Source organism: Raphanus sativus, chromosome 6, assembly GCF_000801105.2.
Source record: "Raphanus sativus cultivar WK10039 chromosome 6, ASM80110v3, whole genome shotgun sequence".
In the NCBI taxonomy this organism is placed as follows: Eukaryota; Viridiplantae; Streptophyta; class Magnoliopsida; order Brassicales; family Brassicaceae; genus Raphanus; species Raphanus sativus.
In genome coordinates this window covers 13970161-14040289 of record NC_079516.1, presented here as the reverse complement: position 1 = coordinate 14040289, position 70129 = coordinate 13970161, and the positions used below count along the sequence as shown (strand labels likewise).

General features: G+C 32.8%; 12 protein-coding genes across 15 annotated transcripts; 8 read left to right on the top strand and 4 right to left on the bottom strand.

The window, feature by feature from the left end:
• The first annotated feature begins 2135 nt into the window (after nt 1–2135).
• LOC108811466 (uncharacterized) lies at nt 2136–7166 on the top strand. The gene is made up of 17 exons (XM_056988874.1): nt 2136–2346; nt 2478–2651; nt 3007–3234; nt 3328–3414; nt 3495–3584; nt 3665–3791; nt 3883–3986; nt 4067–4235; nt 4325–4446; nt 4507–4635; nt 4759–4857; nt 4937–4994; nt 5068–5143; nt 5218–5347; nt 5423–5580; nt 5652–5916; nt 5993–7166. Exons 1-17 carry the CDS (start codon nt 2302–2304, stop codon nt 6923–6925), a joined length of 2994 nt encoding a protein of 997 aa, XP_056844854.1. The 5' UTR covers nt 2136–2301; the 3' UTR covers nt 6926–7166.
• Nucleotides 7167–8471: 1305 nt separating this feature from the next.
• LOC108811473 (basic leucine zipper 9-like) lies at nt 8472–10006 on the bottom strand. Its single transcript, XM_018583522.2, is given in 7 exon segments — nt 8472–8835; nt 8936–9061; nt 9128–9203; nt 9284–9455; nt 9553–9646; nt 9756–9911; nt 9914–10006. Coding segments are annotated over 7 exon segments (960 nt in total). The 5' UTR covers nt 9992–10006; the 3' UTR covers nt 8472–8577.
• Nucleotides 10007–15814: 5808 nt separating this feature from the next.
• Nucleotides 15815–17238, top strand: LOC130496367 (vegetative storage protein 1-like). Its single transcript, XM_056988388.1, has 3 exons — nt 15815–16271; nt 16635–16844; nt 16945–17238. The coding sequence occupies exons 1-3, from the start codon at nt 15862–15864 to the stop codon at nt 17117–17119; spliced, it is 795 nt and encodes a 264-aa protein (XP_056844368.1). The 5' UTR covers nt 15815–15861; the 3' UTR covers nt 17120–17238.
• A 2722-nt stretch (nt 17239–19960) lies between these two features.
• LOC108811472 (alcohol dehydrogenase-like 6) lies at nt 19961–22451 on the top strand. The gene is made up of 10 exons (XM_018583521.2): nt 19961–20184; nt 20259–20395; nt 20485–20522; nt 20721–21043; nt 21244–21326; nt 21400–21475; nt 21584–21645; nt 21722–21817; nt 21893–22054; nt 22141–22451. The coding sequence occupies exons 1-10, from the start codon at nt 20136–20138 to the stop codon at nt 22255–22257; spliced, it is 1143 nt and encodes a 380-aa protein (XP_018439023.2). The 5' UTR covers nt 19961–20135; the 3' UTR covers nt 22258–22451.
• Nucleotides 22452–22484: 33 nt separating this feature from the next.
• Nucleotides 22485–23511, top strand: LOC130495567 (glycine-rich RNA-binding protein GRP1A-like). Its single transcript, XM_056986980.1, has 2 exons — nt 22485–22511; nt 23020–23511. Exons 1-2 carry the CDS (start codon nt 22485–22487, stop codon nt 23509–23511), a joined length of 519 nt encoding a protein of 172 aa, XP_056842960.1.
• A 1325-nt stretch (nt 23512–24836) lies between these two features.
• LOC108811469 (sterol 3-beta-glucosyltransferase) lies at nt 24837–27999 on the top strand. Its single transcript, XM_018583517.2, has 15 exons — nt 24837–24969; nt 25052–25123; nt 25211–25304; nt 25408–25550; nt 25634–25704; nt 25786–25867; nt 25936–26037; nt 26203–26258; nt 26398–26432; nt 26513–26732; nt 26818–27009; nt 27149–27208; nt 27325–27364; nt 27456–27680; nt 27760–27999. Exons 1-15 carry the CDS (start codon nt 24889–24891, stop codon nt 27829–27831), a joined length of 1545 nt encoding a protein of 514 aa, XP_018439019.1. The 5' UTR covers nt 24837–24888; the 3' UTR covers nt 27832–27999.
• A 588-nt stretch (nt 28000–28587) lies between these two features.
• On the top strand, nt 28588–28890 carry LOC108807860 (protein RESPONSE TO LOW SULFUR 2-like). Its single transcript, XM_018580098.1, has one exon. The coding sequence runs from the start codon at nt 28588–28590 to the stop codon at nt 28888–28890; it is 303 nt and encodes a 100-aa protein (XP_018435600.1).
• A 1246-nt stretch (nt 28891–30136) lies between these two features.
• On the bottom strand, nt 30137–32037 carry LOC108811471 (pathogenesis-related protein 5-like). Its single transcript, XM_018583520.2, has 2 exons — nt 30998–32037; nt 30137–30910 (listed from the first exon to the last, which is right to left on the bottom strand). Exons 1-2 carry the CDS (start codon nt 31756–31758, stop codon nt 30349–30351), a joined length of 1323 nt encoding a protein of 440 aa, XP_018439022.1. The 5' UTR covers nt 31759–32037; the 3' UTR covers nt 30137–30348.
• On the bottom strand, nt 31488–34986 carry LOC108811474 (uncharacterized). Of its 2 annotated transcripts, XR_001943310.2 has the most exons (6): nt 34861–34986; nt 33797–34329; nt 32988–33153; nt 32741–32834; nt 32385–32519; nt 31488–31628 (listed from the first exon to the last, which is right to left on the bottom strand). XR_001943310.2 is itself a non-coding variant. In XM_018583523.2 (2 exons), the coding sequence occupies exon 2, from the start codon at nt 34295–34297 to the stop codon at nt 33851–33853; it is 447 nt and encodes a 148-aa protein (XP_018439025.1). In that variant the 5' UTR covers nt 34298–34329; nt 34861–34986; the 3' UTR covers nt 33626–33850. The 2 variants fall into 2 exon arrangements, 1 of the variants encoding a protein (XP_018439025.1); XM_018583523.2 differs by lacking the exons at nt 31488–31628; nt 32385–32519; nt 32741–32834; nt 32988–33153 and having other exon boundaries at nt 33626–34329.
• A 3554-nt stretch (nt 34987–38540) lies between these two features.
• LOC108810471 (uncharacterized) lies at nt 38541–40446 on the top strand. Of its 3 annotated transcripts, none has more exons than XM_056987492.1 (3): nt 38541–38702; nt 38844–38965; nt 39770–40445. In XM_056987492.1, exons 2-3 carry the CDS (start codon nt 38846–38848, stop codon nt 40343–40345), a joined length of 696 nt encoding a protein of 231 aa, XP_056843472.1. In that variant the 5' UTR covers nt 38541–38702; nt 38844–38845; the 3' UTR covers nt 40346–40445. The 3 variants fall into 3 exon arrangements, with proteins under 3 accessions (XP_056843472.1, XP_056843471.1, XP_056843473.1); XM_056987491.1 differs by having other exon boundaries at nt 38803–38965; XM_056987493.1 differs by having other exon boundaries at nt 38612–38686; nt 39770–40446.
• A 490-nt stretch (nt 40447–40936) lies between these two features.
• Nucleotides 40937–44482, bottom strand: LOC130495566 (uncharacterized). Its single transcript, XM_056986979.1, has one exon. The coding sequence runs from the start codon at nt 44480–44482 to the stop codon at nt 40937–40939; it is 3546 nt and encodes a 1181-aa protein (XP_056842959.1).
• Nucleotides 44483–58903: 14421 nt separating this feature from the next.
• LOC108811752 (heavy metal-associated isoprenylated plant protein 9) lies at nt 58904–60934 on the top strand. Its single transcript, XM_018583840.2, is given in 6 exon segments — nt 58904–59120; nt 59209–59440; nt 59607–59870; nt 60297–60332; nt 60335–60496; nt 60499–60934. Coding segments are annotated over 6 exon segments (939 nt in total). The 5' UTR covers nt 58904–59096; the 3' UTR covers nt 60720–60934.
• Nucleotides 60935–70129: the final 9195 nt, after the last annotated feature.

The following is a 70129-nucleotide window of genomic DNA, read 5'->3' as shown; positions in this document are numbered from 1 at the left end:
TCATTAAGGTTCATTTAAGATACAATTAAAGTATCTGTCTATAAACATGCTCTTAGAAATCATAAACAAAAATTTTGAGAAAGGGCTTTGCAATCATAATTTTTCATATTGTAAGCCTAAAAAGGTTTTATTTGGCTCACCAAACTTACAAGACAATCATGTATTTTTCTATTATCACTAGTTTTAGATAATCTAACTCTTAAACATGTGAAACAATTATGCAGACAACAGCCGCCGAAACGTTTTTTCCACAAAACGGTTGCATTTCCGAAAAAAAAAATGAAGCTCAAGTCCATTTAGTGGAACGGATTCATTACAGATTTTGCATGAAATATATCTTATTTATGTGTGTCCACTATTTTTTTGTGATAAGAAACAAAGGAACGTTAAACTTCATCAAAATAAGATTATTTATTCATTAATAGATGCAATACATATACTATTATACCGATGCTGGCCTTCTGATAATCTGATCAACACCCCCACGGTTTGTTAATATGAGAGACGTTTGAAAGAATGAAAATGTAGAATATCCCATGGAGAGTTTGCATGAGTAGAAGAGAGCAAAATGTAGCCGAAGGACGACTTGCCAGAAATACGTTCATCAACATCACCGATACCTATCTACACGCATGATGAACGCATTCCGGCAAGTCATCCTTGGCTGCATTATACTCTACTCCACTTCATGCAACTCTACTCCAATGGGCAATGTCCATCAAGCTTCAGTATGAGTGTATGTTTATGATTGGTTTAGGGTGTGGAATGAGAGGCCGTATTTATAAGAGAGAAACATATAAACTATACAAGGTCTCGGGTCTAATATTATATACATTTACATAAACGGTGATATAAAATAGCTAAAGATTCCCAAAGCAAGTGGCCCTAGTGCGCAACATAAAGGCAATAATGTCAAAGACTCGGCCTTTCTCACGGCACGGTCTTTCAACCATCCACTCATATAAAATCTTGTATATACTATTCAAAAGACTAATATAAGTTTTTTTCCTTTAAAAAAATAATATAATTTTGGATCTAAATATGTTAACAATGCTGATATTTGTATCGCAAGAGATATATGCGGACAAAAACATCTAAAAACTTTTTAAAAAGCTAATATCTAAACATTATGAACTTCAAATATGTATAATTTAAAGACCCAATTTTCAGAAAATGTTACTAATATATAACAAAAGATCATTATGAATTCCAGATATATAATTTAAAAACCCAATTGTGCATATTGTATGTTTAGTGACATTTAAAAATGTTAGTATGTAACATAATAAGAAAATTGATGTCCTGAAAAGTTATAATATCCAACCTAGGCGGGTAAAATTTGTTAGTGAGAAACAAAAATTAGGATAAGCTATATTTGATTTATTCATATCTTTCATACGTGAAATTTGTACATAAATTATAAAATCCCTTTCTCAAAAAAAAAAGAAATATGTAAATAAATTTATTCTGCATTTTACCAAAAAAAAAAAAATTATTCTGCACAAAAATTTGATACACATATAATTCGATGTTGTCATGCTTGTTAGCGAAATTAACCGCATGGAAGAGGAGAGGGAATATAAGCCGGTGCGCGCATTGATCCCACTACTTTGAATCATATAAATACTTTTTTCGTAGACAAATTTTGAAAGTCAAACAATTTTTTTCAAAAAGTCAAACAAATATACTAGCATTAACGGTGGTGATTGGCCTCCATGCTAAATGGAATCAAGACAAACGAAAAGGAGAATATATTAAAAAAAATCCGATTGTATATAGGAAAAATAATGAAATGAGTCAACTTGGATAAATTATGTATGACAATATAAAATACCTACTTGCTTATATGTGGCTTATACGATGTGGTTGGGTTGGGTTGGGTTACTAAACGGATCTTCCGTGATTGGTATTGGACTAGGCTTGAACCAAACTAGAATCAGGCAGCCCATTTAGGGTCATTAAAACACGGGCCTATATAAGGCCCATTTACGATCATTTTTTTTTTTTCCATTTTTTTGTTTTCCCATTTACGATCATTACAAAGATAACATATTCAAAAAGAGACACGTGGGTCCCACAAGAATCTACGGTATAGATTCATTCGCTTCGCGGGTTTCGTCTTCGTCTTCTTCTTCAAAGCAAAGAAGAAGGAAGAATCGTATGACGCGTTTTTGACGATCTTTTGTCTTCTATCTCTCTATAATACGAATTGGCTTACGTTCCGCTCTCACCTACCCCAATAAAGCACCTCGTTGCCTTTATCCAATTAGACAATTCAAACCTTTCTTTTTATTATATATAATGCGGAATTCACGATTTCGTGGAAGCAATTCTGGTCCGTTCCAGGTAAAAAATTCTCCATTTTCACGATCTGGGTTTCTCTGTTTTCTAACGGAAAGTTCATCTCTTTTTTTTTTATCTGATTCTGTTAGAAATAAAAAAACCGTAAAGTTCTTATCTTTTTGTGATCTATGTAGAATAACCGTTGGTGGTGGTCTGTAGCGTTGGATCGTGTCTTTTCGTTTTTCGTTAGACTCTTGGCGGTTATACAGAGAGTGTGGAGTAGGTTGGTATCAATGGGGTTGGGAAGCTTGTACAGAAGGAGGATGAAAGTCTTCTCTGTAGCTATACTCGTTTATCTCGATTATAAGGTAAGCTTTTTATCTGTTTTGTCTCAATGTTTAATTTATAGTACTAGTGGCTACTAGGCTGGTTCCTAGGCCGTTGATTAATATTTACATATTTTTATATTTATAGTAGATACAGTATTTTAGTTTTTGTTTTGGTTATAAAGTTATTTTGATACATTATAAAAATTAAATATACAGAAAAGTTAGATAAATTTATGGATTTGCATTAACATTGTTGTTCAGATTTGGACCAATTTAGATTGATTTAAATCCATTGAGCAATTTAGAATAATTTAAACCACTTGGTATAAATGTGATTTTAATTTCGGCTATAAAGGTTACCACTTTTTGCTTGTGTGTTGTGTGGTGAGTGAAGAGTGTTCAACAGAGAGAGAAGTGGATTAAGAAGTCAAAGGTTCCAGCTTTATGGGAGAAAGCTCATGAACGTAACGCCAAGCGTGTGTTAAATTTGATTGTGGAGTTGGAAGGGTTATGGGTGAAGCTAGGGCAGTATCTATCCACTCGTGCTGATGTTCTTCCTCAGGCTTATATATCTCTTCTCACTCAGTTACAAGACTCCCTCCCTCCTCGTCCTTTGCAAGAGGTTGTTTATCTACCTAAAAGCTTTCTTTTTTGTTTTTTGTTTTTTGTTTTGTTTTGAAGTTTGCTCTTATGTGTGGTGTGCATTGTATCTCAGGTTCGTCGAACCATTGAAAGAGAACTTGGGAACTCCATGGAAGTCCTGTTCACTGATTTTGTTAACGAACCTTTAGCAACTGCTTCGGTATGTTTTCTAAGCCACTGTTTGGCTAATAGTCACATGCTTTTTTTTTTTAATTTGATAGTGAGATCTCTGTTTTGTAGATAGCACAAGTTCATCGTGCTACTCTAGCTAATGGCCAGGATGTGGTTGTTAAAGTTCAGCATAATGGGATTAGAGCTATTATTTTAGAGGTCTGAATCTTAGTTTCGTTGTGATTAACAATGAGAGTCTGTGACACTTCTGTTAACTCTTCTTTTCATCTTTGTAACAGGATTTAAAGAATGCAAAGGCCATTGTTGACTGGATTGCATGGGCAGAACCACAGTATGATTTTAACCCCATGATAGATGAATGGTGCAAAGAAGCTCCAAGGGAGCTAGACTTCAATATTGAAGCTGGTAATGCTTCACTTGCATTAAATAATGAACAAACTTTTAGTTTCATCTCACTAGCACTTAAAGCTTGTGATTGCCTTTCTCAATATTGTAGAAAACACTAGAACTGTATCCAAGAATCTTGGTTGCAAGAAGAAGACAGATGGTGAAGGTAGAAGTGACAATAGGGTCGACGTCTTGATTCCAGATATAATCCAGGTTCTTAGATGCAGCCATTACAACTCTAGAAGCTGATACTTATGTTTCTTACACCTCCTTTGTTTCCTCTTAAATGACAGTCTTCTGAGAGTGTACTCATTCTTGAGTATATGGATGGGATACGCTTGAATGATGTGGAGTCTCTAGATGCTTTTGGTATAGATAAACAAAAGATCGTTGAAGAGATCACTCGTGCATACGCTCACCAGATATACGTTGATGGGTTCTTCAATGGTGACCCTCATCCAGGTATGGTCTTTGTAAGTAACCACCGTTGCTTGCTGAGACATATATGTAGTAGACTTATTACACATCTGCTCTGTTTTTTTTTTTTGCAGGAAATTTTCTTGTTAGTAAGAAGCCACCGCATCGCCCTATTTTACTTGATTTTGGGCTTACAAAGAAGCTCTCACACCCCTTGAAACAAGCACTAGCCAAGATGTTTCTAGCTTCTGCAGAGGTTTGTTAAAGTTTATTCTATTTGGTTATGGTTTGGATTTTTAAGTGGTTAATGTAACAGGGAGACCAAGTGGCGCTCTTGTCTGCCTTTGAAGAAATGGGACTGAAGCTGCGTCTCGACCTGCCTGATCAGGCAATGACTGTGGCAGGTCTCTTCTTCAGATCTTCAACTCCATCAAATGAAGCTCTGGTTAGTAAAATTTCACTTCTTTCTTTCATCATAGCCTTTGGGGTAACTTTTTCTTAACAGATAATCTCTCTCTCTCTCTCTCTCTCTCTCTCTCTCTCTCTCTCTCTCTCTCTCTCTTTATAGAAAACGCTGAAAACATTGAACGATCAAAGAATGCAAAATATGAAAGTTATACAGGAAAAGATGCAGCTCACCCCTAAAGAAGTTAAACGCTTCAATCCGGTAAAGCATAAACTTTCTTTCAACCTTCTTAGTGAGTGACCATCTTTATAATCTTTAAATGAAAATGTATTTGATGCAGGTAGATGCATTTCCTGGTGATATTGTTATTTTTGCAAGGGTCATTAATCTACTCAGAGGTATGATGTGTGAATCACACTATTTTACCTCATTACATGAAATTTACGTATTTATTTTATTTGACTATTTTAGGACTTTCATCCACTATGAATGTTCGGATCGTTTATCTGGACATCATGAGACCATTTGCTGAATCTGTTCTCTTGGGGTAAGCCGCCCCCCTTGGAGTTTTTGAAGCTCATTCCATCATCTCCTCCGTGTGACCATAATGTGATTGTGCAGGAGTATTAGTAGAGGACCAACTGTAGATTCCTCTTGGATACATGACTCGCCGGTTCATTCTGATGTAGAGTCCAAACTGAGGAAGCTGCTTGTTCAACTTGGGAGTATCCAAAAAATACTTGGAATCCAGGTGAGGAACACACTTTCTTACCGTTTGGCTTTGCAGACAGCTTGTGTGTGTCTTAACTCGGCCATGTTTAAGTAGGTATGTGCATATAAAGATGGGAAAGTGATTATCGACACTGCTGCTGGAGTGCTTGGAAGATATGACCCTCGTCCAGTTCAACCAGACAGTTTATTTCCTGTTTTCTCTGTGACTAAAGGTATCACTGCCGGAATGATACACTGTCTTGTTGACAAAAGGTGAGATTAGTTCAATTGGTCCCCATGATTAGTCACTCTTTTGTTAACGTTTAGTTTTTAAAATGATACAGAAAACTCAAGCTGGACCAGAATGTAGGAGATATATGGCCAGGGTTTGCATCAAATGGAAAAAATACCATAAAGGTCCACCATGTGCTTAACCATACATCAGGGCTACACAACGCCTTTGACCCTGTTGGAGAAAACCCTCTGCTTATCTGTGACTGGGATGAATGTTTGAAACGTATTGCTAACTCATCGCCTGAAACAGCGCCTGGCACTCAGCAGTTTTATCACTACCTAACTTTTGGATGGCTCTGTGGTGGCATCCTCGAGGTAAAACTAAAATCATATCTCTTTATTTTGTTAACTCAAAGGCTCCAAGTTTGATGTCAAATCTTGCTTTCAACAGTATGCTTCTGGGAAGAAGTTCCAGGAGATTCTTGAGGAATCCATTGTAAAGCCTCTAAAGATCGATGGAGAACTCTACATTGGTATCCCACCAGGTGTCGAGTCTCGGCTCGCCACGTTGACGCTGGACACAGAGGAGCTAAGCAAGCTTACATCCATAGCTAGTCAACCTGAGCTTCCTTCTACATTTCAGCCTGAGAAGATCTTACAAATGGCAACCAGCTTACCAGTCTTATTCAACACATTGAATGTCCGGAGAGCTATAATCCCTGCGGCTAATGGACACTGCTCGGCTCGTGCGCTTGCTCGGTACTACGCATCTTTAGCAGACGGCGGTCTAGTGCCACCGCCGCATTCCTCTTTATCCCAACCACCGCTAGGCAGCCACACACACGTTCCCAAATTCTCGTCGGTGAACGAGACAAAGAAAAAGAGAAAGGGTAAGGAGATGATGGCATCGCTTAAACCAAAAGGTGGTAAAGACAAGAGGCTCTATGATGAGGAGAGGTTTATGAGTACAGAGAGTTTAGCCAGCCTTGTCAGTGATGATACTAGCAGCAGCAGTGATCATCAAGATGATGTTCACAATTTGTTTAGCAATCCGAGGATCCATGATGCTTTCATGGGTGCTGGAGACTACAGTGGATTAGTACTGCCTGATGGGAAGTTTGGACTTGGTTTTAAGCGTGTCACTTCACAAGATGGGTCTCTTGTTGGTTTTGGACATTCAGGGATGGGAGGATCAACAGGCTTCTGTGATATTGAAAACAGATTTTCTATTGCAATAACACTTAACAAGATGTCTCTAGGAGGTGTTACTGCTAGTATTATAAGGCTGGTTTGCTCAGAGTTGAATATTCCCTTGCCAAAGGACTTCTCTATTGCAAATGGTATGGGTCCAGATTTGGAGATGGGCACGCCTCTAATCAACTAAGGTTACTTCTCTATGTAAGTTTTGCCTGCTCATGTAGTCATGTTACAACATGCATAGCGGTTCTTGGAACCGCATCAAATAGCTAAATAGACAATGCTGGAAAGTATTAGTGTAACGTTTTTGTTTGTTTGTATGTATGCTCAAGGATCTTGTTCGAGCAATTCCTTATAGTTTTTATACATCTATACCACAAATTTTAATGTACCATTTTCAGAGCAATAAAGTATATGTTACACACAAACCTTATTTTTTTTGTTTTCATTTTTTCCCAAGGTTGATTATATAAGTAGAAACTCATAAATTAATAATGGAAAAATTATCTTTTAAATCCTGAACTTTCAAATTTGGTTCAAAAAAATCTGAATTATTGCTTGGACCATTTAAGACACAGACTTATTTTGACAAACCGTTTAAAGCCTCGAATTAATTTTACTCAGCCATATTCAATACGTCGTTATCTCGGCTAACGACACGATTAAACGGAGTTAACTTCCGTTTACTGTTCCCGTTAAACTTAAGCTATGTCGTTTTGAAATTAGAAAAACTCCTAAATTTATATTTTCTCAAAATCGCAATCCCTAGTTTCCCAAATCAAAAACCCAATCAAAAATACAAACTCTTGATTCAATTTCGGCGAGAATGATGAGAGACAAAGGGATTCCAAGGAATAAATTATCTTATCGACGAAAAAAGAAGAAAGATGCTGAATCAATGAGTGACAGAAGTGGAGCCGAGGCTCGTGAAACAAGAGTAGTTGATTGTGAAGCAAGGGCTCTTGAACAGAAACTCGGAAGTGATTGGGTTTTTTATTTGGGGAATTAGGGATTGCAATTTTGAGAAGATAGAAATTTAGGGATTTTTCTAATTTCAAAACGACGTAGCTTAGGTTATCGGGAACAGTAAACGGAAGTTAACGCCGTTTAATCGTGTCGTTAGCTGAGATAACGACGTATTGAATATGGCTTAGTCAAATTAATTCTAGGCTTTAAACGGTTTGTCAAAATAAGTTTGTGCCTTAAATGGTCCAAGCAATAGTTCAGGCCTTTTTAAACTAAATTTGAAAATTCAAGATTTAAAAGACAATTTTCCAATTAATAATGTTAGAATTATAGCATTTTATTAATTTACAAAAAAACTATTTCTGTATTTTAGAATACATTTTTTTTTGCAAAACAAGAAAAGTAGTTGATTTCACTATTAATATATTCATCAAATTTTATAAATTTAAAATTTATATATTAAATATGCATTATCAAAATATTATGAAAGTTTAAGAAAATAAGAATAAATTTCATTATAGATATAAAACAGATAATACAATATGTTATTTATATTTTATATAAACTGTATATATGAAATCATTTTATAATTTTAACAGAATGTTATATTTACATACAATTTTATAAAAATATTATTTTATTGATTTATGTCCAATTTTAAATCGGTCTGATTTGGACCACCTAAATTACATTTAACTTTTTTTTTTTGTCATCAACTCGGAATATGAAGTTTCGTGGAGCTGTGAGTCTTGTAAACGGAACTTGAGTTTAGCTAACCAAACGTAGATTTCATTTATATGTTTCTAGTTCTATAGTGAAACACATACATGAAATTTGCAGAGTGATCACTACATATTGTGAATAAAGAGACACTTATGGCCAGATATCTGAGACGCAGCTAACAGCTTCGCTGGATACATTACCAAGTCCAGGGCTTGAGTTCTGTCCAGAGATGGTGATTCCAGGGAACAGAGAATGGTCACTGTGGACTGTAATGGCCGGTGAGGTATTATTTCCTGTGTAGTGCAGACTGTTGATGGAATGTGGTGGTGGACTTAGATGAGTTTGTAGAAGCTGATTCAAGCTGCTAGTGAGGGAACCTCTAGCTATCAAATCTTCAGCTAGTTTCACCTGTAAGTTAATCTAAACTTTTTTTTTTTTTTTTAAATCTAAATCTTAGCATGTTCCACTTATTACTTTGGTTAATGAAAGTACAAGTGATTGATGATACCTTGACTCTCAAGGTTTCAACATCTGATTTGAGAACTCTGTTATTTGTTCCAGCAGTACGAAACTGTTGTGTTGCGTCTATAAGTTGCTTGTAGAGTGTTGAGTTCACTCCTTTCAATGAGTCAACCTTCAAGAAAGCATAAGGTCACACCATCAAACACACAACTCTTGAACAGCTATTTGTTAACCTTACCTGAGATTCAAGATCTGCCAGCTGTTCTTGCTTCCTTTGCCTTGAACGCCTTGCTGATATCCTGTTTGAGTACATCCTGAGTTCACAGAAAAAAACAGTGATCACCTTCTAATATATGTCTCTCTCTTTGTGTTTCACATCTAACTTTTCACATACCTTCTAATACGTTTCACATCATTGGGATCATTAGTCATTTCAGACTGGCCAGCTTCTGTCTCCGCATCTTCTTCATCAGAGTGATCATCAGTATATACACTCACGGTTCCGCGAGCCGCTCTTTTAGCCTCAGGTTTATTGGCTGACACTGGACTATCAGCTGACAGATTCTCTTTACAGATAAGAGAGCCAAACAACTAAACATTAATATCAACTTCAACAAAAGAAGAACACATGGAGTCAAATTAAAGAAAAAGGCTCGAACATACCGCAAATGGAAGACTGTGCATCAAGAAATAGTCCAGCTGGATTCAAGCTCTCAGACTTCAAACGACTATCTCTGATCTCACCACATGTGTAATCCTACAACCAACAAAATGACCAAGACTCTTAGTACAATCTCTGGCTCTTGATCTAGACACAAGTGATATGAACAAGAGAGACAACTGAAGAAAGAAAACCAAAGACTAACCCAGTTCATGAGATCAAAAGAAGGGTCTAGAGGGCTTGTGTCAAGAATAGATTCTTGTCTGGACAAAAACTTAGTTAGCAACTCTTGTAGAGCCAACTCGGAAGCACTTCTCTTCATACCAATGTCTTTACCAGTGTGACCATCCATTTTTCTTTCTTTTTTTCTATGTGAACACACAAGTAGAAGATAATTTGGTGGGAAAAGAGAGGAGGGGAGGTGTAAGTTGTGATAGACATCTTCTTTATATAAGAGCATGTTTATAGGTAGTTCTTAACAACATATCTTAGATTAAATAAGATTAAAAAATTAAAGCAAAAGAAGAAAATACAAAGAATGTATCTTAGTTAGGAGAAGCAAGGAAAGGTTCTTAATACACGTGTCGATACAAGAATGAGCAGAGAGAAAATGGAGGGATCATATTGAAAGATCTGGTCACGACGGGGTCCACCGTTAATGATTAAAAAAAATAAGAACCTTCAAGTGGGTTTTGTTGATAAACATGCTCTAAGCCTCTCTATCTTCTTTATTAAAGTTGTATAAGGCTTCTTAATGGCTAAGTAAACCTAAAATTGCTTTGTCAATGCAACGTACTCAACTTTTTTCCTTTTAATGACAACAAATAACAAAAGAGAATTTAAAAGCAAGGCCAGAGAGATCTTTGGCTACGTATTTTCTTTCCTAAGCCTCTATATGACTATATGTCAAAAGTTTTATAGAAGATTATGGTAGCAATTATATGCCATGGATAACCTTAATCCTTCAAGTTCAAGTAGATAAGACATTCTAAGGCAGCCAGAGACTGGTATCAACATGAAGTTATCAATGACTATTTCAAGATTAAGATACTGGTGAATTAGGTTTAATAGTTAACCAAAACAAATGTACGGGTCATATTGTCTGAATAAAGTTTTTTTGATGAATAGCTTAATGAAGACGAATAATGTATTGTTCGGGCCTGGTATTGTTTAAATATTTTTCTAGGAAAGTTTGCCTAATCTCTTAACTGTTGATATGAAATAAAGATAGAAACGTAAGAAAATGGCTCATCACCAATACCAAACAAAAAAAAACTTAAGAATATTCGGGTCACAACATGCATCTTCTCTTCTTTCATGCTTTTGTTTTCTCTTGCTTTTCTTCATATGCTTTTGGAAAGCAGATCTAAAGACCTTTATTTTCTCCAGCACCAGAAATACTTTTACTTCTCTAGTGTTTGATTTAACTTTTGGGTGTAACCAAACTTTTATTTCCTTTTGATCTGCGGTTCCTTTATAAAGCTAAAATATTTCACAATAAAACAATAAAAAGAAACAAATTAGGAATTGTGTCTTTAAGAAATCAAAAGTTATTTAGATCAGAAAATAGAATCCAAAAGTATTTTAAACTAGCTTTTTAGAAAGAAAAAAACATGCATTAACTAAAAACATTTGAATCTATTGGACTTTTAATTTTCTAAAGTTTACAATGTACCGCGTACGTAAAACCTAATAGTAAATAGAATTCAGATCTTGTTAACCCACGCGTCATGAATAACAAAATAGTAAATCCCATGCTATGCGTCGTATAAATATACACTTGGTTCAGTTACAAGATTCATATTAGGTATGTAAATACGGGAACCTAACGAAAGTTGCAAAACCATGCACGAGATGCGATGGAATCTATAGACTCCACCTAGGGAGGGCTCATTAAAAGACATGTGATGAATCAGTCCATGATATTATGAAAATAACACTAACTTTAGAAGGTGACATGCAATATGCACAAATAGTTGTTTTTAGTTAGTCTCCTAAATCGTGTGTGTATGTAATTGTTTGAGTATTTGCACAGCACCAAGCTTGTTTAGTTCACTTTGGTGTGATGTGGAATGGTAAACTCCATTCTTCTTTTGCTCATATGTGTAAGCCTGCTTGAGCCAGCCGAAATGGTTGGTGTCTCTTAGCAATTCACGGATGAGATGGAGTGATCTGTTATACCATTTTCACGCATATACAACATCAAACGTTAATTTTCACTCATACAATTGAAAAAGGGAAATCGGCCAGAAAAATCACGAACTTTGTAGGAATTGCCAAAACAAATCTGTACTCGAGCCTGGCCAATAAAACACTGAACTTTCATTGACTTTTTCAGTTTATTAAAAAAATTACGATTGACTGACCAGATTAGCACACCGTTAATGGAGAGTTATGACAGTGTTAACTCACCGTTAATTATTGTCGTTTATCGAAATGACGTCGTTTCATGTAGATCTTTGTTAGGACAAAACCTCAAAACGACGTCGTTTAGTTTAATTAAAATTGTTTTTGGTTGGATTCGAACCCATGCACTCGGGTTGTAGGTAGAGGTTTTTACCACTGGGCTGGTGGACTTTTTGGAATACTACTCTACTTATTTCTCTTTATTGATTAAAAGATCTGGATCTTTTGTTTAAGACAAAATCTCAAACAAAATCTCAAGACGACATCGTTTTATTTAATTAAAAGGATTTCGATTTTAAAAAATTTCTATTTAAATCTTCGAAAATCTTTATTTTTTCTTTAAATTTCGATTTTTTTAAAAAAAATTGATTTTTTAAGCTAGATTTTGAAAAAAAAAATTTAAAAAATTGAAAATTGTGGAAGATTTTTTATTTTTAAGAAAAAAATATTTTTTTCTTAAAATAAAAAATCTTCCACAATTTTCAATTTTTTTTTAAAAAAATTCGATTTAAATCTTCCCAAATTTTCATTTTTTTTAAAAAAATTGATTTCCTAAAAAAATAAAAGTCTTCCAAAGTTTTCAATGTTTTAAAAAAAAATTCGATTTAAATCTTCCCAAATTTTCATTTAAAAAAATCGATTTTTTAAAAAAATATATCTATTTTTAAAGCTAGATTTTGAATTATTTTTTTTAAAATGAAAACTTTTTAAGATTTTTATTTTCTTAAATAAAAAATAAAATTTTATTTTTCGAAGCCAATATAAAGAACTTTGTTCGTCAATCTATTGTAAAGTCCACTAGCTCAGTGGCAAAAACCTGTTCCATTAAACACCAGTGCACGGGTTCGATCTTCAATGGAAGCACATTTTTTAATAACATTTCTAATTGAAACTACGTCGTTTCATCTCTTTGTCTAACGACGTTTTAACGTCATCTAAATGATCTGTTATCTCTATTAACAGTATGCTAATCTGGTAAGTCAATCGTAACGTTCTTAATAAACTGAAAAAGTCAATGAAAGTTCAGGATTTTATTGGCCAGCCAATATGTCCAGGTTTGTTTTGGCAATTCCTGTAAAGTTCATGTTTTTTTTGGCCGATTTCCCAATTGAAAAATGAAATGTCTAGCATTTTATATTTGTATAGTCTTTGAAAACTCTATTGAACTCAAATATCTCTGTTATTAAATCATGCCACTCTTCATATATTCCACTACCCATGTAACATACTAGTCAATAATTATTTATGCGATTTACACGATTAAATCATCTCCGAGTTACAACCTTCTATATTCTTCAGAAGATTGACTGTAATGTTCTAAGTATATAAACCACACAAGCATGGTCGAGTGGTACATCAGGTTTGGAAATGTACTAAGCACACTAGGTTTGAAATATACTAATTATGGTCAGATGATATGAATATCTAATTTACATTGCCAACAATCGGGTTTATCTGGTATCGGTGGATAGATCCTCATAGGATTAATCGGTTGTATCTCGCTCCGACAAACATTCGACAAACATTCCCTGGTTATAAAAAGAAATGTTCTAAAGATATATGATTCGTGACTTCGTGGGTTTGTACTTTTTTTTTTTGACATCACCCATGCCTAGTTTGTACGACCATGATAATATTAGAGGTGCTAAATTATTTTGCAATAGGTTTTCGGCAAGTTAGCATGAGGAATCATTGGACTAGAGTCTCATTGTCAGCCCAAAACCAATATTAAAACATTAAAGATTATAGTGGGCTTGATATAAAAACAAGAAGTGGCTGGAGGCCGGAGAAAGTGAAGTCGTAAAACCCCAAAAAGAAGAACACCTGATACATCTGGACCGGGATGAACACTTCAAGATCTCACCCAAGTAGACATGAAAAAGGAAAACATATAGTTTGGAAGTTTATGTTTCATTTAGTAGGATATAGACATATATATAGATATGTTCTCTAAATTATTGGTCCACGCATGACCTATACAAGGTGTTTACTATTCTTATGGAAAAATGTACATGGATGCATCTATGGTTTATACTTTGATGTATCAGCAGCAGTCTTGATACATTATCATTTTTCAGTATTCTACAAGATAATCTGATCTCCTCTTGCTGTTGGATTTGTATATCAAGGCACGAGGATGTCAGGAAGTAAACAATCAAAATTACATTTATAATTAATTTTGTTTGAAAGACACATTTATAATTAATAAAAAAGGAGAAAAAGAAGAAAACAGTAACTATAAATATCAGAACGAGTCAGATCTGGTGATAAAAGATTTGTGGTTGTAATTTCTGTCACCAGAATTCGATTCGTCAAAAAAATTATTTACAATGTTTGGATTTCTAAGCTAGCAAAAGTGAAAACCATTTTTTAGATGAAAAAAGAAAAACCTTAGCTATAAATTATCTTTCGAACACAGTTATACTTAAGTCATCATATTCGAATATATACATATTTGTTTCTAGTAGTGCGAACAACTTCGCAATAGTGAGTTTTATATTCAAGTAGTTTTTTTTTTTTTCCGTCAAGGATTTTAAATTAAATATAACAATGGGTCAAGCCCGATTACACAATCGAATCCATACAAAAATCCCAAACATAATAAGGCCCAATACAAAACAAGGGAAACAATCCATTCTAAACCAAACTAAACCGATGGGTCTGAAAACCAAATCAGACTAAACCGGCCGATTTCGCAAGGCAACCCGCCGAGGAGAACCGGACGCGTGTAAGGATCTGGGCCTTCTGAACGACACGCGTCGTTTCTATCTCCACTCGACCGACAACCCTTGGAACCGTCGTCGGAACTACTCCACCGCCAACTTCATTCCGTCGGAGCTCATGAGACCGAGTCACCTCCGACGGATCCATCCACTTTTCTTCCGGGCTTCATCGTCGCTCCCCAGAGGGCTTCATCGCCTCAAACGAAAGCTTCATCCGAGCAAACACCCGATGACCCCACCACAAACGAACCGATAACCATCCAAACCAGAGAAACAGAGACGGGCAACCAACACCCTCCACAAAAGGTCCAAAGAAGACATGACCAGCTAAAACCGACAGCGCAAGGACTGAAGAAGCCTTGCCCTCCGGTGACAAAACCGACGACGGCGGCGCTTAAGAAACCACCGCTTCCCGGACACTAGAACCGACGGCGACGAAGCTATAGAAGCCTCCGTCTCTCGGAGACAAAAAACACCAAAAAAACAAACGATGAGCTTCACCGGTCAAAACCACCACCCGCGCCTTTACTCCAGTTTCAGAGGCGCCAAGACGCCGATTCCAGAGCTTCGGCAAAACGGAAAGGAGGAGAGACACGATGGAAGCGAAGACCAAGACTTGTGCGATCACCGAAAGGGCTCCGGCGACGGCACGCACGCTCACGCGCCGGCCGGTCGCCGGACCCAAGTTTCAGATCTACTTTTTCTTTCTTTCTCTCTCTGTGCGCTTCAACTGCTTTTAAGACATCTCTCTCTCCAGCAATAATCGTCGACAGAACATTGTGTTTTTATATTCAAGTAGTTTTAACCCAAGTTAAAAATTTCAACAAGCATACTAGCAGCCTATAGTAGTCATATATTTTAAAAAATATTAAAAAAAATTCAAAACCCTAATAAATTAGCACAGCACAACGTGCGCAAAAAAACGAGTGGTGCTAGTGAATAATCTCATCTGCTATTGCATTTGCATCACTTGAAGCCACACACGTACCCATCTCTCCCCATCTCTCCCCATCTCTCCCCATTTCCGATCACATTCATCATAAATTCATAAGTAATCATACCGTAAACCTTTTTTTGTTTCATAATCATACCGTAAACCTAACCTTGCCTTACTATAAATACCACCCATTGTACCACACAAATAAACATCACAACTAAAACAATAACATACCAAAAACAATAATGAAGATCCTCTCACTTTCACTTATCTTGCTCTTGGCCGCTACGGTCTCCCAAGGCCGACCTTCGCTACCTTTGCCTAGGCTCATTGAACTCCTCACATCAGCCAACGAAGCCGAACTCTCTGAGGAACAACGACTCTCCATCAGCTACCCCAACTGCAGAAGCTGGCACCTTGGTGTTGAGACCTCAAACATCATAAACTTCCAGACAGTGCCCGCAAATTGCAAAGACTATGTTGAAGACTACCTCACTTCCGAACAGTACCGTGCTGACTCCAAAACGGTGTGCAAAGAAGCTTATTTCTACGCCAAAGGACTTGCTTTGAAGAATGACACCGTCAATGTTTGGATCTTTGACCTTGACGAGACCCTCCTCTCTAATGTTCCCTTTTACGCTCAATATGGATACGGGTATGCATATTACTATTAATATTAGTTCTACACACACCACTACATAGACTGGTTGCATTCACACAGTGCCTATCTGATGGCAACATATAAATACACATTTTAATTTAATTGTATGGATTTTAACTTCTCATGCATGACTTCAGTCTCCATGCAGACATAACCGATCATAGGCATAATCAAGTCAAACACTGACCTTGGTTCCCCAATTTTTTTGAGTTAATATGTATAAATATATACCTTCAAACAATTAAAAAGTGTTTTTAAAAAATATTTTACTAAATTGTTTTAGAAATATCAGGGCCGAACCCTGTTTCCAATATTATGGTATCATGTAAAAGCAAACTACTCTTTTTTGGTTTTTAGGACAGAGAAGCAAGACCCAAATGCGTTCAATAAGTGGCTGGAGGCCGGAGAAGCTCCCGTGCTCCCAGAGACTTTGCATCTTTACCAAAACATCCAAGAACTCGGGATTGAGCCTGTCTTACTCACTGAGCGTTACCAAGAGTTGGCGGAAGTCACTCTAAAGAATCTCGAAGCTGCTGGCTTCACTTATTGGAGACAAATCTTATTTAAGTAAGTATAGTTGAATTAACTAGCTTAACCATATATATGCAGTAATTCAATATATCATTTACGATTTAAATGGTGGATTTATGTAAATGTGGAAACACAGGCCAACGGGTTCAAACACGAAGATATCAAACTTCAAGTCAAAGGAGAGGAAGAAGCTGGTGAGGAGTGGTCACACTATCATTGGGAATATTGGAGACCAATGGGCTGATTTGGCTAAAGACAGCCCTGGGAGAAGGACATTCAAGCTCCCTAATCCACTCTACTACAAGAACTAATCAAGCATCTTTTTCATGTATTTGTTGTTCATGCATCCACCTAAATATGAGTCAATGTATTCTATCGCAACTAAATAAATAACTCATAAATAAATGAGTACTTCGTACGTACTTTTTTATAGTTTGGCGCAGATTTGATATAACATCTATGTTTGTTAGAATTTTCATAGACCTCGTCGTATTTTCACGCCAGAACTATCGTATAGTAATAAATATACACAATTTTTCAACTTCATCCTAAGTGTACACCATTTATGTTTAACAACCTATTTCCACATACAATAAAAATTCGAAACATGTTTTTCCTTGAACTTTGAAGGATGCACTAGTACCAACAATTGCGGTTTAAAATTGGTTAGTGTTCTCTAAACCCTAAACTTAACCAATGACTAATTTATTTAAAGCCAATTACGATCCGATTAGAGAATATAAACCAGATTAAATCAACCTAATACAATTGGATTTAATAAATAGATCCAAGACCCGACTTAAGAAAATTTGAAACCTTAAAAACTTAAATCCTATTGGGTTGGATTATACCAATATCAATCAATACGAACTGGTTTACTATCCGTTCATGACATAAATCATTAAAATCAAACCAAATTTTGTATGGAAATAGGATGTTTAACTTAAATGGTGTGCAACTAGGACGCAGTTGAAAGATTGTGTGCATTTGTTACTATATGATATTTCTGGTGTCGAAATATGTCGTCTTCCATATTTTAGTTAATTAAGCTTTAAAAGTTAAAATTGATTAGCATAATAAAATGGATTTTATTTTCATTTACTTATCAAACTAAAAATTAATCCAATAACTCCATTCAAGAGTTGTATTTATGTTAACATTCATTAATTATCCTATTATATTATGTTGCTAAAGAAACCTAAAGAATATAATTAAGTTGTTATATTCGTACACATTTGTTTCTACTAATTTGAAACAACTTGACAGTTAATATATAGTTCTTCAAGGAATCATTGATGTAAAATTACCACTTTAAAGAAAAACATAAACCATGATTCGAAATTCAGAAACATACAAAAATGAAAAGCCAACGGTAGTAAATAAAACACATACCAAATCAGCACGGTGACAACGTGCTCGAAAAACGAGTGGTGTAAGTGAAAATCTCATCTATTCTTAACTACAATGGGACCAACAAACAGTTGCAGAACTCGAAGCCAAACACGTACACTTATCTCCTCATCGCTGCTCATGGTCCTACTCATTAGGAACATTAAAGACCAATGGGCTGATCAGGATGGCACTAGGGGAACAATTTTCGAGCTGATTTTGTTAAGACTTTACTACCTTATCTGTGTTTTTAATGTCTCCTCGATTTTCCCTATGCATCAACCACCTTATCTGTGTTTTTGTTATCTTTGTAATTGTAGCTAGGGTTGGGCATTTTATCCGTTAAATTTGATTCGATTCGTTATCCGTTGCTATTTGATCCGAAAATTTCGAATATCCGTAAGCTTTCGAAGCAAAGCAAATATTAAAACTCAATATCCGTTAAAATCGAAGCAAATCACAAATACTAAAATTTTGGGAATCGAATATCCGATCCGATCCGTCAATATATAAATACATGTATATTTTGATTATATTTAAAGTTTTAGATATATAAAATTATATAATTATTATTCTTAACATATAATTTGACAGATTCTATTCACATTATTACTTATATAAAAGTATTACATAAAAAGAAGAGAAAATATTTATGACAATTATAATATTTTTCTTAAGTTTTGTATCATTATAATTGTTAACTAAGTTTAAAAATTTACAAAATATGTAGATTCACTATATTTTTTAAGCAAAAAAATATTTTACAAAACAAATTTGTATTGAATTTTTAAGATTATTTGTAATAATCAAAAAAATGAGATATCCGTAAGTATCCGCAAATATCCGCAAATATCTATTTATTTTCCGGATATCCGTTTTTCCGAATATCCGTATTTTTCCGAAGCAAAGCAAATCGGAAAATTAGATATCCGTAACATTCGAAGCAAATCACAAATACCTTCAAAAACCCGGATATCCGATCCGCGTCCAGGCCTAATTGTAGCCAATGCTATATTCCATCGGATCCCAACCCAACGAAAAGGACGTCGTATTAATGTTTTTTTTTCTCTTTGTATAGAAAACTAATCAAGTAGTTTTGGTTAAAAAATATTATTAATCAAGTATAAAAAATGATAAACCATGAAAATTAACTAAATATATATATCATATAAAATCTAAAATTAATTAACTGTCTGAAAACAGGATTGGATCTAAGAATTTGAGACTATAAAATATAAACATTCCGTATTTTTTTAAAAAAATCATTATACATGTTTATGCTCACATAAAAAAATCTCCAAAAATTTTGAGGGTAAAACCCAATATTTCATAAGTTACAAAAAAAATCATTGGATTTCAGGAAAAAACCAATATTTCATTGGATTTGGTCCAAATATGGTCCTAAAACTATTATAAAAATTAAAATTAATAATTATTAAATTTTACAAAAAAATTATAAAATATTACTGATTAAATTTTTTAATCAGTAATTTTTTTTACTTATTTTAAAATGTAAAAACATCTTTGAAACATCAAAAACTCTCTGAAATATTATACATCTTGAACAAGTACTAAAAAAATATAATATATCATTTATTATTCCTAAGAAATATTTGCCTCATTTCTAAACTAATTTACTTATTCCATTTCTCTCTCTTTTTTTGAAACAACTATTAAAAAAAATTTAACCTATCATGAACCCATTATGAAAAAAAGATAAGTCCACTATAAACCCAATAATACTCTTCAATAACGAAGGGGGTTGGTGGCGGGAATGACTTGCTTCTGATGTGGGACCTCTGAAGCTGTAAAGCCCATGGTGGTTGGTGCCTGTTGTGTTAGGTGAAGCTCTGTTTCTTCATCCCCTTCTTCTCCTCTCTCTCTCTCTCTCTCTCTAGGGTACCTTCATTTTGTGCTTGAAGCAAAACTGTGATAACAATGTCGTCGTCTTCCTCCCACGAACAACCGCAAGTCATAACCTGCAAAGGTAAAAAAAAAAAAAAAAAACCGTTTCTTTTCTTTGTTTAGTCCTAAGGAAGGATTCTAATCGAAACTCTACAGCTGCGGTGGCATGGCGAGCTGGTGAGCCACTGGTTATAGAGGAAATAAAAGTGAGTCCACCTCAACCTCTTGAGATCAGAATCAAAGTTGTCTGTACATCTCTCTGTCGCAGCGACCTATCCGCTTGGGAGTCTCAGGTTTCTTCTCTCTTTCATTACAATAAACCTCCTTATGAATTTGGCTTTATAAGAGTCTCTAATGCCCTCCTCTACCTTTCTTGTTACAGTCTCTTTTGCCCCGTATCTTTGGCCATGAAGCTGCAGGGTAAAGCTACCTATGTTTTATTTAAAAAAACAATGGCAATATAAACAATTTAGAAAATGTTTAGAAAATGTATGATTTTACAAATTTGAAGTCAAATGTCTATTTAAATTATTTCTTAAATTTTGGAAGTTGTAGGCTAATATTTTATTTTGTTATACTGTCTATGCTTATCTTTGTGTACATGAATGTTTTCTGCAGTATAGTGGAGAGTATAGGGGAAGGAGTAACAGAGTTTGAGAAAGGAGATCACGTGATCGCTGTCTTCACTGGAGAATGCGGGTCATGTCGGCATTGCATCTCTGGTAAAAGTAACATGTGTCAGGTTCTTGGAATGGAGAGGAGAGGTTTGATGCATAGTGATCAGAAGACTCGTTTTTCTATCAAAGGCAAACCTGTTTACCATTACTGCGCGGTTTCGAGTTTCAGTGAGTACACTGTGGTTCACTCTGGCTGTGCTGTCAAAGTCCATCCTCTTGCACCTCTCCACAAGATATGTCTCCTCAGCTGTGGAGCAGCCGCAGGTAGCTAAAAACAGTGTTCTAAAAATCTGTATATGCGGCAAAAATTGGTCATAAAAATACAATTTTTTATTTCAAAATGTTTAGGCAGCTAGACGCTAATTTCTTATAAACAAAATTCTAATTACCGTCTAGCGATTTCTTGAACAATGGTTAAAAAATAATGAAATTCAGATACTGAGAATCTAGGGTGTTATGTTCAGGTCTTGGTGCAGCATGGAACGTTGCTGATGTACAAAGAGGTTCAAGTGTTGTGATATTTGGTCTAGGAACTGTCGGTCTTTCGGTATGTAATTGATACATAAACATTGATGCTTCTTCGTGTACATTGTGTTGGGGATTAAATCTCTTATGAGTAGGTTGCTCAAGGAGCCAAACTCAGAGGTGCAGCTCAAATAATTGGTGTTGATATCAACTCCTCTAAGGCTGAAAAAGGTCTGTCATCATAGCTTTAATATATATATATATATATATATGTATGTATATATAACAACTTAGCGGTTTCTTGACTGATTCTGAGTGTTGCTTATATATGTGTTGCAGCAAAGACATTTGGCGTCACGGACTTCATCAACTCAAGTGACATCTCTGAGCCCATACACCAGGTAAGCTGATGATTTATATAATAAGAGTTTATTACTATGTTGGCTGCATTATAAGAATGTTTATATAATCATTTAGGTAATCAAAAGAATGACAGGAGGAGGTGCAGATTTCTCATTTGAATGTGTTGGTGATACAGGAGTAGCTACAACTGCTTTACAATCATGTTCAGATGTGAGCTTTCTTGTTCAGTACTTGACTCTCTCACCTTGTTTTGTGTATACTAAAATGTGTGCCTTAATCACTCAGGGATGGGGCATGACCGTTACTCTAGGTGTACCGAAAGTGAAGCCTGAAGTTTCAGCTCACTATGGACTCTTTCTATCAGGGAAGTCGTTGAAAGGGACTCTCTTTGGTGGGTGGAAGCCTAAGTCTGATCTTCCTTCACTCATTGAAAAGTACATGAACAAGGTAAGCTCAGTTACATATAAGCCAAACCAGTTTTGACTTTTGAGTTGTTGTTGACTTTGTGTTTTGACTCTTTTGTTGTGGTGCAGGAAATTATGATTGATGAGTTGGTCACTCATGATCTAGCGTTTGATGATATTAACGAAGCTTTTGAGCTTATGAGAGAGGGGAAGTGTCTGCGTTGCGTTCTTCATATGTCAAAGTAATGTCTTTGAGATAATATGTACAGTTTCAAGAAAGAATCTGTTTTTTATTACAGAGGGTGTGTCGAGTTCTCTTGTTATGTGAAAGTTCTCTTGTTATGTGAAATAACAAGTGATTGTGTTATAAAGTGACCTACATTTGAGGAGAATATTACTCTCACCGACACTTTCCTCTTTATCAATTACACTTTAAGTAACTTGTGTTTCAAAGCACACTTTCTCTTAATGAAATGACTTACATATCCTTCTCTTTGTGTGTAAGTGGATTTCATCAATTCTCTAACCAGATCAAAAATCGATGTCCTTCTATTTTATTTACCTCTAACCAAATCAGACTAATTTAACTATTCATTTTAAATCAAAAATATCTTTCAAACCAATTAAATATTTTTTGGCTCTTATTTTAAAAATCAATCGACTTGCTCTTGATACAGATTCCAATAGACAAACCCTAATTTCACTTTTGAGAGAACCCCGATGTTTAGAGATTGAGAAATCGGAGACCTTTCTTCAACCCCTAATCTCTGCCATTCTCACCGACCTCTGTTTCTTTTTTCTCCGAGTTGCCGTTTGTCGTCTCTATCCCGTTCTGCCGTCGCCATCTCACCGACTTATGTTTCCTTTTTCTCCGATTTGCCCTTGTCGACTATGTTCCGTTCTGCCGTCGTTGACACTTCTAAATCTTCATTCATTTCTCTTCCAATTTCTGACTCTTGTTTTCTTCAAATTTTTTTTCCTAACCAATAAGACTGGTATTAAAATTAGAGAAGCAATTCAGATGACAATGGTGGTGGTGTAGACAACGGATACCGTGGCGCTGGCAACAGTGGAGGCCATGGTGGAGGTGGCGGTGGATACCGTAATGGATGCGGTGCCGCGGTGGTGATTGTGGAAGACGTGAGGGTCGATACAACGGTGGTCGCTACTTGTTATGAATACGGTGATGGTTGCTGTGGCGGTGGCGGTAGAGGCCGTGGTGGAGGAAGCGGTGGATACATACAGAAGCTTGACGGCCGTATCATTAGCGAGGTTCAGTTCCATGGAAACAATGGTGGTGGTGGTGGAGGTGGAGGCCATGGTGGAGGAAACGATGGATACCGCAGTGGAGGCGGTGGTGGTTATGGAAGCGATGGTGGAAGACGTGAATGTAGATACAATGGTGGTGGTTGGTGGAGGTGGTTGCCCCATCCACAAAATCTTGAACATAAGACTTCGTCCACAAGATCTTCATCCACAACATGGAGATGGAAGCCGTGAGGAAGAGAAAGTGGTCGTAGATGTCGTGATGGTGGATGTTGTGGTGGTGGATGGAGATACAGAGGTAGAAGACGTAAGGAGGAGGAAGTGGTGGTGGATACCGTGTTGGTGGATGTTGTGGTGGTGGATGGTGGATAGAAGACGTGAGGAGGAGATGGTGGTGGTGGTGGGTTTTACAGACAATCTCAACATTCAAGGTTTATTTTTTTTATTTCAAAAGCACCTACACTCTTCTCATCTCACCAACTACGACTTCCGTCACTCTCTCATCGATATTCCATTGATCTCCATCGTTAGATACGCCGTTATACTCTATGAGTAAAAGATTCAAACTTTTCAAAACCCCATGCCTCTGTATCAAATACTTTGTTTCGTAAGAATTTTTTGGAGCACAGATATTGAAAAGACTTGGGTTTTGTTAAATCTTCGTCGAACATGCTTTGTGACGGATCCAAATTATCGAAAGATCTTATCTGACAATAACAATTATTTGCTCTGTTTTGTCTCTGATCTACCGGAGGTAATTACTTTAGAGTGGTGGAAGTGGCTCTGTTTCTCTTCTCTTCTCCACCAATTTCTTTGTCCACATATACGACGTCCACAAATAGGTTATCCATATAATTGTTGTTATAGCGTTTATGTCCAACTACAACTCAGCTTGTCTCTGTACCCAATAAAACAACCAAAATTATTTACTTACTTTAACATTAATTGCACCTAGTTACAAACCGAGAAAAAACGTAACCACTATTTACTAAAGCAACAAGAGGGAGAACAATGAGAGAACAATACATTTACGCTACTCAGGGGCATAAATGGTCAAAAAAAGGACAGCTGTTGGGATAAAGTGTCTCAAATTAATAATGTGTCTCTCCATGAGAAACAAAACCATAAAGTGTCTGTTTCCGTAAGTCTCTCACATTTGAGACTACAAAGCAAATCACTTTTAAAGTTCAAAACTTTTTTTTTCGGTTCAATTTTACCCGGTAGATTTAAATATTTTGGTTATCGGTTGGTTCGATTCAACAATCAATTGATTTTCCATTTTAAAAACAAATATAACCAAATCCTACCAACACACTAACCAAACCTTAGTCATCTAACTAAACTAACCAAATCAAATTTTGTAACTGAACTAACTGAAAAATTCGAAATTTTTAATCACATTAACTTGAAACCACTGTGAATCTTCATATACCAAAACTAAAGGACTCAAAACCAAAATTTCGTTGGGTTCAATTATACAAATGTTTTGTTAACCGAACTAAACCAAAAAACAAAATAACCCGAACCGAACTAACAGTTCTAACCGAAACCATATGAACTCGATTTGAATGCCAACACAAAGCCAAGCACTCTCTTCCCCTTCATCGCACCATGGAGGAACGAGAGAGCAGGAAAGAACCAATAGCTCTCTTCATAGCTTTCGGTACCAAAGGCGATGTCTACCCTCTCGCTGTAATCTCTCCCCTATCAAGAATCTCACTTCTCTTATTGGAATCGGTTCTTAAAGGTGTTTCCTTTTCTTGCTTGCTTGCAGGCCATTGCCGCAGCTTTGGCTCGTGACCAGCCTAACTACTCTGTCTTCTTGATTTCACATTTAGCTCATGAGGTTTTGTGTTTTTTTTTTCTGTTCACTTCTCTTAAAGTTGTAGACTTGAAGAAGTTAGTGTAATAAAGGTTTGATTTTTATGAGCAGAACCTAGGCTCACACTTGCTAAAAGCAAACGTTTCGTATGTTCCTCTCACTTCTCCTCCTGCTCAGTCTAGTCAATCTCTTGGCACACATAACGGTACAAGATCAATACTCTTTATGTTTAATTTAGTTTACCAATGCTGGTTCTCTTCATACTATAGCTTTAAAGGATTTATCTTTCTGTTGTGGGTTTCATTCAGACTCAACAAGGAAGCTTTTTAGGGAGGAGAAGGAAAGGATCAAAAGGGAACACAGACAAGAGTGTCGTTCTGCATTTAGAAGTATCTTTGGAGAGGGTTCGTGTATGGAGGGTGATCTCGTTGTCATAAACTTCTTTGCATTGGTACATCTACTTAACAACATATACTAAAGTTCTATGTGATAAGAAAGGCTAACAGTGGTTCTTTCTTATTGTTACATTTTAAGGAAGGATGGAGCCTTGCAGAGGTTTATCAAATCCGTTGTGTGGTGGCTGCTCCTTATGTTGTTCCGTATAGGTAACATCTTAGTTTGGAAGTATGAGCTTAAATTCCTTGAAATGGAGGATGATCACTTGCAGTTCTTGTTTTTGTTATCAGTCCACCTTCAGGCTTTGAAAGACAGTTTAGGAAGGAGCTTCCGGAGTTGTACAAGTACTTGAAAGAAGCCCCCATCGGCAAGGTATGATACAAACTTGTCACTGCTGTGTTATTTTCTCATGAGATTTTCTAATTTATTTGGTTTTGCAGATTAGCTGGAGTGATGTAACTCATTGGATGTGGCCTCTTTTTACTGAAGAATGGGGATCTTGGCGATCTGAGGAACTCAACCTAAGCTGTTACCCTTTTGCAGTAAGTGTTATTATGTTTCATATGCAGAAATGCAGAAATTATAAATTTCAAGAAAATTAATTGAGTTTATTGAATTACTATTGGTTAAAAATTATTCGGTAGTATGTTTTATTTGTAAGGAATGATTGTGTACACTTTTCACCTGAGGTTTCTCGTTTGGTGTAGGATCCAGTAACAGACCTTCCAATCTGGCATATCCGGCCATCATCTCCACTGGTCTTGTAAGCTGTGGATTCTCTTGTTGATCTCTGATTAAATTTAGTAATTTAGTTGCAATTTTGTACTGATATATAACTTAGTCTAGATTACATTGCATAAGTTTGTTGGTGACCTGTTACTTGTTATTAAACCTTGCAACAGGTATGGTTTCAGCAAAGAAATTGTGGAATGCCCTGGTACGTGTAATCTCACAACAATTAGGCCATCATGACCTGGCAAAGCTTTGTTCTGTTCATTCGTTTTGTCTTATGAGCAGATTACTGGCCGTTGAGTGTTAGAGTGTGTGGCTTTTGGTTTTTACCCAACGAGTGGCAGTTTTCATGCAACAAATGTGGAGAGAGTCCTTCTTCTGCAGGGCTTCTGGGTACAACAGACGATTCTCATGCATGCGCAGACCACACTGAGTTGTATGCTTTTGTATCGGACTCTTTAGAGCCAGCTCTTCCTATATTTATAGGGTTGAGTTCTATTGGAAGGTCTCTAACTTTAAGTTGATCCCTTCTCATTTCTATGTTTTCAGTAACCTTTTCTTGAAGACTCAAATCTAGCCTTCTTGTGCAGCATGGGTTTTATGAAGAATCCTCTGGCCTTTCTTCGGATTCTCGAGTCTGTTATCCAGATTACAGGATACAGATTTATCCTTCTCACAGCGGGTTATGAACCTTTAGAAGCAGCAATCTGCACCATTGCTCAGGAACCTGCTTCAAGTGTGGGAGTCTCTATCTTCAACGGCAAGCTTTTCTGCTTCTCTGGGTGAGTTACAAATATTCACAACTCCCCTGTTATTGTTTTACATGATTTTTTTTTTAAAATCTGAAATATAAATTATCAGATGTAAATATATCTGGAGCAAGCTCTATAACAGACACTTCTCTTTGTCTATTTGAGTTAGTATGGTGCCATACAATTGGTTATTTCGAAGATGTGCTGCTGCAATCCATCATGGTGGCAGGTGAAATTCTCAGCTGGATGCTCTTTATTAACGAACTAGGTTATTTATATATATATAAATGAAAACTGATTTTGTCTTGTTTTTTTTTCCTTAATGTTTCCCTATTGGAAAAATAGTGGTTCTACAGCTGCAGCTTTACATGCTGGAATCCCACAGGTTTGTTTTAGACTAGTATTGGTAATTTTCATTTGAATGAATGTCTCAAGTCTAAATGCCAAAAAGTGACAAATCTTTTTTTTTTCTACAGATTATATGCCCATTTATGATGGATCAGTTCTATTGGGCAGAAAAGATGACTTGGCTTGGGGTTGCTCCACAACCATTGGCAAGGAACCAGTTGCTCCCTGAGGAATCAAATGATGATGAGAGCATCATGGAAGCTGCACAAGTGGTAGCAAAAGCCGTCTACGATGCACTGTCTTCAAAAACTAGAGCCAGTGCCATGGCAATCGCTGAAATATTGTCTCTTGAGGTAACTGGTTATAATCATTTTCTCCATGGCCTACAATCAAAGTATAAGGGTAATGATAGCTTAAGGGTAATGATTTCAGGATGGAGTCTCAGAAGCTGTGAGAGTGCTTAGAGAAGAGGTGTGTGAAGTTTCAGCGCAGCAACAAACGTAGTCACAGACAACGTACAGCTTATATCAAAGAGATGGTGATCTCTTTGAACAATGCAAGAAGTTCTTTAGCAACAAAATGTTATATATGAGACACATTATACAAATGCAACTAATTTTTTTTTGTAGCGACCATACTTTGATAATAGGATAACTATATTTTCAAATAACATCACCAAAATATAACTCAATTCAATCATAAACTTCAAGGTAATAATATATTTATATACAAAAATAATTAAGGGAATTTTTCGATAATATTTTAAAATTGTTTTAGTGTTTTTGATAGTGTATGAAGATAATAAACTTTTGTATACTAATGATATAACATAATCAGATAATATCAACACATTCTACTGAATTCCCGACAAGAATAGCATAAAATCTGACAAAAGAAAAGAGCAGCATAAAATATTTATGTCTCAGAAATTCACGTAAATTTTCAAATCCCCAACAACATTTAAAACCTCTTTTACCCAAAAAAAAACATTTCAAACCTCCAGAATAATTTTGTCTGCACCACTCAAGTTTTGGTAAATATATATTGTGGGATTCAACGTGTATCAGAGAATAAAAAGAACATGTTCTTGAGGAGGAAAATAACTCACCAGAAAAAGAAAAAACAAGAACAAGAGATAGACCGAACTTAGACATATACGCACCTCAAGGAGCCCAGTCACCGTGACGCCTATAAAAATAAGAGCATTCAAGAACCAAGCAAGAACAAGAACACAAAGCCAAACAAAATAAATAAAGAAAAATGGGGAAAGGAGGAAACTCTGCGACGGTGACGGCTTCGGAGGTGGATGAGCTACGGCGGAAGAACGGGGAGATGGAAAAAGTGGTGGAGGAAATGAAGAAAGAGATGTTGCAGCTGTGGCGGCGGACGCAGGTGGCGGAGGAGGCCGAGGAGCGTCTCTGCTCTCAGCTCGCCGAGCTTGAAGCCGAATCTTTAGACGAGGCGCGTGATTACCATTCTCGCATCATTTTCCTCGTGAACGAACTCTCTCGTGTCTCTTCTTCCTCTTCCTCCTCCTTTTCCTCCGACTTGGCCTCACCGTAGACATGTGTATACGGTACAAATTGCCATTCCTATGTAATGTTCATATCAATGTCAATGCCAATCTGTATAGTCTTTTTTCTTCTTCCAAACAAATATTCAGAACATTTCTTTTATTTTTTCATGAAAATCTCTTTGTCGTTTTGTAAATATAAAATCCAAAAAAACTCTGATCATATTTTGTGTACATTTTACAAAAGAAAATTATCATCGAACTCTCTTATTATTATCACATGTAGATCACATATTATCAAGTTCGAAAATTTTTTTTATATCGAAGACCATACAGGATAGTGTACATAATGTGAAGTTTACCAGAAATAAGAGGAAAGCTACACCCTAAAGAGAAGGATATACTTGGTGTGCAAATAAAAATACCTATATTTAAAAATATAGCCTCACATATGTCTCACACTCCATGAGCCAAAACACTACGGTTTCTTTTGCACACGAACTAATATACTTTGGATTAAAACTCATCTATCTTACTAAAACAGAAACATTCTGTTGTACCTAACATTTATTTTGTAAGTTTTTAAATTAAATACACATTTATACTTTATAGTTAAACATACATTAAATCACTAATATTTCTTTCTTTATATTACTGTCCATGTTTCCAAACAATATACTTATTTTTTTATACTACTATTAATGTTTCCAAACAATACAATAATTAATCTTACTTATTTTATATCTATCATTTTCTCTTTAAAATTTTGTAAAAACGTCATAATTTCATAAATTACAAAATAATGAACTTTAAAATTTGAATTATAAGATTAGTAGATTACAAATTATGAAACTTTTACAATTTAAATCAAATTAGATTACATATCGGTCATCTATCAGTTCAATCTGTTAGTTTCGGGTTTTAGTGATTTTTAATATGAAGATTTTTAAAATCTAACCTAAATTGAATTGTTAGATCTCCGGATTAACCGGTATAATCACAATCGGCTTGAATTTAAAAACACTGATTTAAATGCAAAAATATTTTAAATACACTCTTTAAAAATTACCAAAATATTTGTTAAGTTATTAGTCAAATTTTTCATCGTAAAATATTCCGCGCTTCCAAAACGCGGGTTAAGATCTAGTTAAATATTAATTTGTAATATCTTGGGTTCTAATATACTTTTGCAGACGAACTAAAATAATATTTTGATATACTTTCCAAATTTTAAAGAATATTTCAAATAATTAGTTCAGAATTTTGGATTAACTTTGAATTTTGGATTCTTTTGAGTATTTTTCGAGTTATGATTTTAATATTCTTCTCTTTACATGGAGTAGAAATAGTTTTACATGTATAATCCAATTCAAACAATTAAAGGTAATCTAAGGACTTCAGAATCTCTAGGAAGACAGGAAACATAATACGTTTGCTTCTTTCCACACGGTTACATGTATCTGTTATCTTTTGAAAGGAAGAATAATGACGTCTCATGCTCTGCATGACTACCTCAAAGCAACTAGACTGAGGCCAATAAGCAAAAAGACAGGGTACGGTCGAAGAATGTCAGACGAGGAATGAGACTTGGCAACCTTCCCAGTTTCAGCGCTTTGACTCTCATCCTCGAATGGTGGATTTATAAACTGGTCGTCTGGATCTTGGTTTACAATGGGAGGAGGCATCATGAACTGATTCTCAGGTGGGGGAGTCATTGATTCCCCGTTTGGATTCTGAGTCACAGGAGCAACAGGTTGACCATAAGGATTTGGAGTTGGAGGAGCCATAGGTTGATCGTAAGAATTCTGAGTTGGTGGAGCCACAGGTTCACCATAAGGATTCTGAGTTGGAGGAACCATAGGTTGACCATATGGATTCTGAGTTGGTGGAGCCATAGGTTGATCATATGGATTCTGAGTCGGTGGAGCCAGTGGTTGACCATACGGATTCTGAGTCGGTGGAGCCATTGGTTGACCATACGGATTCTGAGTCGGTGGAGCCATAGGTGGTCCGTATGGATTCTGTGACGGGCTTGGAGGATCAGAGTCTTGGCTGCTTGGTCTTTTAACCCTGAAACAAGCAGTTATTCAAGTCGTATAATCAGAAACTGAGCATTGTAAGAACACTGAAAAGAGAAGGGAACAAGATTGTATATACCTGCCAGGGCAAAAGAGAATGACATATTCAGAAGCCTGACAAGTGAAAGTACTGGTCCCATCATCAAACGCATAGCTATAAGCCCTAGGACAAGCTCTCTTGAAGACAGTAGAGTAAGAAGACGGCCGGCACGTGGTTGGATTAGCAAACTGACCGCTGCAACAGTACTGGTCCAATCCAAAGGCCTCGCAAGCGCTCTTACAAGCAACAACCCCTCCTCTTCTCTCTTCCTCTTCCTCTCCAATCACCTGAAGCTCCTTCGGACAGCTAACGTTGATATCAGCAACACACCCCGTGGCATTACAAGCTCCAACCAGTCCGCCGCCTGTGGGGAAAGCAACTATGGGGAGGTTATACCCGTCAACGAGACTAACATCGTAGAAATCTTTGTCTCCAGAACTGCGACCGAGCGTGATCTCGAAAAGTGATGTCGGAGGAGCAGCACCACTGCCGGCACACTCCAGCTTCCCACCGCAGTCGCCGGTAGTGCATTTTCCTGTACCGTTGGTGTCAAAGTTGCAGCCGGTTCTAGCCCATATTCGACCTGACCAGCCTTGAACCGTGGGAATGCTAACGGACTGTCCCACGTCAAGTTTGAATCCTGTTGTGGGTAGTGGCGGGGTGCCAGAGCCTGCAAGAGTACCGGGCCAGATAGTAAAGGGACAGTTGTTTGTGATGACGAATGTGGAGGAATAAGAAACAGAGAACAGTAGGGAGACATAGACAAGAATAGCCATGGGAACCATTGGTGATCTTCCCATTATTGAATTAAGGTTTAAGATTCCTTAAATATGGATTTGGCTTGTAGGTTCTTGAACCAGGGTTTATAGTATATACCAAATCAAATCAAATGTTGAAGCGGTGAGGTTGCTTTAAGAAAGCTTCAAGCCGCAAGGCAATGAACTAAGGTTTAGCATTACTCTGAGGACACTGGCCTCTCCGACAAGGCAATTCTTTGCCTTACTTGCCCAACATCTTTTTCATCAGTATTACATTATATTATTCTAGAGAAATACTAAAAGAAGTAATGAAATCTCTACGAAAAGATGCAAGAGAATCTACACCAACCAAAAATAAATAAAAAAGCTTAACTCATATTCTAGTTGCTTGACAAATGAGTTGATATAGTTATGAATATTCAAAAAGTAACCAATATCTAATCTTACTGAACAAAAACTAACAATTAGTATAAAATTATAAAAGAAAATCAATCAAACAAATTTATATCCTCAATTTTTTGTTCTTTTAATGTGAAACTCAAAATTCATGATTTCAAAGATCTACAAGATTAAAAGCACAAATTATTTTGATTTCTAAACAAGATGAGAAGTTAAATGCATAGTGATTGTTAATCATCATAAGCTAATAGGGAGAAATAATCACATACCGTATCTTGTCGTAGCGGTGGAGTCAACATTTGATACTTTGCCAACTTCTTTGGAACAGAATCTTCCACGATTCCAGAAAATCTAGGCTCTTGCATCAAACCATCGAATGCCTACGTCTCTACCTTTCTGTAAAGCTTTAAAAATGAATAAAATATTGCATAAATTCGACGTCAAAAAGAAAAGAAAGAACAAACTGAAGCAACATGTCATCTTCACTTCTACTGTTCCATCTTTTATGACTAACACATGGATTTCTCAATTTTTACTTAATTTAGATCATCATTATGACTAACACATGGATTTCTCATTTTACTTTAGATCATCATTCTGAGTTTGTGATTACAAATTTACATACCAGGACTGTGATTTAGCCATTTAGGTCGGAGTACCATAAGAGCCCAGATTCCATGAACTTCATCAGAAACTCTACATTCTAAAGAGATTTGTACCTGTAACATAAGAGCACAGATTTCAAGACCATAAATATCAGAAATTATGGACGTTAAGAGCAAAGTAGTTACTCGTACAGCAGCTGAACTCACAAGTAAACGAAAGAAAAAAAGCGTGGTAGCTCCATAGATGTCATCATATCACATAATTACCATGAATAGCTTGTAGTTTTGAACGTAGTTGGCCAAGCACATCCTCTCTGTGTAACTGTGCCTGCTCACTGCCTTCTTTTCTCTCATAGTTAAGGAGCATCAGCTTATGTTGCCACTGAATGAAACCAAGCGAGCTGCTGCCTGCTGAGCACAAACACATGAGGACCTGCAAAGCAAAGTTTAATACTTTAAAAAGTTAAGACTTATTCCTACAAAAGAAAAAATTAAAGACATAAAACAAATCAATGAACATAAAAGAAGCACAATTAAACTCTCCTGAATTGCAAACCTGCACAAACATAAACACACATTCAGGATCCCAAACACTAATCAATCAAGGAAATGGAAGTTGGTTAGTAAAAAAAAGAAAACTGTTAGAATCAAGTATCAATCAGAAATGATAAAGAAACCAAAAATATCCTTTATCCAGAAGAACCTATGCTGCATAGGTTAGTAACATGGAAAAATCCTGTCCCACAACACTTACAGACCATCACCAATGGTGTGTTAGGCCCTTCATATTGGCAGGACGCTAAGATACATAGCTTCAATAAAAGCCTGCCTAAATAAACATCGTGTCCAAACAAATGAAAGAGATACTAACATCATCACCAAGAAGAAGTAGAAGCAAGTAAAAATTATAAAAGTCTCTCTCCTACATAAGTACTACTACATAAAGTTCACAGAATATTAAAGATAAAAGCTCTGTTTCAGGCAGGGGAGGTGCAGAGCAACAACACCACATACGTCTCTTATCCATAAGTTGTCCAAAAGAAATAGATTTAAAATAAAAAAGGAAGTTATTCTACGTCTTATTAAAGGAGCCTCTCAGGTCTCTCAAGAAGAGAAGTTGCATGGATCATCTAACTCAAGTCCATCCCGTCTCCAGCAGGACTGCAGATAGGACTCCTCACAGCAGCAGCGAAAGACCTCTCGAAAGGAGAAGCTTTGAACTGAGGAGGAGCATCGCTGCGGCGACGACGCTTAAACGAACAGCTCTCTGTACTCTCAACACAGTCAAGCTTCCTCCTAACCCCTCTCACCGCCTGCTCCTCAGCAGGCGAGAGAGGGAAAACCCGCCCGCTCGCTCTGCAGAGAGCGGTGTGGTTATCGTAGAGGATCCTCTGGTTACAGTTGATGTCGCAGACGTGAGTGAGTCCGGTTAGTCTGCAGCGGTACATGTTCCCGAAAACGTTTTCGTTCTCGCATTTCCAGTCGCATTTGTGAGAGTCGTCGTCGCAGTCGCGATGGCCTAGAATGGCAGACAAGTAAATAACATTGGCAGAGCTAGATTTTCCAACTACCTCCATCTTCGAAAGCTCCTCCACACAACCTTTATACTCTGCAGAATCCCAGTAAAGGCCGAAGAAACCATCAATACCGTGCAATTCAACGTTTAAATATCGATAGGTCTGTTTAGAGTAATTAATTTTAAGAAAAAATAATTGATTCATTTATAACTGATTGCCGCCAAGAAACTGCCTAAACGGATGTTTAATTAGACTGCCTAAACAGATTGTTCAAGAAACAAAATCGTTTTGTTTAAATTCCGATTTGCCGCCTATGCAGGCACTAATAAGCCTGACTACACCGAACATTTTACAATCCGATCTGTGAGACACGTGTCCACATTTAGCTAATCAATTTCCTCTGCTCCACAACCTCTTTCAAGATCACACGAAATTTGACATTGTTTTAATCGAATCAACATCCAAATTCGAAACGATTCGGAGCAGAGTGGAAGCTGTAACGTATAGCTAGCTAGCTAGCTACCAGATCTGAAGGTAGGAAGGAGAAATTTATCCAGGAAATTCAAATTTTAGGAAGCAGTTACACAGAGAAGGTATCTGAGATAGAGAGAGAGAGACGTTACCTGGAGAGAGATAGAGAGAAACCGTAATTTTGACTCTCGATAGCAAAGCGTGGAAGAAGAAGATCAAAGTGAGGGAAGAAGAGGAAGCAGAGATGAGAATATTTATTTATAGATTAGAGACTTGACTATAACGCTGTTTTCTAACGGATATTATTGTTAACTCCGTTAGTTAACGGGTCCCTCTACCTCGTTTTTCTCACGTTTTATTATTGTTTAATTGATTTAACATTAAATAACTCCTCTCGTTAATTCGTTTTTTATGGTTTGTCTTATCTCGAAAGAGAAAGAGATCAAGTCACGTGTCCCCGTGTCCGCGTGATTATTTTTGTACTTGGATATTACTGGAGTTATTATGATAGTAACATATTATATTATTGTATATAATTTTTTTTTTTAAACAGTATGTTATAGATTTTGCCAAAAATTATTTATTAGATCATAGAAAGAAAAGAAAAAAAAAAGAAAGGAAAACGAAAGAAAAGGATGAACGGTAAGAAGAGCGTGAAAATAGTGTGAGAGAGGGCGATGACTTTGCCTTACCTAACTTCACCCGTCTTCTTTGCTCCTTCACATCTTTGTTCACTTCACCAATCAACTTCTTGGGCCACTTATGGCAACGGTTTATCTTTTTCCAAATGTCCATATGCTATTATATATCACAAACGCTTGGTCTGATCTTCATTATGAGGCAAAATTCAACAAACTTTGTGGAGAAACTGTGTTACTACTCATGGGAATTAACATCTCTTTTTCTATAGATAACTTTTTATTATAATTCACGAGTATTTTGTACGTCTTTAAAAAAGAAATCCCAAATTAAAGAAGTTCTTGGGATTTGTCTTTGGGGGCTTCATGAATTGATGATTTGGTAGGATTTTGTTTTTTTGTCCAAATATAACATTAGGTCATTCTCTGTATTTTCTTGTGTGGCAATTTAGTGTTTCATGTAGAGCAAAATCCTAAAGAGATGTGCACTTGTGTCTATCTTAGCTTTATTCTAAATTGTAAAATATTGTGAATCTTGTTTTGCGGTTTTAAAAAATAGGTGTAAATGAACCATATTGGTCGGATGGTTGAACCCGTTCGTAAAGATCCTAAGGATCGGAGGTTCGAATATCTCTCAATTCAGTAACCGGGTTTTATTGCCGTCGGTGGTTAGACCTCCGGAAATTAGTCGGTTTGGTCACAGCTCGCCGGATATTCCGGTTAAAAAAGGTGTAAATGATCAGTGTACCATAAACAGTACACTCATGTTTGCAGTTTATGAATATATGACCACGTGTTAGTCTGATCGAGATAAACCCATGTGCAAGAGAGGCACGGATGCTTAGTTCGAGATAGATCCAAATAATAGTTGAACAACTGAGTGATTAAATTCTTTGAAACAAAAATGTCAACGAAAGGCTTTTAGTAGTGGTAAAGGTAACATGTGATCGCTCGCTCAAATTAAATGCTAAACTTAATAGTCCCTTTGTTCCAAACCCTAAGGAGTTTTGGCTAGAATCACTAATATTAAAAAAAAATATTTGTTAAAAATATATTATTTAATATTATTTTAGTTTTTGAATAAGTGTTATTTTGATATTTTTTCACACACATTGAGAAAATTAAGAAAGTGACAGAAATATATATAGCTTGTAATTGATTATACTTTTCTGGCTAATAATATTTGAATAGATAAAATTATTTATAAAATCAATACAGTTTGAAATTAATTTTTAATCAAAAATAAATATAATTTGTATTGGAATTATAAAGTGATACTTTTTATATAACAAAAAATGTTAGAATGACATTTATTATAAAATAGAGAGAGTATATAATTTTAACTAATTATAAAATAATTAACATATTTTAATTGATCACAAGCTATTCAATAAATACAAAAATTGTATTGAAATGTTAAAAGTACTTATATCCTGAAACAATTTTTTTGGCTCAACTCAAACTACTTACAACAAGAAACATTGAGAGTATTTGCTTAGCTCTCAAGCCTTCTCAAGCGTCCCCATAGAACTTAGTGGTAGTTGTTGTTGTGGAATGAACATGCAAGTGACAAGTCAATGGCTATATTCTCTAGTAAGTGGCACCACAACATCAACCTAATATGTACACTTAAGAAGTCCGGGTTATATAGTCAAGATTGCAAGAAAAAAACTTATTTTTGTGTTGTGATTCTGAAGTCTTAACAATGAAAACTTTGAGATATTTTTTGTTTATTTTACTATTGAATAAGGTTCCAGTTGACCCAAGATGGTGAAGTACAACTGAATATACATAGTCCCATCCATTAGTAAATTGTGTGGTATTAGTTATTAAAAGCAATTATAATGCTGGATTTCCTAGCAAATATTATCAAATTATAGTGCTGTTTATAAAAAAATATTTCCTAGCCTACTATCAAAAGTGTAAGGATTTACGACTACTCTGCTTGCATTAACAATTAGGACCACACTGGTGCATGCACTGCATGATGCTTGTAGAATTTTCAAAAATGTTATAATATTTGAATGGCATGTAATATTTTTTATCAACCCTTTTATATTATATTTAGAAATTCTGTAATCGAATTGTTGTTGTGTACTAATAAGAAAGAAAATGGCACCATCGTTCTGGTGGGGAAGCATCGGGGAATATACCTTTGCCAAATCAGCTGTGAAGTAAAGATAAAAGTCACCGTGGGCCTTTAGTGAGCCATTGATGTTCTGAAAAGTTTTCCATTCCTCAAAAATAAAATATCTTCATGTTCAATTAAAAGCAACACTAATTACCATTTTTGGCATTTTTCGTACGAAGTTTGTAACTTAAAATATTCTGGTGAGTACTTATATGTGAACTTTCATTTTCATTAATAATATAAGATTTCTTATGCATGCTTTTGGATTTTAAAAAATATAGTTTAAACTTTAAAGAAAACTCTTTGCATGCTTTTGAGTTGAGTTGTTGCCAAAACTCTTTGGAGTGATAGTTGTTGCCTTGTTGCAAAATGAAATAGAGACATTTTTGCATGCTTTTTCTTGTTAATTCATTAATTACTCCGTTGATTTCAACTGGTCAACATACAAGATTAAAAACTTTTCGCAAATCACAACAATAGGTTTTATTACTTCCTCCGTATTTGAAAGAAAAGATGTTTTAGAATTTATACAAATATTAATAAAAATGAAATATACATATTATTATTTATTGATTTTTAGTTGTTTTCAAGTTTTATATTTGCTTTCCAGTAAAATTATACCATTCATATTTTTAGATTTAAATTTATGTTTTAGAATTTAGATTAAAACATAAATGCAGTAACTTAAATATAAAACATCAATCTTTCAAATATAAAAAAAAAGTTAAAACATTAATTTTCTATATACAGAGAGAGTAATAGTAGTAAAAAGGTATCCTAAGTTGCATTTTAACATATTCTTTTCATTGTATAAATTATAAAAGCATTTTATGTTTTTGAGATTCCGTATAACTAGCTAACTAGAGGAGAAATATTGAACGTAATATCAACTTGCTTATTAAAAATCTAGATTCATTTAATTGATATGTATTTTAATTTCATTCAATAATTAAATGTGTGCTTTTGGTAGTAAAACATTGGCAAATGGCAAAACCCGGCCGGTCCAAACTTAACAACTAGGGTTCGTAAACGTTAAAAAAAAAAAAAAAAAAAAAAAAAAAACAACTAGGGTTCGTCGTTTACAAGTGGAGGCGTGTGTACATATATACACTAATACACACGTTTGTATGTACAGATTCAAATCTATAAAAGGAGATAGAGTGGCTGAGAATCCGGGTAGCACATAACGAAGCAGAGAGAGATACATAGGTCCGGAAGGGTCCACGTAAGACCCGTGCTTCGTTTTGATTCTCTCAATCTCTTCAGTCTTGTTTCATCTTTTATAATCATTTCTTGTCAATCTCATCGATCTGAAAACTCAAAAGAATGAAGCTTGAGTATTTGGATTACATATTGATGCCATTAGGAATGGGTTTGATGGTTCTCTATCATCTGTGGCTTCTCCACCGCATCATTCATCGTCCATCTTCCACCGTCATTGGCCTCAACGCCTTCAATCGCCGCCTCTGGGTCCAAGCCATGATGGAGGTCTTTTCCTTTTCTTATTATTATACCTCTTGTTTGTTTGATTCTCATATATAGCTAGATTTCTTAATTTAAAGTAAAGAGTATATGATTAATGTTTTCTCATAGATTTAGATCTCTCCGTATTTATCTGCATGAGTCGATGATCATCTTCCCAGGAAAATGAAAAGTTTTCCTCCAAAAATTTTATTTATTTATTTAAGCAAAAAAGAAAAATATTTATTTTGATTAAGCTTATTGGTTATAGTCTGCGGGTTGGGGTATAACTGAGAATCCCGTGAATATCTACCAACGCGTGTGGATGTGTGTTTATCTTCTCATATTGTATACCTTTTTTGGTGAAAGTTGCATAAATTGTTTACTTCTTACACATAACAATAAATATAAATTAGTCTGAACAACATATGATCAATGATATATATAAGTGTATGCATGTGTAGAGATTTTCCTGGAAAAGTATTTTTTCAAAGGTTTCTGTTCCTTTTGTATTGGAGGATGAGATTTGAGAATCTGTGCATAGTGTATATAACATATATATGTATGATTGTATGTATAATCATCATGCATGCTCCCCTCACCAATTGATAATTAGATTCTGGAAATTTCCTTAATAAATGAGTCTCAAAATATGCGTTGCATTGCTTGAGGAATAAAAAAAAAACAGATGCTTATGTCCTTAATTTTCAAAAAATGTAAAAAAGAAAAACAATTTTTGCTCTCAACCAAAAATATTTCTCGTTTTGATTTTCAGATTACTTGTTCAATTTGATTACAACTAATATATACCCTTACAACAAATGAGAATAGGACGCATCAAAAAACGGTGTCCTAGCGGTTCAAACTCTAAGGAACAACATAATGGCGTCAACACTATTAGCATCAACCGCAATAATGTTATGTTCACTAATCGCTGTACTAATGACCAGCGGCACGGGAGAACGATCAGTCTGGTTTGTGTTTGGAGACAAAAGCGACCGAGCCTTCTCCATCAAGTTTTTCGCAATCCTTGTTTGCTTCTTAGTCGCATTTCTTCTCAACGTCCAATCGATACGTTACTACAGCCATGCGAGCATCCTCATCAATGTCCCTTGTAAACAGCTCATGGCTGTTTCTTCGGGTGGTCATGGTCTTGTGATAAACCAAGATTATGTAGCTGCAACAGTTAACCGTGGGAGCTACTTCTGGTCGTTGGGACTAAGAGCGTTCTACTTCTCATCGCCTTTGTTCTTATGGATCTTTGGTCCCATCCCGATGTTCATAACTTGTTGCGTTCTTGTTTCGTTGTTGTACTTTCTTGATTTAACATTTGACTCGATGTCTTATAGCGTTGAGGTTGCAGATGTGGAGGAGACTGAGATTAGAAGCTTAGCTGAAAATGTGTAGTACTAAGGAGAGTTTTGTTTACTGGAACATCCTGATCTTATGAATTGTATCGATTCAGGTTCAATGGTTGTTGAACCGTGAGTTATTTATTGCTTAGTAAATAAAATGCTATCATCTCCAAGCTTTTCTAATACCGTTAAATTTATATTTTGTTCAACTTTTGTTCCGAGGTCTGGAAGTTACGTAGGTCTAGAATCTATTACAAAGTAAATAAAAATAAAAATTCTACTAGTGCCAATTGGAGGTGCATCAAAAATATTTTCTTTGAACTTCTAAATATATTTCCTAACGTTGGTAAAGTTTTATTTTTGCTTTTTTATGCGCATCGTAAAGTCTTGATATTGGTAAAAAGAAAATTTCGGAGGCATCATAATACTCGGTAAAGTTAATGTATATTTATATCAAATTAACTATATACTGATCATCCACTGAACCGTACTATAAGGTCAAATTTTAATTGTTTCTGGTCAATCACATTAATTGTTTGAGATCTCTTTCGTAGCATTTTATAAATACGACAAATGTTTTTTTTTTTTTTGAGCAACAAAATACGACAAATGTTTTTTTTTTTTTGTCAGCGACAATACAGACTCATATTGACTCTGTTAACCAAACTGGAGGATCCGTATCCATATGGACGATGTAAGATGTTTGCTTTTTTGCACTACGTGCTAGACAGTCCGTCTTCATGTTTTTTGTCCTGGGTACATGGACCACCTCCGAAGAAGTAAAACTTCTTCTCAGACTCTTTATGTCTTCCAAATAACTTGCAAAAGCTGGCCATTCATCTGGTTCAGAAACAATCTTCACCACCTGCGAACAATCCGTTGCAAACGTAACATTATACTGTCTCAAATTTCTCATACATTCCATTGCCCAAATCAATGCCTCAATCTCTGAGTGCAGAGGAGAAAGACTTGCTCTCGTATTCCTTGCACCCATTAACCCATCAAAACCTTCCAAAGTACTATACCATCCTTGGCCTGATAAATTCTCATTGACCTTCCATGATCCATCCGAGAAACACCATATGCCCGGAATTAATTGAACCTGTGGTGTGGCTGTTATCGTTGAAACTTCTAATCCTTGGTTAATGCTGTTTTGTGCTTCTTTCCAAAGCCGGGACTCAGTTTCGGCCAACTGAAGAGTATCCCGAGGATCAATATCCAAATTACTAAAAACTTTACAATTTCTTGCCTTCCAAATGTACCATAATATCCATGCGAAATGATGGTCCTCACTTACTGGGGTAACCCTCCAGAATAAATGATCCATATTTGCAAATAATGAGTTGCTGGAGAAGATTGTTGGATTTGATGGAATACTAGACAACGCCCAAACTTGTACCGCGGGTGGACATTCAAAGAAAATATGATTGATTGATTCTTCCTGATCTCCACATCTTGTGCATATAGTATCTCCTTGTATTCCTCTGGCTTTTAGATTTTTCTTCACCGCTATACAACCAGAAAGCATTTGCCATAGGAAATGTTTCATTTTAGGTGGACATTTTATTTTCCAACACTGCGCCTTCAAAGGGGTGATGGATGGTCCTAACTCTGGTAATGCACGATCTCTATCTGGATATACCCTTTCAATCTGATAACCAGACTTAACTGTATACCTCCCATTATTATTGAAATGCCAGCCATCTCTATCCGTTATCATAGATCTGCTCAACGGGATGCTTAGAATAATCTTAACATCTTCAGGGTCAACCAAACTCTGAATCGTTTGAATATTCCATGTCCTCGAATTCTCATTGATGAGTGAATCTACCGTCAGGTCCGGGAACTGATTGTGGTGGTTTTTATTTGCTGGTCTCGGGCGGGTGGATGGAAGCCAGGGATCATTCCATACTGATATGGTTGATCCTGATCCCACCCTTTTGATTAGTCCTTTGCTTACCAGAGATCTAGCCGAAACAATACTTCGCCATCCATAGGACGCCGAGTACGAGCGAATTGGTTCCAAAGGTGATGAATTTCTAAAATATCGACCTTTGAAAACACGAGAAAATAGAGCTTGAGGTTTCTCTATTAATCTCCAGAATTGCTTTCCTAGCATTGCTGTGTTAAAATCCATAAAATCTTTAAAGCCCAATCCTCCTTCTTCTTTAGGTAAACACACTTTATCCCAAGATTGCCAATGCATACCTCTAGTTGCACCTCCTGGACTCCACCAAAATTTTGCCACTACACTCGTAAGCTTCTTAATTACTGTTTTTGGAATGCGGAAACTAGCCATTACGTGGTTTGGTAGTGCTGTGACTACCGATTTGATGATTACTTCCTTTCCTCCCTTTGAAAAGAATCTAAAGGTCCAACCATTTACTCTATCATTTAGGCGTTCATGAATAAAACCGAATACCTGAATTTTTGAGCCACTCAAATTTTCAGGTATTCCTAGGTAAAATCCTATCCCGCCTTGATTTTGTATCCCAAGTATATCCCTTAATTCCTGTCTTTCCGGGTCTCCAATTTTGTGCCCAAACTGAATCGAAGATTTATCAAAATTTATCTGTTGTCCCGATACCTTCTCATATTCCTTTAGAATCCTGATAATTGTCTGACACTCCTCTTTTTTTGCCTTACAGAAGAAGAGGCTGTCATCGGCAAAAAGCAGATGAGAAATAGATGGACAAGCCCTGGCCACCTTTATACCTGTCAGCTGTTTTTCCCGTTCAGCCTTATTAATATTTGCAATCAGTGCTTCTGTGCACAAAATAAACAAATACGGTGAGAGCGGGTCCCCTTGTCTAAGTCCTCTCTCCGGAATAATATTTCCTCTCGGCTGTCCGTTCAGTAAAACTCTGTATTGTACTGATGATATGCATTCCATTATGAGTTTAATCCAATGATGATCAAAACCCATTTTTAATAAAACCTCCTCAATAAACCTCCATTCCACTCTATCATAAGCTTTACTCATATCCGTCTTAATAGCCATAAACTTGTTCTGACAGGCCTTATTTGTTCTCAAAACGTAGAACATTTTCTGGGCAATCAAAATGTTATCCGAGATCAGTCTGCCGGGCACGAAAGCTGACTGAGTTTCTGAGATAAGCAATGGAAGACACACCTTTAACCTCTGACATAATACGTTGGAAATAATCTTGTATCCTACATTACATAGACTTATAGGTCGTAATTCTTTCATCTTTGTAGGTTTCTCCGTTTTCGGGATTAAACAAATATTGGTCGTGTTTAACCTTATATCCAACTCCCCAGAAGTAATAAAATCATTTACCAAATCTAATAATTCCTTCTTGATTATATTCCACGAATGCTGAAAAAATAAAGCCGTCATCCCATCCGGTCCCGGAGCCTTCTCCGGGTGCATCATAAAAAGTGCCTGACGAACCTCTTCCTCCGTTGCTAATCTAATTAGTCTCTGGTTCATTTGAGGAGTAATAGATGATGATACCTCCTCTAGAAAACCATCAAACTCGGTCGGGGATGTTGTCTGGAATAAATCCTCGAAATAGTCTACTGCGACTTTTTCCAATCCCTGATCCTTAACCACCCAATTACCATTTTCATCATAAAGTCCGACGATTCTATTCCTAGTACGGCGTTGTTTTGTTAGGCCATGATAGAATTTTGTATTAAGATCCCCTGCTGTATTCCACGTATTCCGACTTTTCTGATGCCAATATTCTTCTTCATCCTTATACGCCTCCTGTAACTTTTTAGATATGTTTAAAATATCCTCTTGAGTACTATTATTATCCGTTTGTACCTCCTCAAGAGCCTTCTGAAGGTCGCCAATTTTCTCCTTCCCGTAGGGAGGATTATTCTTTCGCCATGTTGAGATCTCGTGCCTACAATTTATAATTCTTGAAACAAAATTGCTCTCCCTTTCTCCTTCATTATTCCTTGAAGTGTCATCCCATCCCCTCGCAATAGTTTCAATCAATCCGTTCTGACCAATCCATCTTTTGTAAAAGCGAAATTGACCTCTACGTTTCTGCACTTTGTCTTCAAGGAAAGCCACTATTGGCCTGTGATCGGACCCCACTAAACCAAGATACTCAGTATATGAACACGGGAAAAGTGTGTGCCAATCTTCATTTGCTAATGCGCGATCTAACCGACATTTAACCATCACCTTATTCTTCCTTCCTTGCCAAGACATTTTGTTTCCCCGGGCTGGGAATTCTAGTAAACCAGTATTCCTAATCATGTCATTAAAAGGAACAAAAGAAGCTTGGCTTCTTATAGTACCCTTTCTTTCTCATGATTACCCGTGATCTCATTTAAATCTCCAATAATAAACCATGGTTCCGCTCGAGCTAGTCCATATCGTGTTAGCCGTTCCCATACTTGTTCCCTTAATTTTTGGACTGGCTCTCCATAGACGAATGTCATAAAAATCTGTTTTCCAAGTGCCTCCGCTTCAACATCAATCATACGATTACTAAAATAGAGGATTTTAACTTGGTACTCATTATTAAAATAAAGAGCTAATCTACCACTCGTCCCAATTGGGTTCACCGTAACTAAATTGTCAAATCCAAAATGGGCTTGAAATCCCTGGACAAAGGCAAAATCTTGTTTTGTTTCCGACAAAAATAAAAAATCTGGTTTGTGCTTGTGCCATATTTCCCTTAGGTAACTAATTGTCCATTTACTTTCCAATACCTCTGCAATTCCAACTTAGCACTCTCGTAAAATAAATTTTAATTTGCCCTCGCGAGCTAGACTAGTGGGTATAAAGAGACCCGCAACACCTCCAACGACCAATTGCCCTGCCTTAGTGTCCATAGTATAAAGATCGATAGGCCAAAATACACAGGCTAAGCGACTTCGTGTCTTTTGTCTTTTAGTCTGGAGCGATTTCAGAACTTGGTATAATGAGACCAAGTAATGATTGTATGCCCAACGCCACAAATTAACCACAGCTTGCCCACTTTGACCATTTATATTCATACTCCCATTTCTGCAAAATGCCTTATCCAACACTCAAAAAACAAGAATCCAGGCCGAGGGAGCCTCTCTGAGAACGACAATCCAAAAAGTCAAACTAAACTTTAAAGAATTGATATAGATATACGAGATTATTGGCAGATAGTATGTTAAGATTCTTTAAATTTAATGCAACAATTTCTTTTAAATATTCCATCTGTTTCATAATTTTATTTTGCTCGAAAGCAAATACTCTTTTTGTTTCATTTTAATTGTCGTTCTAGGTTTATATACACTGATTAAGAAAACATATCATTTTGTATATTTCCAAGATAAAAACACAATTACCTACATCTAGCCACATTTCAACTAATAGAAAAATAAAATGAAAAATCTTTTTAATAAATTTTGCATTGAAACTCTAAAACAATACTTATTTTAAAACGAAATTTTTTTCCTACGCGACAATTAAATTGAAACGGATGGAGTATAATTCTGCAAACCCAAAGTAGTTTTGTATAATAAATCTGATTTTCACTCTTTTAAATAATCAATAAATTTTTATTTAAATTATTTTTATTTAATTAATCATATATTAAATAGAGATATATTATTCAATTATACAAATATCTTAATCTCCCTAAAAAGTAGGGGTGAGCTTTCGGGTACCCATTCGACTTCGGTTCGGATCTATTCGGGTTTCAGATTTTCGTGGTCAAAGATTTCAGCCCCATTCGGATATTTCTAAATTTCGGTTTGGGTTCGGTTCGGATCCTTGTGGGTTCGGTTCGGGTCCAAATAACCCACTTAAATTATTTTTAAAATTTAAAAATTTATTATATACTTTAAATTTCACAAAATCTATAAACAAAATAATATATTACATGTAAATTTGAATAACATGTGTCAAAGTACCTAAACTTAACATATAAATTGGTTTGGTTTGAATATTTTAGGTTTTTGAGTATACTTTAACTATTTAGACATATATTTTTGACTATTTGTATATAGTTTCAAGTATTTTAGACAACTTAAAAGTTTCATATATATTTTGGATGTTTTTAATATACATTAAATCTATAAATAGTTAATATATATGTATATTAATCTATTTCAGATACGTTCGGATATCTGAAATACTTCAGTTCAGATTGGATTTGGTTTTACTTCTCTAAATACCAAAAATTTGAACTCGTTCGGATATTTAATCAATTTCGGTTTCGATCTGGTACTACTTTTTTGGATCGGGTTCGGTTTGGTTCTTCGGATTCGGTTTTTTGCCCAGCCCTACTAAAAAGCATTAAAGTAACCCTTATTTTGAAACGGAGGGAATAACAAAAATCTATATTCAAAACCGATTTAGTTTATATATTTTCTCTGTTCCAAAATACAGTAAAACCTCTATAAATTAATATTTGATAAATTATAATCTCTATAAATTAATAAGTTTTACCGGTTCCAACTTGGACTGGTTCAAAATTTGACACAAATAGATAAAATAATAAGATAGTATTTTTTAGTAAATTCTATGTAAGAATATGCTCTCATTAAAATTATAAATTAATATTGTATATATATACATATTTTATATAAGTAGAAGCTATTATTATATTTTTGTTTTATATCACAATCGAATTATTTTATATTTTCTTAACACTTAATATATTTTTGATGAGATTTAGTAATATTATATCTAAACCCACATTTAGTTTCTATGCAATATATATTATATACACAAAATAATATAATGAAATTAATATAAATGTCAAATTTCAAAAATAACAATTAATGTATATACACTAAATGATATATTTTAGGGAATTTTTATATTTACCATTTTGTTAATACTATTACTCATGTTCACCATTACTAAAAAAGCATTTTCAAAAATATCTTCTTCGTTAGAACGCAAAAGATTCATATACCTATGTTCTCTATATATATAATAAATAATTATTTTAAAAAATAATAATAATAATAAATAATATTTTTTTTTGATGTTTTCGAATTATACATTTTGAAATTCGAACCCTAAACCCTAAACCATCACATCTAAACCATAAAATATAAACCTTAAACCCCACCCCTCAACTCTAAACCTAAACCATAAACCTTAAACATTAAACTCTAAACTCTAAATCCTACTACACCTCTCAACTCTAAACCTAAGTTTATATTAGTTAATCATAGGGTTATAAATGTATTTTTTCATTTTTAAAACTGAGGATAACATCGGTTAGTGTAAACATGAAAAATGGTATTATGAATATGATAATTTTGGCGATTTCCCAATATTTATCTTATCTTAGAATAAATATATCTTTTTGTCATCAAAATATATCTTAAATAAAAAATCTAAATAAGGAAACTTTTATAAATTAATATCTCTATAAATTAATAAAACTTAAAGTCTCAAAATTATTAATTTATAGAGATTCTACCGTAGATGCCGTTCTAAAGACTTTCAAATAAATTAAGAAATAATTAAATATTTTATTTTACTCTTATATAATTATTTAAATTTTATTGTATTTATTAACTTCCTTAATTTAAGTAAGTGTATGATAAATAAATCAATAAAAATTTCATTAAAATCATAAAATTATCATTTATTTTGTAGCAAAAAATTTACTCTGAAACTACATTTAAATTAAAATGGAGAGAGTATATTTTTGAATATTGTGTTTATATTAGCTTTAAAAAAAAATATCTTTAAAAATACGATAAGGTATTGTTGTTATTATTTTCATATATATTTTGATTATAACCTTCTGCCATCATTACTAACGGGATTATTTAAAAATTACTCTATTAATAGTTTGAAATTTTAAAATTGCACCTGCTATTTTTTTTTTAAACTACACTTTATTCAGTGTGAATTGATATTTTTATCCGGATCAGATATTTTAATAATTAAACAAAATTCAAAATTAATGATAATAATATTATTATTGTTATTTATGTTTAAGATAAATTTGTTGTATTGAGATAAATATGTTATTTTAAATTTTAAGTTATTTAAAATAACAAGGACATAATGAAATAAAGAAATTATGATTTGTTTCCATTCCACTCTCCAAAAACTTCAACTATACTGCATGATTTTCCAGAAAAGAAAAGAAAAACAGAGCTATTTTCAAAATATAATAGATATAGAAACTCAATATGATTTATGAATTAGCAAATTTTTAGTGAGATGAGAAAAAGAATCTGTGAAACTAGAGAAATTTTTTTTTTTCAGAAACGTGGATACGAAAAAGGAGACGCGTCTTGTTTTTTTTTTCTTCTGTCCCAAAATAAATAGTTTAAGATATATTAAAGAATATTGAGTAGATACTTAAAAAAGTTAAACAATTTTTTTTGTAAAATTGTTACTTTAAATATAAAATAAATTAGGAATTGGAGAATATTCAAATTGGACGATTTAGTAAATTTGTATATACATAAGTGAATTTTTCAAAAAATAAAAAATAGTTTAATTTTAAATTAAAATCTAAATGGAGTGTCTTTCTCTAAATTTTCACTAAACAAATATTATTTTATGTGATTAATTTACAGCGAATTTGAAAATGTACCAACTGATTTTTTAATTTATACACCTAGAAATGCATAAGTAAACGTGATGTTTTAAACAGTCTGTGGTGAGCAAATCAAATCGTAAACATATGCAGCGTCTGACTCGGAAGTCGCACACACTGACACACACTTTCAAGATGCCGGAAACTTGACCTAAATTTGAGGAATTTTGTTGCAAGAAAATCCAAAGTTAGTAAAATACAAGGTTCAGTAGCCACTGCATTTTTTGGTACATTAGCAGCAACATTTTCAGGTGCTGCAACCACGGGCTTTACCACTATAGAAGAAGATTATTGTGTGGTTACAGCCGTTGTTCCCTCACTCGCTTCGGCGCTATCTTACAGTTTAGTTGAGACAATCTATTTGGTTTGGTTCAGTTGGTTTCACTTATTGGGCTTTAATAGAAAACTCTAGTAGTAAAATGGGGTTGTTGGCCCACTTTTATATAATTTATTTATCCCATTTGCAACTTATGGACCACTATCCAAACTTGTCCGTAAGAACTAAGAACGTTCGTATATATTATAACAGCATCAAAAGTAGGGCTGGGAAAAAATCCGAACCCGAAAAACCGAACCGAACCCGATCCAAAAAAGTAGCACCGAATCCGAACCAAAATTGATTAAATATCCGAACGGGTTCAAAATTTCGGTATTTAAAGAACCGAAACCGAGTCCGATCCGAACCGAAGTATTTTGGGTACCCGAATGTATCCGAAATAAATTTATATACTTAAATATATACATTATTTTTATATATAATACATATTAAAAATATTAAAAATATATAAGATACCTCTAAGTTTTCCAAAATACTCGAAAAATATATGCAAATAGTCAAAAGTAAATGTTTAAAATAGCTAAAGTATACTGAAAACACTAAAAATAGTTAAATATCTATTGATTTTTTATCCAAATATTCAAAGAAAACTAATTTATATGTTAAATTAAGCTATTTTGACATATATGTTATGAAAATTTATATGTAATATATTATCTTTCTTATAGATTTTGAAAATTTAAAGTATATAATAAATTTTGAAAATTTAAAAACATTTTAAATGGGTTATCCGAACCCGAACCGAACCTCCAAAAATCCGAACCGAACCCAAACCGAAATTTAGAAATATCCGAATGGAGCTGAAATCTTTGACCCCGAAAACCCGAAACCCGAATGGACTGAACCGAAACCCGAATGGGTACCCGAACGCCCAGCCCTAATCAAAAGCTTAAGATTATGTATGTCTAAGCAAACAGAGAAGATGTTTTAGATAAATGATTTTCTTCTTAAAGTATTTTAGGCGTCGACTGAAAGAATTGTTTTTGACAAATGTTGATTATTGTATATTCGATAGAAGGAAGTTTTTATAGAAGGTGAAAAATAAATGAAAACGTATCGGTGACAAAAGTCTTTTTGATAGTTAATGATACTAGATCCCTAATATAAGTTTGAGACTATTGCTATCCAATGTGATTAACAATTATTTACAGTAATTAATTAACGAATATAAATGTAAAGTAAATATTTGCTTTAGAAAATGTATTTAAATACAACTGCTTCCAGTATAGTTAAATTACATGAATATATAAAGTATGTTCATTCCAAATTTCCAATCTGTGTTTCAAAAAAAGGTACATTCCAATCTTAATGCCATTGCAGTTGGACTCATGTCACCACATGCGATGCACCAACACCAAGTAACTTTATCCCAGCTATTTTAGAACTCACGTATCATGTCATATAATTCATGAGCTAAAAAGTGTCATTTAAAAATTGAGAAAAATGTTATATAATTCATTCAATATTCAGACTAAAGAAGGCAACTCAAACTTTTGAAGCGTAATACCATACAATCGTGGATATGACTCGATGTTTTAAAACATTAACATGCCACGTAACATTAGATAAAAAAAAGTTTATACTCTCTCTGTTTCGAATTATTTGTCGTTCTAGAGAAAAAAATCTATCCTATTAAAAGTGAAGTACAAATGGAAAATAACCCTTAATTTTTCTTACTATTTACCAACTTTTGCCATTCTCTTTAATAATAACTATCCAATTAAAATTATCATTAATTATCTATCTACCTAAATATTCTCTAACCATATAAGAAATATTTTTTTCAGCAAAAAAATGATTTTGAATATGGTAAACGTGAATTGCTTTTGACTAACCATAATTCTTTATAATTTTTAAACAGCCTTATCAATTAAAAATATATAAAAGAAATAATATCAACTATTAAATATTTTAATGTTACAAAAGAGCATAATATATTAATAATACATTTAACTATATATCAATTTAAATATTTGTAAGTTGATCACCTATTTAATTTATTTTAATTTTGTCCCAGAACATCATAATATATTAATAATATATTTAACTCAACATAATATATTTACAATGTTTTGAAAAATTGGACCAGACATCCACTCGGAATTATAGTTGAATCAATGGTGGGACCGGTCCAACTGGTTCAACCAGTTTTTAAAACTGTGTGGGAATCTATGTATATTTTACCTATATTCTTAAAACTAAGTACAAATTAGATTTGTTTGAAAACATATATAGTAGAATTAAAAATAAGTTTGATTGGAAACATGGATAACAATTTTTTTTAAAAAGTTTGTTTGAAAACATGGATAACAAATTAAAAAGAGTTTTATTTGGAAACATGGATAACGGTTTAAAAAGAAAGGTTTGCTTGGAAACATGGATAGTTGTTTTTAAAAATAGTTTTATTTGGAAATGTGGATAACATTTTCCAAAAGAGGTTTGTTTAAAAACTCGATAGCAGTATATTAAAAAGAATAGTAATTAGCTTATGTTACTAAGAAAAATTGAAAGTTCATTATATTATCAGAAACTATCTATCTCACTCTATTTTAAAATATACGAAAACGGGTCCATATAATTACTTAAAAATGTTTTTCTCTAAAATCATCACAAACAAAATTTAAACTTTATGTACATATTTCAAATCAAAATAATAATTTAAAATTTATTTATATCAAAAATTGATTCAAAATATACGTATATTCAAAATTTTATTTTTACTAAAATATTTTCCAATAACTATTATTAAAAAATGTTTTCAATATATATAAGAAAAATACAATACAAAGCCCAATTTCATATACCAACTTAAATTCTGGCTTTTATTTTTCACATTAAGTTTTAAAAATATAATATATGTGATCATTTATATTTTGCTACGTATAAAATACTATTAATTATATGATTACGTATATGACGATACATATAAAATACGATTAACTATATGATGGCACATATATGATGTATAATAGTGGCTGAGGGATGGTTGTTCGGGTACCAATTCAGGTTCGATTCAGATCAATTTGAGTTTTGGGTTTCTGAGGTCAAAAATTCAAGTCTCATTCGAATATTTCTAAATTTTGGTCCGAGTTCGATTTTGATTTTTGAGGTTCAGTCCGGGTTCGGATAACCCATTTAATTTTTTTTTAAGTTCATTAAATACTTTGATTTTCTCAAAAATCTACAAACAAAATAATGTATTACATATAAAATCTAATAAAAAAATGTTAGAATACCTAAACTTAACATATAAATTTATTTGTTTTAAATATTTGGATCGAGAATCAATAATTTTCAAGTATTTTAGTATTTTAAGTATACTTTAATTATTTTAGATATTTACTTTTGACTATTTGTATATATTTTCAAGTACTTAAACCAACTTAAAAATATCATATTATGGATATAAATATATTTCAGATACATTCGGGTACCCGTAATACTTCGGTTTGGATTGGATTCGGTTTTGGTCCTCTAAATACCAAAATTTTGAATAATTCGGATATTTAATCAATGTTGGTTTGGGTTTGGTACTACTTGCTCGGATCGATTTCAATTTGGCTCTTCGGATTCAGATTTTTTTTGCCTACCTCTGATATTGACATGAAAATAAATACCAACATATTTTTAAAAATACATCCGCGCGGGCGCGCGGGTCAAAAATCTAGTTTGTTTTAAAGTAAGTGTTGTTTTTGGTTTTCAATACAAAATTTATTGATAATATTCTTTATTTTATTTTTCTATTGGTTGATATATGTTTAAGTGTATTGGTAATAGTGTTTTTATTTTGGAAATGTGTAAAACTAAATGTTTTCTTAATTTGTGCGTATAAACTTAGAGCGTCAAGTAATATGAAACGGAGAGAGTATATTATAGCATAAAAACTAAGACACTTAGGAGTTAGATTAGTCAATATGGCTTTTTGTTTTTGACTTTTTGGATATACTTTGAATCGGATTAAAGTCGCATATTGCCGGTTGGTATAAAAGGGAAACCATCATGTTATTTCCAGAACGATCTGCAAAATGTTTCAATAAATCACCTTATATACTCCCTTAAAACATTTCACGCAAATTTAGAATATTTCCAACCTAATTCCATTTTTACCCAAAATAAAATAAAAGTGAATATAAAATAATAAATACTCTAACTCAATTTCATTTTTCACTTTATTTTGAAGTTTACTACATAAATGAAGTAATTTATTTTTTATTTGTTCATAATTCTATTATAGAGTAGAGAATTAAATATGATTGAAGTACTTTTACTCTATATTCATTTTTTACTTTATTTTGGAAGAAAAATGAAGTTTTATTGGAAATGCTTTTAAATTACTTATACAATACCTATTTTAACTTTTTTTTTAGTTTTTATATATATTTGATTTATTCTAGAAATTATTACGAAAGATCATAGTGGAAGGTTGATGAAAAAAAAGATAGTGGAAGGTTAAAAGAAGTCAAATTTGGTTATTGTTGCCTAGAATTTTGGAAAGGTCAAATTTGGTTATTGTTGCCTAGAATTTTGGAAAGGTCAACATCAAATGGAAGGAATATCATTTATCAGCAAAAAAAAAACCATCAGTAAAAATAAAATAAAAAAATCCGGAATGTCTGTCCAGGTTATTGATTCGTCATAATATCAGGCTAATTTTGAGATAAACAAACCATTCCACAATTAGTTTGATGTCACATCATCGTGACTAAAAGTCTACAACAATAGCTGAGGCACAAGACTGGATATATGGACATAAATGAATATTGCTCGCTGGGGCACAAGACTATATGGAGATTAATGAATTTTGTTATACAGTGTTTTTTTTTTGTTCGACGGCAATTTTGTTATACAGTGTTATATGGACTAATTAATAAGAGATTAATTGATTAAAGATGCATGTATACATGCAACATGTTGTATACACTGACTCAATTCCAGGTGTTTGGGCCCATGTAAACATGGACCAGAACTGTTTACCTTTTACATGTTTTTTAATAAACAACTAGATTTTGATCCGCGCTTTTGAAGCGCGGAATATTTTACGATAAAATTTTTTACTAATAATTTAACAAACATTTTGGTAATTTTTAAAGAGTGTGTATTTAAAATATTTTTGTATTTAAATCAGTATATTTAAATTCAACCCGATTGTGATTATACCGGTTAATCCGGAGATCTGACAATTCAATTTATGTTTTTAAAATATTCATATTAAAAAATTACTAAAACCCGAGACTAACCGATTGAACTGATGGATGACCGATATGTAATCTAATTGGATTTAAATTGTAATAGTTTCATAATTTGTAATCTTATAATCAAAATTTAAAGTTCACTATTTTGCAATTTATGAAATTATGACGTTTCTACAAAATTTTAAAGAGAAAATGATAGATATAAAATAACTAAGATTAATTATTGTATTATTTGAAAACAATGATAGTAGTATAAAAATATATTGTTTGGAAACATCGATAATAGTATAGAGAAATAAGTATATTGTTTGGAAACATTGATAGTAGTATAAAGAAATAAGTATATTGTTTGGAAACATGGATAATAGTATAAAGAAAGGAACATTAGTGATTTAATGTATGTTTAACTATAAAATATAAAGGTGTATTTAATTTAAAAACTTACAAAATAAATGTTAGGTCCAACATAATGTTTCTGTTTTAATAAGATAGATTAAATTCAAAGAAAAAGTTGATGACCTCAAACCAAATATCCACTCAAGGTTTTTGTATACCGCTATAAAAAAATCTTGTTCGTGTGTGTATTGACACCTCTACCTAAAACTACAGAAAATCATAATACTTTGAGATAGCTTCAAGAAATTATTGCCTAATCCATTGTATTAAATTAAATAACATTCTCTAAGGTTTTCGGGTATAAAGCAATATCAGAGACCAGTTGACTAAATACATTAAGAGTGTGATTGAATATCATTTTTAGAATAAATAAAATAGAGTAAATGTTCTTTTCAACTGAGTCATTCCATTTTCTACCAATGAAGTAAAATTGTTTTTCAGCTCATTACTCCAGAACGGTATAAATGTAGAGTAATATTTTTCTCTATCCTCGACAAGTGAAAAACTTTACTCCTAGTTTCACTTTTTAATTTTCTTCATTTTCCACCTTTATTTTTTCACCTCCTTAGACTAATTAATACCAACCAGAGCCTAAGAATCTGAGTAAAATTCTCTGCACTTTTCATATACCATTTTCTATAGTATTGACATAATTAGAGACGGCAATTACGGATTTGGACCGCAGGTCTGACCCAACTGTTATAGAACGGTATAGGGTAAGGATTTTTCTAAATCCGCAAATTAGTGGATCTCGCAGGATGGATTGTCGCAAGACTGGACTTTTGGAATGGGCTGAAGCGGATCATGCATGATTACAAAGACCCATATTTTTTTTTTCAATTTTTGTTTTACCTAAAAAATGAAAGAGCGAGTGAGAAGAAGGTGATTCGTGTGACTTTCCCCGAAAAATGAAAGGAGTTCTAACGATGACGATTCGAGCTTCGATGATTATGATTCGAGCTCCAACGATGACGATTTGAGCTATGGTGGTGTTTTAATTTGGTGTTCTTTTTACTTATTTCGGTATTGGTAGTTTTGATTTGATGGTTGGTTTTATTTAATTTTTGGATTTATCAAACTAAAACATTGGTTATGAACTTATGAGTTATAAGCTAACAGAAAACATCTTCTACAATTATATTTAATTGATATGTTAATATGTTTGGAGTATGACATAATTAACTACAACTATAGTTTTGAATAATAAATAAGCAAATCAATGACCGAATAATCATGTTATGTTCAATCGACAACATGAATCATGTGCTAGAATGGCCTTAATCATCCTAGAGTGGTCTAAAGCGTTATGTTGCATGTATTATCATCGGTTCCGCGAGCCAACCCGCAGAAAGTTGTACGAACAGGTTTGAGCAGCCATTCCAGAGATCGCAGCCCGCATGGACTTAATACACCATGACCCGTTTGAAGACAATCTCACTGCAGTCTAGGACAGAACGAAATAACTTGTTACCATCTCTAGACATAATCTTAACACAAATGGGGATCACTTTAATTTCTGATTAAGTTCAGTTAAATGTATATCTAGCGTATTTTATGTTAGAGCATTTCCGACCTTCCTCTATATTTATCTCTATAATAACATTATAATCAAAACTACTCTAACTCTACTCTATTTCTTGCTCTAAAATAAAGATTGTTATATTTTTCTCTATTTATAGAGGAAAAAATAACATTCCTCTATATTTTGTTTTATATTTAGAGATTTCTATTTTAAAAAAAAATACATTGGAACAAATCACATCTCTCTATCATGGAGTTCTTCTATTATAGAGGAAAAATAGCAAAATACACTAGAGATTGTCTTATATAGCTCTATCATATGTTTATCTCTATTTTAAGTCTCAACATATATCTAACAAGTGATGTTACACATTTTGGTTTAGATTGGTACCCTAAATTAGCGCATTCTAAATCTCGTTCATCAACGTCGTTCCACTTTGCGTATTCAAATACGAAAGAGTATATTTATATCCAAGTCTGTCTCATATGTTTACGTAATTACAAAATTTAGAAAATGTCTCCATCAATACCAAATACTCATGTTCTAAAAGGAACTTCAGTTTGTGTTCTCTCCTGAATATTTGTGAACGCATATCGATTCTTATATTTGATCAACATGGTGTAACATAGTGTACATGGTGGTTTTTTCCCAACGAGTGTACATGATGATTTAGTATTATATTCGTACGTACATGTTTTATTACAACAAAATCCAGCCGAGACAAGTTTCTGAACCGAGCTAAGAATTCCTACGTTTAGGTTATGCATTTGAATTTAGTGTTATTTACGTGTTAACAACTTTAGAAAAAATCTGAGTAATTGATCAGTTGGGTTCCATGACACAACTAGATCACGAGATGCATTTATTTCACATGTTTTGAGCAAAACAATTTGAAGAAACATACGGGAATTCGCGGTACATTTTTTTTTGTAAATTAGAGATGTGTTACTCCGTCGCAATTTGTGACCGCAAACGTTCAATAACGCATCCCTAATTGATTCATTAACTTTTCATAATGACGTCAAATAACATTAATCACATAATCGAGTAACAACCTGATATTGGTCTAAAAATTAGCTGTCTCAACTGCCAAACAATTATATAAATCATCTTTCATTTGTCCCGATTTATCATCTAATCTAAAGCATCCCATGTGGTTTCTACTTTGATACTTTCCACCATTCCAAAAGCTCTTACAAATTTTATAATCCACAAATAATATTTAACATTTCTTTTCAAAAATTTTAATCCACAAATAATGTTTAGCATTTCTTTACAACTTTTTTAATCCAAAATAATATTTGCCATTTCTTTTTCAACATTTGTTGTGCACCCCACGCTGCATCCATCCCCAAAATCTACTTTTTAAGAAATGAGTTTGCTATCTTTTTATTGCATAATATGGGACACATTTTTTGATGTCTTTTCTACTGATTAGATTGTTAATAGTATCGTGAATATAATTGACCTAACTTGTGGGTAAAGGATTTTGATGCTTCTTCTAAAAGGAAAATAAATCAAAACAACAAACCCGCTTTAACAAACGAAGATAATCTACTTAATAAATCCCTTCAATGAATAAAGCTGCACTCTGATTAGTTCTCTCTAACCGCTTCAAGCCATTCAAAAATATTTGGACGACATAGAAGAAAAATTCACAAAATACTTTCAGCAAGCTTGCAACTTTATAATATAACTTCCTTTAATCAAAAAACTTTATAACGTAACTTATATTCTTCATATATAAAAATTAGTCAAGAGTGTAGAGTGGTGAAAAAGGAAGATGAATTTATATTACTTTGGAGTAAGATGTGTGCACAAAAAAAACTTTGGAGTAAGATGAATTCGGAAGAAAATTACCATATAAAAATAAAGGAGGAAATAATTTATAAATATAATCAATAAAGTCGGTGAGTGTGATGCAAAGTATTGTCCTTCTCGAGGCCAAAAATTGTTACCCATGGCATGATTCCATTCCTTTTATTTCTATATAATTTTCCTCGTTATCAAGAATATACGTTTCTCCTCCCATGAAAAAATTATCAGGAGAAAGTATTTAGAAAGAATCCACTGTTGTGTTAGAATATAATATACATATGTGGTTCGTTTTTGCATCCATGTAGATGATGTTCGTTACATCACACTTTCAAATTAATTCGGATGTTGAGGTATAAAAAACTAGATTATATGCAAAAAATGTAGAGTTTGAATGCAATAACGAACCTAACTAACAACATCTAGATACTGATTTCTTAAAAATTGAATTCATCCTGGCTCACCATTCGTACATACGTAGAAACAAACCGGCCATAGTTCAATAATGCATTGACATTACAAATCATCATTCAGCGGTAAATCACCGGTAACACCGAACACCCACATTCTATGTCTATAAAACGTACCAACCTCGCGGCCCATCTTGTTCCCAAACCTCTTTAGAATATTGAAAAAAATATATAATATAAAAATAGTTTGTGAAAAAGTTCTATAAACATAATTGAAGGTGAGAATAAATCTATGTGTGATGTACAAGGGTGAGGGTTTGTGTCTATATATGTTGGGTGCTTAGTTCTCTGCCATGTGCTTTGGAATCAACCTCTTATGCTTTATGTTCTGTTAGTTCCTACCTTATACTATAACTTTCATTATTCATCAATAATTCAAATTCCTCCTTCGTCTTTTTATTTTTAGCCTTTCATATAAATACTCCCTCTCCATACTCATTATTCATAACATCTCTTTCCTTCGTTTAAAGTTTAATCTTCTTATAGCCACTGATTCTTTTTTTTTTTTGGTCAACTTAGCCACTGATTCTAAATATGGGAGAAGAATTAGTTCAACCAGTAAGATTTATAGTTCCAACAACATTTCAATTTTCAAATAAAATACATATTTCTTATTAAATGACAATTGATTTTTTTGAATTATTAGGAGGTAAAGGAGGCTACCCCTGCTCCAGAGGCCGTCCCAGAGTCTGCCTCCTTGGAAGAGGAGGAGAAGAAAGATGTGGCAGAGGAGAAGAAAGATGCGGCTGAGGAGGAGAAACCAACGGTGGAGGAGGAGAAGCAGCCGCCACCACCGCCTCCACCATTCATACTCTACGTGGACTTGCATTGTGTAGGATGTGCTAAGAAGATTGAAAGATCTATACTAAAAATTAGAGGTAAAAAATATACCTTTTGAAGATATTAATATAGAGATATTAGTAAACTAACAGACTATTCTCAAAATCCCAATTACTATATAAAATTATTCTTTGAAGTACCTAAATATTATTGTATAATCTCCATAGTAATATTTAGCTATTATTGAATATAAAAAATGTATAGGGGTGGAAGAAGTGGTGATGGACATGACTGAGAACCAAGTGACGATAAAAGGAGTGTTAGATCCACAAGCAGTGTGCAACAAAATCAAGAAGAAAACTAAAAGAATGGCCAAAGTCCTTTCGCCGCTTCCAGCTGCCGAAGGGGAACCTCTGCCACCGACCATAAACTCTCAAGTCTCCGGCCTCACCACCGTTGAGCTCAACGTCAACATGCATTGTCAAGCTTGTGCTGACCAGCTCAAGAAGAAGATACTCGAAATGAGAGGTATACATATAAGTATATTGGATTTAGTCAAAATCAAAATACTCGTATTTAGTGTACAAGCTTATAAAAGCTGTTAATGTATAATGGCTAGAAGGTACAGTTTTGTTTGCAACAAAAAAAATATAACGGGTACACGAAAATAATATAGGTTATACACTTATAATAACTACGACGATGAGTATCGTGAGTCACAAGAATATATATATATATATATATATATATATATTTGTTGAACGCATTTGACTGGTAAGAGATTTTGGATTTTCATTTTATCATGATTTGATTCGTTATGTTCATAATATATCGGACTAAATTAGCCAACTTCTAACGTTTATCTTTTATTATATTTATTTACTATATACTTTGGTAAATTGGTGTACCTTAAATCATTTAGACCGACTAAAAAAGACTAACATTGTTGCTTAGGGGTCCAAACCACGGTGACAGAATACACGACCGGAAAGTAATAGTGACCGGGACAATGGACGAAAAGAAACTTGTGGATTACGTCTACCGTCGGACCAAAAAACAGGCCCGAATCGTACCCCAACCCGACCCGGAACCTGATGAAAAACCTGCAGCGGAGGAAGAAAAGAAGGAGGAGAGCGGTGAAGGGCCTGAGAAACCGCGGAAGCAGAAGAGGAGAAGGAGGAGGAGAAGGAGAAGGAGAAAAAGGAAGAAGAAGACGTTGGCGGAGAAGATATGGAGGTTACCGAGGAGATGGCTACGGCGGAAGAAGAAGTGATGAAGAGGATGATGTATTATTATCAGCCTTTATACGTCATCGAAAGGGTTCCTCCACCGCAGCTTTTCAGCGACGAGAACCCTAACGCTTGTTGCATTTCTTAAATTGGTTTCGTGTGCTCTACGGAAAATATAATATATTAGGGCAATTAATTACGTAAGGAAAAGAAAATAAAGAAAAATAGGTGTCGATGCAAAAAAATGGTGTGAACTATATAGTATAGATTTATATATTTTATAGTTGGTGGTTGTTATCTGTATTTTATCGATGGATACGTTCACACTTTAGTATATACGTAATCGCAACTGGAAAAACGATCGATACCAAATATATTAATGAAAGTATACGTAGATGTATGTGTACTGTGTCTTACGTTTGTTTTGTATATTCTTGGGGAAAACTTTCATTAGTGAAATTTTTTTAGAGACAAGATAATCTAGTGGGAACTAGAGATCCTGGTGGGTCGCACATGGTGTGCTCTTTTTTTTTCCTTTGCTACGTCAATCTCCATTTCTCGGACGTGGCTGCTTTTCCAGCCTACCTTGTCTTTCTCTTATCAACCTCTCAAATTTTTAAGGGATTAGTTAAAAAACGTATGGTTCGAATAGTTGAGATGAATAGATAGCTGCACCGTCGTGGCGTCGTCTATTTTGTACATGAAACGGCATAAGATAGTGACTTTTTTTTTTTGAAAATGAAAGATAGTGACATTGATGCTAAGACATTTGTTCATCAAATGCGAATCAAACACAAATATTTTAAGAATACGATTAAATATATTTTTTGACGATTATTATATTGATTATATAAAAGGATTATTTATAATTCATAAAATCATATATATACATCCTAAAAAATACAATATTTATTTTGCTTTTTTTTTAACAAAACTGTTTTTTTAATCAAAGCTAACAATCAAGCAAGCTTCACTAAAATACAATCAAAATCTGTTTTAAAAAAGTCTTGTAAAGACACAGTTCAGTTACCAATACAAATTGCTGGTTACATAAAAAAAAGAAGTTGGAAGCAAATAGTATAAGATTACATAGGGTCATGCAATCGATACAAGAACCACCAAGCTCCCCCATTGAAAAGACCTCATCACACCAGTTTCTGTGATGATCATTCTACGACAAGTCTTCTTGAAAGACTCCTTAGAGTTGCCCTCTTCTATGTCACAATCAAGCTCCACTTTGATTAGTCTGTGATTTTCCTTTGACCGGCTCATTAATTACCAAACCAAGGTTCAGATTATCACCTTCCTTAACTTTTAATAGGCTTTGACATAATGAAAACCTGCCACATTCAGCTCATAACAGCTCTTTCAGTTCCATCCTTTTGTTAAATTGTACACTCACAGTTCCATCCTTTTGTTAAATTGTAGACTCAAACGCTAAACAGAAACAAATTGATGGACTATGGACCTGCTGTCCCCAGTGGGTGCAATGCTGTTCACTTGGGAGCTGTTGCCAACTCGATTTCTTGCTGTGCGGGATCTTCTTTTCTCCCCCGAAAGTGATCACCAAAGACTATACAGTAAAATCGATTTTCCTAATCCTAAAAGATATATAGATAAGGATGGGCATTCAGATTTTTTTTTTCAGGTCTATTCAAATTCTGACTGTTTGGAACTAGAGATTTAAACTTCATTCAATTATTTAATTTTTATTATTAGAATTCGATTTGGATTTTGCGGTTTCAGCTTAGGCTTGAGAAGTGATTTTGCATATTTGTCATGTTCTCCATGATTTTAGAATAAATTATTAGTCCCATTAACATTATTACTAAACATGTTCTCTATGATTTTAGAATAAATCATTAGTCCTATTAATATTACTAGGTGATTTTCCCGTGCTCATGCACGGATATAAATATTTATTAAGTAAATATTTTTATAATTTCTTAATAGTTTAATTTCGATTTTTATAATTTATATAAATAATATTTTATTATTTTAGTTAAACACGTGAATTTGGATATATGATAAAATGATTAGTTTGGATCACTTTAGTATATTAGATAGTATCAAATAATTCAGATTTTCTTATGTACTTTTATTATAGGTATATAGATTGTACAATTATAAAGAAAAAAACAAAATCAAACTAAATATTAAATAAAATGTATATATATATTAATTGTGGGAAAATATAATATGTTTAATTGATTAAAAATATCTTGTATTATGTTATTTAAAAATATTTTTATAATTATTTTTCAAAATATGCTTGTGGTAAAATTAGTTTTCATAAAACTATCATTTAAGGTTTTTAAAATAAGTACATGTTCTTTTAATTTGTTTCTTGAGAAATTATTTTATATAATTATAATTTTTTAATAGAAACTTTTAGTTTTGTTTTAATTATAAAATATTATTAGCAACAAATATTATAATAATGAATAAACCATTTCAATAATACTAATTATAAATATACAATTATTCAACTAAAGTTATCTTGGTTTATCTAATCAATCTTTTTGGAATTATCTGAGAATATATATATATATATATATATTTATTTAAGGAAAATATTTTTATTACTTTGTATATTTATCTTACTTAAGATTATGTTTAAAGAAAAATATTTTTTTTTTAATATCAAAATCATTTTTGTTAATTTTAATTTTTATGAAACAACATTATATATAAATATATAATTTTCGTTTTTTTATTATAAATGTATTTAATTATATATGTTAACTAAAAAGGAAACTTCTTATTAACAGAAATTATTTTAAAAAAGGAAAATAAATTTTAATATAGTAATTATATAATATATTTTTAATTTATTAAGGGTATCATCGTAATCAACCACCATGAGAGTTAACGTGAGTGCGACACATAAGAAACTGACTTCTCAAATAATATTATAGAGATTATTAAAAATATTTTAATATATATATATGTTTATTTATCATAATATTGAGATAATTAATTATAAATAGCTATTGAAAAATTCTACTGATCTATGTATACAATTATTTAAAACATATGTATATATATATTATATATATATATATATCATGTTATCTGGGGTTATTAATTAATTAATTAACAATAGATATTAACAAAATTTACTAATAATATCATAATTAGGTTATCTTATATTTTTTTTATGATTTATTAAATAAACAAAGTAACAATAGGTATTGACAAAATTTACTGCTAATATCATAATTAGGTTTATCTTATATTTAGATTATGATTTAGTCATATTTTTTATTCTTATTATCATGATATTTGATGTTATTAATTAACAAGTATATACTAGCAATATATATTAACAATTTTATTTATAATATCATAATTAGGTTTATCTTAAATTTAGTTTATATTTTAATGACTAATATTATAGTCGGATTTTTTATATCATGATATTTGATGTTATTAATTAATATATATATATATATATATATATATAACAATTTTTCATAATATCATAATTAGGTTTATCTTATATTTAGTTTATATTTAATTGGCTAATATTATAGCCATGTTTTCTGAATCTTATTACAACTATTGATCAGAATTTAGATTATTACAAAATTAATATCGTAATTAAATTTATCTTATCTTTAATTTATAATTTTGATTGTTAATATTAAATTCAGATTCTCTGATTCTTATTAGAACATAAATCTAAATACAAATTATTTCAAATCAATACTATTAATTCTTCAACATGTTCAATTGATATGGGTTATGTCCAATTTAAAAAAGTGGCATCCAAATATAACTAACTAAAGTAACCGTATAATAATAATAAAAAAACTGCATAACTTAATATATAGTCAAACTCCATAACCACTAAGTCCTATTTTTAAGGGCTACAAATATTGCAACATAAATGTACGAATATATATATTTTTGTTTCATTTTCCTTACTCTTTTACTTCACCTATTAATTATCCTATATCTAATTCCAAAATCATAGTATTTATTTAACAACCAAAAATATTCAGGAATCAAAATATAACCGCCTTCTACATATACGATATGGACTAATATACTGTATTTATGTATTTTTCCCTTACTCCTATTTTATAAAATATAGAAAGTGGATATGTATGTATACGGGTAGGTTTTCTATGAAAGGCTCATGTGCTTGAACTAAATTTTACAAAATATTAATAACTTTTTAAGTATTTAAATGTCTATTGTAAATAATAAAATTAAATTTTAAATCTAAAATAATCTAAAAGTAAAACATAAAATTATAATTGATAATTGATAACAAAAATAAACTAATACCAAATCACAACAATTAGATTTGTCAATAGATTCATAATCCACAAGATCATATATATATTTTTTTATATAAAAACCAAAAATCTAATTTCCTAATTAGAATACAAACATATTCTAATAATATAATTAAAAATCTAAAAAGTTAATAATTAAAAATTACGTATTGGTTTAACCAGTGGTTCAACTGATAACCGAGTTTTGAGTTTTAGCGGATTTCCATGGGTTTTACCGGGTTTCCGTGGGTTTTACCAGATTATTAAATAATGATGTTTTTCCTAAAACTCAAACCGAATTACATACCAGATCCACGGGTTTGCCGGTTTAATCGCGAATCCGAATCGGTTTCAAAATATTGTGTACAAGTGTATAGTTATATAACATCACAAATTCAATATAATTATCAAAACTTTTAACTAATAATTTTTAAATATAGTAAATATGATTATAAATAAAACACAAATAAAAAAATTAAAAACAAAAAATATATCCGCCCTTTGAAGGGCGGATCAGAATCTAGTTTAATATTAAAGTTAAAGCATCACTGATATATATGTCTTTGACTATAAATTTAATATTTATGCTAAATATTTTATATATTACGAATATAATAATATTCCAAAATAAATTAATTTCTATTTATACATGACAAACATCAAATTAGTTTTAAATGAAAAAAATCACAATATTCAAAATAATACATTTAAACTAAAATAGTAAATAATGTATAAACGACAAAATAAAAATTAACTAAAATATTAAAAATATGGAAGAATGAAAAGGTAGGATAAAGTATTAAATAACATAAAAATAAACTGGCAAATAATAAACATAATATAATTATAATCTAAGAAAATACAAAGGTAATGTTTTATTTTTTTTCTTACATTTTAAGAAAAACTAAATTGTTGATAATATATGATGTTTATTTATTTTGTTATTTTTTGATGTTTTATGAGTTGTGACTAGAATTCTTTTCAATCGACAGGTATAATAAGTGTTTGATTACAAATCCAAATTTTCTATTGATTATTAGTATAAGAAGATTTTAATTCAAAATCAACATCCTAAAATAAAAATATGAAGCAAAATCCATATTTAATAAACTGATGACCAATATAAATATTATAACTATATAATTTATGATATTAATTTAAAATATATTTAATTAAAATTTTGAAATTTGTATAAAATAAATATTAAAGCCAAAATTTGTTAGATATACATATATTAGTCCACACCTATCATATAGTTTGAATAATGTATGCTAAATATCTAAAATTAACATAAAACTAAATATCTAAAATTAACATAAAATTAGTTCGATTTATATAGTTGGATAGAGAACCAGTAGGTATTAAGGATATTTTGATGTTCTGAATATTCTTTATATATTTGGATATTTAATTTTAGCTATTTTCAAGAAGTTTTGATTATTTTGAATATTATATATATAATTAATAAATATATTTAAATGTAAAAGTTGTGATTCAGATATTTTTAGGTATCCGAGATGTTTTGGTTTGAATCACGTTTTTAGATACTCAAATTTTCTACTTGTTTGGATATTTTAGTAATTTCGACTTGGATTTGTTCAATTTTTTAGGTTGGATTCGATCATCGTGATAATTAGCCAGTACAATGATGTACCAAAATTTAAATCGCTCAATCAATAACATTTTATTTAGTTGATGCTGTCCACGGGAATAGCGCGCAATTTAGTGACCCAAGGGGCTGGGCCGTAGATTACAAAGCAGAAAAGAAAAACAGAGAGGGTGTCAGGTGAGAAAGTTCTCTTCAACTTTTCGGTTAGAGACAAAGCGAGTGATTCCAATCCAAAGTGTTATCTTCTTGTATTAGGATAATAACTTCTTTGTAATCAAAAGTCAATGATGCAAGGACGAGTGTCATCGAGACGTATTCAATACTATTTACTACTATAATTTTGAGAAAATCGTAATATTCTCGTTGCATTGAAGCCATTAAGAAAACTCGCTGGACTGTTTGTTACTCTGCTTAATAGTGTGAGTTAACTACTGTTGTGAGTAGGACTGGATCGTAATGATGAAGTTTAAATAACTTTAAGTAGTGTTTTCTTGTTCTTTTTCAATGTATGTGAGGTGGTGTATTATTATTATTGTGATTAATGTCAGAAACATATTAAATGTACTACAGCTGTGTCTGATTGATAACTTATGCATCTCCAAAATACATTATATAATTTTTAATATGAAATTTTTGATCTCCAAAGAAAAACTTTAAAATTTCAAATTTGAAGTTTTGAGAAGTGAAATTCTGTATTTGAAATTTCACTATTCAAAACTTCAAATTTCAAATTTCATATTTTTGTTTGCATTTTGGTCCCTGCAATTATACATTACATTTGTAATTCTAAAATATTTTTTCGTTTATCAAATTATTCTTTAAAAATTTTCTATCTCATAAAATTTTAAACTTTTATAAATTTAATTTTTACAAATAAAATTAAATAAAAATTTTAAATAAGATTTTAAAATATTTCAGAATTAGATTTAGATAACAACAATACAAAAGAAACTTAACAACAATTTTTTTCAAAAAAAAACTTTACATGAAGACATAACTATTACACAAATTTAAATATTAGAAACACTAATAGTCAGGTAAATTTGATCTGAAACCTACAAAATCTCTACAATATTGTCCAAACAAATTTTGTGTAAATGGTTGTTGTTGTTGTTGTTTTAATGTCTTTTTCGTACGATTTTTTTATTCAGATCAAATGTGTTCACGAGTATTAATATCGTCGATAGAAGTTAAATCTTTTAGCAATTTTTATTTTTTCTATTTTACCTTCTTGTTCAGATCTAATGTATTTACAAGTTTAAGATCATCCAATTTCAACAATTTTTAGTTTGTGATCTACAAATTAAAAATAAATTGAGTCATTTCTACTTTGAAATGCACTAGTTAATCATATATGCAGTACTTAAAATAATTTAATGGAATAATATGGTATTTGCTTGAATTTTAATATTAATTATGTTATTTCTGTTGAAAAATTATATTTTAATATAACACTTTATTAATTAATATTGTTGTAATATGTTTATGTATGTGGAAGTTATTTATAAAAAAAATATGAGTTTAAATTAATTATGAAAAATATAAAGACCATTGTATAAAATACAAATAGTTTTAAAATTAAATTTAAACTTTTAGAAATTTTTTTTTATAGTAGAGCGTTTTTTTGGAGATGGTCTAAGCATTCCATCTATTCTTGCTACTAACATAAAGTCAAAAATATCTTACAAGAAAATATTATATTTTCTCTTTTAATCATTGATATACTTAATTTGTTAAATGAATATATTAGTTGGTTAGAAAAATAGTTTTCCCCAGGATGCACCTTATATTTGAGCTCTAATTGTTTTTGTAACTGGCTCTATAATTTATAGTTTAGATATAATTACAGGGGAAGAAAAACGTTTGAAGATTATTTTCGTCATTTTGAGAGCACAGAAAATCTCTAATAGGGCTATTATTTGAAACAATGGATTTGGTGACTGGATTTTGATTTTCCATAAAGGGAATAATGGCCCTTATCTATCCATCAACATAAATTTTTTTATACTGAAAACATTGTAAGAATATCAAATGTGTGTTAAAACAAAAAGAAAAATCAACTTAGCACAAATATTATGTCCATCGGTCTCCCAACAACTTTGGAACCTATCGTTTTCAATAATAATTACTCCCTCTGTTTTTTAAAGATAGATGTTTTAGAAAAATAAATTGTTTCACAAAGATGTATTTTTTTATGTTTCCTATACAAAATTGCAAATTTCAATAAAATTGATTGAATTTATTGAAAGACTATTATTTAAAATGTATTGGAATTTGATAATTTCTAAAAATGATGTATAGTTAATGTGTTTTCTTAATATGTGTGAAAACATCAAAACATACATCTTTAAAAAACAGAGGGAGTATAAATTTAAAACCACAATAACAAATACAAATACTTTGACGATGATAATTTCTTTTTTTGAAAAATATTTATGATAAAATTTCCTAGTAAATAGATTTCAGCAAGTAACAAATTTCAAGTTATTAACTCCCAAAGTTTATGTAAAAGATATGTTAATTATATCTGACCAAAAAAAGATATGTTAATTATTACTCCCTCATTTTCAATTAACTTGTCGTTTTAGGTTCATACACAAAGATTAAGAAAACATTTAATTTTGTATATTTTCAAAATAAAAACATCATTACTCATACACCTAACCATATTTTAACCAATAGAAAAATAAATAGAAGAATCTTATTAATAAATTTTGCATAAAAATTATAAAACAACACTTATTTTGAAAAGAAAAATTTTATCCTACAACGACAATTAATCTGAAACAGAGGAAGTAGTAATAAATAGCCATTAATTATTGTCGGGACCAAATCGTCCAGAACCATTATTGTTTTTGGTTAAGTTTGGTTCATAATCTAGTTGATGTTTTTTTTTTTTTTTTTGCAACTAATCTAGTTGATGTTGCTTGTACCTTATGCCAATCAGCTTATCCGCCAACAATTAGAGCTGAAGATTGTGTATTAGCCAAATTTGACAAAGAAACTAATGAGTTTTTAACTTACGGCAACGACTCGGTTTCACTTTCAAAAAGGTTTACGTTTTTATTTTTACAGAAAGAGTTAAAAATAAGGAAAGAAAGAACATCTGTGTTTTCTAAAAACAAATCCCATCACGCAGGATGTTTTTGATTTTCCTAGGGTCTACAATCATACAAGTCGTTGGACTAGAGGTAAATAATAATGGGTTCATTAACTGAACAAAAAAAAATCATTTGTGAGTACACTAAGATAATTTCCCTAAATTTCTGCAGTTTTACAAGGAAAAGATAAAAATAAGAAAATAGTGAGCGCATGCGCATGCTCATCCGCACCCAGTCTTTACAATGTGTCTGCTCCTGGATCAAGTGGCAACTATCGAAGTTTCGGTTGATACAACTGATGAGCTGATTAAGAATCATTAGAAGTATACTGTAAAAGTATTATACTGTAGAAATTCTATGTTCTAATTAAAGAATTTTAATAAAATGATTAGTAAATCAATAGCAGTATACAATTTTAAAAATTATCATAAAAGTTAGTATATAATATGTATATTTTAAAATAATATATATTAATAATATATTTGTTATTAAAATAATGAATCTTTTAATTATATAAATTAAATTAAATTTTAAATGTGAAATACTATTATTTAAAAAAAGT

Coding starts and splice junctions, on each gene's coding strand:
- LOC108811466 (XM_056988874.1), top strand. CDS start 2,302: ATGCGGAATTCACGATTTCGTGGAAGCAATTCTGGTCCGTTCCAG. Junction 2,347..2,477: donor GCAATTCTGGTCCGTTCCAG/GTAAAAAATTCT, acceptor TGATCTATGTAG/AATAACCGTTGGTGGTGGTC. Junction 4,636..4,758: donor CTCCATCAAATGAAGCTCTG/GTTAGTAAAATT, acceptor CTCTCTTTATAG/AAAACGCTGAAAACATTGAA.
- LOC130496367 (XM_056988388.1), top strand. CDS start 15,862: ATGAAGATCCTCTCACTTTCACTTATCTTGCTCTTGGCCGCTACGGTC. Junction 16,272..16,634: donor TACGCTCAATATGGATACGG/GTATGCATATTA, acceptor TTTGGTTTTTAG/GACAGAGAAGCAAGACCCAA. Junction 16,845..16,944: donor TGGAGACAAATCTTATTTAA/GTAAGTATAGTT, acceptor GTGGAAACACAG/GCCAACGGGTTCAAACACGA.
- LOC108811472 (XM_018583521.2), top strand. CDS start 20,136: ATGTCGTCGTCTTCCTCCCACGAACAACCGCAAGTCATAACCTGCAAA. Junction 20,185..20,258: donor GCAAGTCATAACCTGCAAAG/GTAAAAAAAAAA, acceptor GAAACTCTACAG/CTGCGGTGGCATGGCGAGCT. Junction 22,055..22,140: donor TTGAAAAGTACATGAACAAG/GTAAGCTCAGTT, acceptor GTTGTGGTGCAG/GAAATTATGATTGATGAGTT.
- LOC130495567 (XM_056986980.1), top strand. CDS start 22,485: ATGACTTACATATCCTTCTCTTTGTGT. Junction 22,512..23,019: donor ACATATCCTTCTCTTTGTGT/GTAAGTGGATTT, acceptor TATTAAAATTAG/AGAAGCAATTCAGATGACAA.
- LOC108811469 (XM_018583517.2), top strand. CDS start 24,889: ATGGAGGAACGAGAGAGCAGGAAAGAACCAATAGCTCTCTTCATAGCT. Junction 26,038..26,202: donor TAAGCTGTTACCCTTTTGCA/GTAAGTGTTATT, acceptor CGTTTGGTGTAG/GATCCAGTAACAGACCTTCC. Junction 27,209..27,324: donor GCAATCCATCATGGTGGCAG/GTGAAATTCTCA, acceptor TTGGAAAAATAG/TGGTTCTACAGCTGCAGCTT.
- LOC108807860 (XM_018580098.1), top strand. CDS start 28,588: ATGGGGAAAGGAGGAAACTCTGCGACGGTGACGGCTTCGGAGGTGGAT.
- LOC108811471 (XM_018583520.2), bottom strand. CDS start 31,758: ATGGGAAGATCACCAATGGTTCCCATGGCTATTCTTGTCTATGTCTCC. Junction 30,911..30,997: donor ATTCTCTTTTGCCCTGGCAG/GTATATACAATC, acceptor TGCTTGTTTCAG/GGTTAAAAGACCAAGCAGCC.
- LOC108811474 (XM_018583523.2), bottom strand. CDS start 34,297: ATGGAGGTAGTTGGAAAATCTAGCTCTGCCAATGTTATTTACTTGTCT.
- LOC108810471 (XM_056987491.1), top strand. CDS start 38,804: ATGAAGCTTGAGTATTTGGATTACATATTGATGCCATTAGGAATGGGT. Junction 38,966..39,769: donor GGGTCCAAGCCATGATGGAG/GTCTTTTCCTTT, acceptor AAATGAGAATAG/GACGCATCAAAAAACGGTGT.
- LOC130495566 (XM_056986979.1), bottom strand. CDS start 44,482: ATGTCTTGGCAAGGAAGGAAGAATAAGGTGATGGTTAAATGTCGGTTA.